At 46.2% G+C, this 71934-nt stretch overlaps 1 protein-coding gene across 3 annotated transcripts; it reads right to left on the bottom strand.

Moving 5' to 3' along the window:
* Nucleotides 1-36255: 36255 nt before the first annotated feature.
* On the bottom strand, nucleotides 36256-64663 carry Dctd (dCMP deaminase). 3 transcript variants are annotated; one of them, XM_060381759.1, is made up of 6 exons: nucleotides 64335-64660; nucleotides 63083-63213; nucleotides 62693-62828; nucleotides 40255-40437; nucleotides 38904-39000; nucleotides 36256-37534 (listed from the first exon to the last, which is right to left on the bottom strand). In XM_060381759.1, the coding sequence occupies exons 2-6, from the start codon at nucleotides 63188-63190 to the stop codon at nucleotides 37456-37458; spliced, it is 603 nt and encodes a 200-aa protein (XP_060237742.1). In that variant the 5' UTR covers nucleotides 63191-63213; nucleotides 64335-64660; the 3' UTR covers nucleotides 36256-37455. The 3 variants fall into 3 exon arrangements, with proteins under 3 accessions (XP_060237742.1, XP_021516887.1, XP_060237743.1); XM_021661212.2 differs by having other exon boundaries at nucleotides 40321-40437; nucleotides 64335-64658; XM_060381760.1 differs by lacking the exon at nucleotides 63083-63213 and having other exon boundaries at nucleotides 64335-64663.
* Between the last annotated feature and the right edge of the window lie 7271 nt (nucleotides 64664-71934).

Here is a 71934-nt window from a genome sequence, read left to right as displayed (position 1 = left end):
TTAAGCAGTAAGCAGGCTTCAAAGAGGTCCAGAGAAGCCTGAGAAGCAAATGCTTAGGAACAGATAGGGACGTCAGAGTCTCTGTGCTCGTAAGATAACGCATCAAACCCAGCAACAAAGCTGCAAGTCACAGATTTGAGAGTGAAACTAGAGTTGAGCCTGGCTAGAGATGAAAAGGCCAGAACTGGATCCAGACAAAGGGACAAGAGGACAGATGGACAGGCAGGTCCAGATGGAAGAACAGGAAGACAGGCAGATGGCAATTTCACTGAAACTGCATGCTGAAAGAAGAGAAAGCCCAATAGAGCCTGAGCCAGCCAGAGGGGAAACTTTTCTCCTAGAAGGAGATTTACCACTTGTTAGACCACTTTCCCTAGAGACAACGATGGGCAGGACCACACCTGCTAGAAATGCATAACCCTGGCCTTCTACTTACATTGTAATCTCCAGTTGGTGTCAGGGTTTAACAGCTGAAGAATACGTTGGCAGATCAGGGCCAAGGAATACTACAAAGTGTCGCCATGCAACCTCCCATGAGGGAGTTATTGGGAGGAAGGGATATACAGCAGCTACTTCTGACTGAGGATGGAGGAGACAGTGCCCAGGCAGTGAAGGCACTGGCTTGATAAAGAGCTATACCGTATGCACATAGGAAGAATATGTAACTCGTGGTGATGTATGACTGTAGCATTTGGTGGCTAGTGATGACATGGCTGCTAGCGCCATGAGTTAATTAATGTAGCTGAGCTTAGGGGACAGACACCTGGTTCTGGAATGTGGGTACTTCTTGGAAGTTCTTGGTTTTCAACAGTAAGGACACAGAAAATGGACTTGGGGAGTTGCTGGCTCTCCTTGTCTCTCTGACCAACGTGGTCGCTCTGAGTAAATCCCCCTTTTCTACTTTTCACAGTTAAATTGGCTCCTTTAATTAGTTTAAGGATAGGTGGCTAAACCTGGCTTGGTCTGGTAACATTAGCACCAGGGAATTTTAGGATTTCTTTGTTGAAGGTTCACAGTCTCGTTAATCAAAGAACTTAGAAATTGACTCAAAAGGAAACTCAAAGAAATTCTATTTGAGTTTGGTAAAAAAAAAAAAAACAAAACAAAAAAAAACAGCAAGGAACTTGAGCATAAATCTCCCCAGCTCCTAGGAATGCAAGTGTTCAGAATAGCTGAAGGCGACCCCAGACTCAAATAGGACGTAAAAGCAATGACTGTTTATTCTGCAGAGACAACCAGCGTGCGGGAGCCAGCCACTCATTCAAAATGGCGACTCTGAAGTGAGCTTGCAGGCTCTTTTAAAGGCTATCGGGGAATTTCTACTGTGGCTAATGTGACTTCGATTGGGATTGGCTGGTGTCCATGGAGGCTATGTGACTCCTATTGGGATTGGCTCTCGCTTTGGAGTGAGAGCCAATTACCTCATAGTAGGGTTGGTCCTCTCAGGAGGAGGAAGGGCAAAGCATGAAGCTCTGCGTTTTTGTGTTAGAGTCCCTGCAAAAAAGGCAGGCAGGTTCAATAATAAACGTCAGCAAACAGTCACGAGGTGGAAGGTGGAGGAAGTTTCAAAACAAACAAACAAACAAAAAACGAGTGAGAAGTCCCAGAGTGTCAAGGAAAGACTACCCAGGCTTTGGCCAGTGTCCAAAAGAAAAAGAGATAGAAATGAAGAAAAAAGTAAAAGCGAATTGTTCGGGAAAGTGGGCGAGCCTCAGTGCTATATGACAGAGGATCTGCAAGCAACTGTGGTGAGGGTGGACAGTTTGGGGGAGGATAAACTCATTATCTCCTTAAGGGGGTAATTATTCCTCTGGTGTACTTAGTGTGTGCTCAGATGAATCGGTTTGGGGTGGGGGAAACGGTCTCCTAGCCAGGTGATTGACAGGCCCAGCTGGATTGACTCTAAAGGAAGAAAACAATACTGTGTAATGTTTTAAATTTTTGGAGCAGATCAGAATGTCATGTCTCTACCCAGGGCCAGAGTTGTTCCATTCTTTTGGCTAAGAGGCCGGCAGAGTGGTGAGTTAATGCTTTGTTTGTTTGGTTTTGTTGTTGTTCTTGCATTTAGTGTTGCCAAGGAAACTGGAGGCAGAGCCCAAAGTCCATCATGATAGAGGGGTTCAACCTCGGAGGCCTCTAAAATCTACCATGACCCTTTCACCAACCCAACATATAAGAATGTAACCAGAAAATATCTAAAACCTATTGCAGATTCCCCTAGCGCCCTCCTTCAAGTTTCTATTAGTGTTGTTGAAAAATTTATGAATTTCCTTTGTCCTGTGATTGTGAAAGTCCATGTAACTGCTTCCATGTTTGATCCTGGCTTTCAGGGCAATGGCATATGTTCCTGAGCCACTCACACTTGGCTCAGATGAAGCTATCTCTTACTCCTTTGGAGATGAGAGCTATCTTTTGTGTTAACAAAAGAGAAACAGAGGAGAGGGAGGCTGAGGGCATCTGAGCTTTCTACCCATCTGGTCCTCAAGTCAGAGCCTTTATGGAAAGCAACATAAGTGTTCTGAGTCTGAATAATGCCTGTGTAGAAACCGAAGTCACGAGTTCTGCTTTCCCAAGGAGTGGTGCTGTCTACATGGGAGATCTAATCGCTACTATTTTATTTCTATTCTAGCATCAAATAACATTTCTTATCCCACAAATTTATGGGAAAGGGCTCTCTCCCTGATGTGTGCATGCTAATGTACTTCCTGCCCTGCCAATGTTTGCAAAAAGCATTCTCAGCCTTTGACAGGTAGGAAATTTGCATTTCCATTAGTGAGGCCTTTGTCAGTTGTGAGTCATAAAAGCCCCAGAAGAATAGGGAAGGGGGAAATGTATTGTACTTTAAAAAGGAGACTTTATTGCACGGTTCAAGGCAAGGTACCAAAGGAGACAAAGCCTGCTGAGCAGGCTGCAGTAAACCCCCACAATCCCAGAGCTTAGCAAGGCTCATGCCTGTCACAGGACAAGCAGAGGGGAGGAGAATCTAAATGTGACTGTACTTATTCACCATTTCCTATGTTTAACATTAAAATCATACACTTGATGAAGGATGATAGGGGAGCATGGTACTGCTAGTCCAGGACAAGTGTTTCTTGTTCCATTAGCTACAGCTATAATGTTCTCATTTCAGGTTTCTCCTGTTTGGCCACAGCCACTCTGGCAGAGCTGGGGGTTTGATTTGTGTATGTGATTTGTTGGCCTCTTTATGTTAATACAATCAAGATGTCCAAGAAAAAGAAAAGCTCACGAATCCTTAGCAGCGAAAAGAATGATGCAGACTGGGCTGCTGCTCTGTTGTTATCTTATTTGCCCTCCAAACTCTGTCCCTAAACACTTCCAGTTAAGTAATTCAGAGGCAGCACTAAATTTTGGAAAGGAGGAGGTGGTGGAGGCAGAAGGGAAGATGTTATTGAGTCCTGGAATGGAAGGAAAAGGGGACTTCCACAAGAAACAAGCAAATGCAAAGAAGGGACCAGAGCATGGGGTGGGGGGAGTCCTCTGTTCTGTTTTGCTGTCAATTCAACTGGCCTTCCCTCAGGGACCTTCAGGGTCCTGACAACGTCCTGTGTCAGTACCTGTGTCCTGTGACACCATCTGGGCCAGGTACTTCTGGTAGAACTGGTCTGCCAATCCCTCTCTCTCTTGCCCTCTTGTTCCTTGCTGTTTCTGTTTCTCTCTCCTTTGTTGGGGCACCCCATAACCCCATCTCTGTCTCTCTCTGGCTCCGCCCTCATGGCCCCTTAGGCCCTAACTCTCTTCTGCTTCTTTTCCCCAAATAAATATCTTTCATACCAGATCTGTCGTATGCATGGGCATTTTTTAGATAAATACTAATGGCCTCAAGGAGACCTCAAGCCTCTCCGGGGCTCAACAGAGTCATCACAGAGTAAGAGTTCCTTAAACTTCCCATTATAAAGAAAAAAGATGGCAACAGGGGTTAAGTGATAAGCAGAGAGGCACACACTTCTTTAGCAATGGGGCAAGGTCCAACCAAAGTCTCACCTGCCCCGGCAAAGGGTTCAGGGTTTATTCCACAGAGGAGCTATTTCTGCTTGCCAGCTATTTCTTTGCAGATACCATTTGAATGACTACTCTCTGCCAGGCACTGAGAGTACAAAGGCGCAAGCTGAGCCAGATCTTCTTGATAGTGGATGCTAGGCAGAAAGGACTGGAATGGAATGGTCCTCTGCAGCCATCTGCTCCCCATTTGGAACATTTGATTATCAATATGTCAACTCTCTGTGAGATAAATGGCATGATCAGTGGTCAGTAACACCCTGGTAGAAAGGGAATTATTTTTATTAAGGAGGCAGATTTCAAGCAGTCTAATGGAAAATCTCCACACTGCTTGTAACTCATTTCTAGCACTGGTCCTCCACGGCTAGATTAAAAAAATAAACCATTGCTGCTTGCCAGTAAGTGATGGAGATTCAAAGTCTGCTTGTAAGTAACTGCAAGGTGGAGGAAGAACCAACGATAGTGGCTTTAAATGGGCTACAAAGCTGTAAAGGGTAAAGGCTGGGAAGCTGCTGCCCAGTTAAGTTTTTGCTCTGTAAGCATGAGCACCTGGGTTCATATCCTTGGAAATCTACAAAAACAATAGGTGGGCATGGCAGCCAGCCTATAATCCCAGCCTGAGAAGGCGGGGTCAGAGCAAGCTGGCTAGTAAGGCTAGTAGTGTCAGCGAGCTCTGGCTTAGATAGCTCTTACCTCAGTGAATAAGACGGAAGAACAGCTGAGGATGATTCCTAGCATCAGCCTCTGATTTCCACATGCAAATGCTCACACGCGCACACACACACAGGCAAAAACATACAGAGACACACACGCACACACCAAAATATGGGACCTAGCAAAACTGAAAGGTAAACGTGTTATTTGTGGATATCAAGCCCAGTGAGAGTCCTCAAGGATTCCTAGTCTTTTATCCTAGAGTAAGAAGTTGATAGGGACACATGGGTACTGGCAGAAACAGAGATAGTTTATTAAGAGAGTAGGCCAGAGTGATAATTCACTCTGTATAAGTTAATGAATAGCATGAAGACCAGAGTTTGATCCCTAGAAACCATATAGAAAAGACAGCCATGGTGTTTGTAACCTCAGCCCCGGGGAGGCAGAGATAATTACTGTAGCACTCAGTGGCCAGCCGTGACACCTGCTGCCTGGGAAGACTTCCATTTAGGAAGGGGGTACAGACCATAAATGAAGAATCCAGCAAGTACACCTGCTGATCTCAGATAGCACTGTATGTTGTCAAGATAACAAAAGGATCATGGGAGAGAATGTACAGAGATCAATTTGGAAGGTTTGAGAAAGCTGTCTGAGAGCAAAGGGAAGCAAAGACATGAATGACAAGGAATTTTCCAGGCAGTGCAAAACTATCCACAAATTCCCTGGGCCTCTGAAGCATCAGGAAAACTGAGTGCTAGGAGAGGAGTAATCTAAGCCACAGCTCTTTAGCTAGAGCCCAGATCCAGTATCTTAGAGAGTTTAGTCTGGTTCCATGTTCAGCGGCACACCAGGAGAATAGGTTAACCCAAAAGTAACATAATTGACCCAACTTGCCTGTGGTAAAGCTTTCCCAGATATTGAGAATGGGAAGCCAAAACAAAGAGAGTGTTATGATATTGCTGAAACCAGGATTCTGGGGTCTTGGAGTTAGATATACAGAGAGAGACACACACCAAAAACAAACAAACAAACAAAAACATTCATTTTTCTTGTTGTGGTAACATTTGAGGAAAAACAATGGAATAATAGATGGAAGCTAAAATCCTCTGTTGATAGACAAAGTACACGAGCCAAAGGCTTCTTAATAAAGAACCAACAATCAAATAGTCCTTCACCTAAATATGTTAAGAAGGAAGAGGAAAGATCAGAAGGAAGGAGAAGAGGACCTCCCCTATAAGTGGACTTGGGGAGGGGCATGCGTGAAGAAGGGGGGGAGGGTGGGATTGGGAGGGGAGGAGGGATCGGCTTATGGGGGGATACAAAGTGAATAAAGTGTAATTAATAAAAGTTAAAAGAAAAAAAGAAGGAAGTGGAATCAAGGATCTAACCTTCTCCAATCGGGGTTGACCATGTTTCTATCAGAGCCATAGACTATCTACCAGAGCCATGACTTTTGAGTTGTTGGCCAGAGTTGTTCAGAAACTCCCAAAACATTATTAGCTAGTGCTATTGCCCTTTGTTGTCTCCCAGAGGTGGAAAGTACTGCTTAAATCACTATGCACCTCAGATAGAGGACTCATAGGACCCAACCTGGGTCCGATCTGAAAGCCTTCTTCCTGAGGATTAGATTTCATGGTACCAGGAAGCAACCATACAAGCTTCCAAAGGAGGGAAGCAACCAATAGTCCTACCCAACTATGATGCCTTAGAAACCACAGCCACAACCAGCATGGGTCCATAACCTTAAAAGTGCAATAGCAGGGGTCTGGAGAGATGACTCAGTGGTTAAGAGCACTGTCTGCTCTTCCCAAGGACCTGGGTTCAATTCCCAGCACCCACATGGCAGCTCACAACTGTCTGTTGAATTACTGCCAATTCCAAGGGATCTGACACCTTCACACTAAGGCACATAAAATTAAATAAGTTGTTTTTTTAAAAAGTTCAATAGCAGCATGCATACCTTGGCAGTAATGGCTTTCTAATTGGACTTAAGGCCCACTCAACAAGAGGAAAATCATACTCATGCCTTATATTAATCATTTATCCAACTACTAGGATCTAGCGAAGTCATGGATCTTGGAGGAAAACCTACAGTCGCCATTTCACTATGCCAGCATAAACCCCTAACTACATTCTAAGTGTTTATCCTTATATCTACAAATAAGTATGGTTCTCACCCCTTATCAAGGAAATTTCTCTTTACTACAGATGGAGACCATTATTTCAAAAAAATCACACCTTATCAAAGTGCAGAGCTGTGGAACACAGCCCCAACTGAAGCAGCCCTACACCTAAGGCTCAGAGATCATTTTGGAAGAGGGAGCCAGAAGATTGTAAGATCCTGAAGGTCAGGAAGTTTCCTGTGAGATTGTGTCTCCGAGGAATGTCAGAAAAGCTACAACCATGAAGTCTCACCAGTATGGCTGTCTAAACAAAGAGGACACCAACAGACATGTTAAAGTAAAAGGGGGAGAGGTCACAAGGCCTCCCGGTTACACAAAGAACTACAGGAAACTGAAGAATGATGAGAACAGGAAGAATAGTCTTCCCCAAGGAAGAACACGACAGTTGGTAATCCAGTGCCAAATGATCAGCTCAGGGAATAAATATGTACATGTATTTTATAGACTGAGCAGGTTGTATTTATGTGCTTAGAAATACACACACCACCACCAACAACAACAACTAAAGAAAAGAGGCCATGGAGCAAGGTAGGGTACATGAAAAGGGTTGCAGGGAGATAAAGGGAACGGAATGAAATGATGTAAAATGAAATGAAATTAAATAAGATAAAACAAAGACTGCAAGCTTCCTAAAGTCAGGTTCCCAGAGGAGGAAGGCCAAAACTGAGCCAGCCATGCCTTTTCCACTGTCCCCAGGCAACTATAGCTTATCCCAAGTATAAAGGAGTGAAGGTGATAGGAGAGGCTAAGCAGGAAGAAAAGGAACGGAAAAGGGCTACTTGCCCTTTTATTTGACAGTAGTATCAAATAAGAATATTTCAGCATTTTCTGACACAAATGGCATGACCAATGACTGGTAGCATCTTTTCTGATGTAGAGTGTTGCCCCCCTAGTTGGGGACCTATTTGGGGATGTGGGTACCCTCTGACACGAATATCACCTTAGTCAGAGACCAATCTACAGATTCCAATACTCGGTTGCTCGCTGTACCTGCCTGAAGTCTTCCAGGATTGACCCTGTCTACTTCCTTGACCTTTGCCACAGGAAACATAACATCCCCTTCCTCTTCTCCCATTCTCCCAGCTGTGGTCATAATCCATGGCTTGCCCGACCTGATTTTTGTTTTTTGTTGTTTTTGTTTTATCTCTTTAACTTCAATAAGTTGCCCTTGCTCTTACTTCTAAGTAAAATTTTAAATCCTTTTATCTCTAAGTCCAAGAGCCTGCAAAAGGGACCCTGAGTCTCTGAGTGACAGCCAGGGCGGGAGAGGCCAGGGGCAATAGTGACAGGGGGTCTCTCTGCATAGTAAGAAACATCAAGCATGGAGAAGCATCCTGCTTCATGTGAGATGCTGTTCGTGAAAAGAAACCATCTAATAACTTTCAGACTCAGAATATTGATTGTTAAGTGCCATGCTGGCCAGCTCCAGCTCTGGCCTGGGGCTAGCTCATAGCTAACTTCTTAGGAAATGTTATTAATTAAACCTTTGACAACCTTCAGGGAAGTGGCATTCACAGTCGTGATTTCAAGCAGGAGCCTGAGCTGGCTTCCATGGCTGCACCCTCTGCGGACCTAAAGGGACTCCTGCACACCTTACAGCTTCTGTGGACCTGAGAGTAAGAGTCTTAGTTCCACTGTCCCTGCATTTCCCCTTTACAACTTAGACAGCCTCCAGCTCCTTTGTAACCTTTTGCTCATTTCTGCTTTTGATTTGCTGCAGTTTTACCTTCTCGCTCTTAAAATTCAGAAAGCAAAGCTCTGCAGGACGCCCTGTCACTGAGCCTGACCTCGCTGTGTGTGTACAGCCCAAGGGTTGCTCCCTGGCGCTACTATGTCCTGCCCCGTTCATCCTGGCCACAGTCACTCTCTGACAATACCGCTGCCCCGCGGGCTATGAGCCTGAGCTTCAGAGACTCCCAAGTCCCCAGGGTTTTGTCTGCTGTGCTGTCTCCCACCTGGATCTGCATTAAACAGCTTGTATTCAATCCTTAAAAATCATGTTACCCATGTTATTACTGAAGGGTGCCTTAGAATTCATCAGACATTTGTCAAATGCACAAGGTTGCCTGAGCCCTGCCAATATGGAGACAGTACTGCCCCCTTCCCCAACCCCCCGTGTCCTCCAGTGTCTCGGGGAGACCAGATGGCCAGCTTCTTGGGTGTCACAGAGGCAATCAGGTACTCAGAGCCCATTACTCCTGCACTGTTCCACTCCTGACCAGTGAGTGCTTCCAGAACTAGATAGTCTGGGTGTGTGTTGGGGGGAGGGATGGGTTTTGATAGCATTTCTAAATAATGAAGTCTGACCAAAAGTTGGTTACAAGGATGGAGGTGTATCATGGAGGTACGGCACTTGCCTAGCATGCATGAGGCCCTGGATGTGACCCTAACCGAGAGAAGAGGAGGAGGAGGAGGAAGAGGAGGGGAGAGGAGGAAGAGGAGGAGGAGGAAACAAATAAAAGAACCAACAGGGGGCTATTCGATGAAAACCAACACCAAAGTCACACAGCCTTTCACCAAGCCTGCCAGCCTGTTGGTCCTCACACACGTGTGTTATCCAGCCATGACGGTTTCCTCCATGAACTCTAGACCCCTTAAACACCATCTCCTCAGAGGTCCTATGCTAACTGAGACCCTGGAGTGTTCTTGCTTCCAACACATCCATTTCCTTCTCCTGTAGCACTCCTACCCACTAAACCTTCCCTGAGCACTACGGCTGTGGAGGCTTTTTATGACTCGTCCAGGTTTTTTCATGGTAAAGCCCACCCTTACCAGGCACTGTCTTTTGGACTAGTGCTGCCAACAGAACTTTCCATGGTCCTGGCACCTTCCATACCTTCTCTGTCTGGTCAGGTGACCACAAGTCGTGTTTGAAATGTGTCTGGCAAGACTGAAGAACAGGATTTTTTTTTTTTTTTTTTTGCTGACTTTTTATTTAAGTTCAATTGGCCACATGTCCATGGCTCGCTCAGGGTGTCCCTGTCACCTGGCAGCTGCATGCTGGTACTCACTGTAACCTGGAGTCACCTGATAAAGACGACTTAGAAAAGGTTGGTTAGGCCTGAATGGCATCCCACCACTGTGATGGGAAGGAAAGCAACAGCTCCTGTGTTGAGCTACTGAGATTTGGGAGTTGGCCTGCTTGAGCAGCTGCCACCACTTTGAGCCCAGGCCAACAAGGCTGTTGTCTAAACAGGTTGGCCCTGAAGTTGAGTAAGACCTGATCCTTGACCATGAGGCTCTCCCACTCAGGTCAATCCACAGTCCATAGGATACGTTCAGCCTTGTATGTGGTATACAAGATGAATCCTCTCGGTGTTTTTGACTGTCATGTTCCAATTAAGTTAAAAGCCCAGGAGGGACCAGAACCCGTGTCTGCCATCTTATGTACATTACATATTCTGTACTGTTGTATGTTGAAGCGTGGGACATTCTCTCCCTGTGGCTCCCTGGAGGGGCCAACCCTGCTGACACTGGACCCGGGACTTCCCAACTCCAGTGCCAGGAGACAATGCATTTAGTGGTCATGGTGTCAGTCTAGGACACCCTCTGTTCTTAGAAAACCTTTTATTTACTCATTGACATTTTCATGCATGCTTAAAATGGATCTTGATGATACCTGCCCCCAACTCCCTCCTTCTTTTTTCCCTATAACCGTCAGCACAGGGCCCACTCAGCTTCTTGTTCCTTTTTTTTGGAACCCACTGAGTTCAATTAGTGCTGCCAATTGGAAAGTTAATCTCATTGGCTGGGTCTGACGCAAGTAATCATTACTGCTGTTAGTTCCTGAATGCAAAGGCCCTATCAGGTCCCAAGGGCAGCCTTTCATAAGCCCTTCCCCGTCCTCTGCCCTTACATTCTTTCCACCTCCTTTTCTGAGTGCTCCCTGAGCGTGAGGATGGTGGGGTTTCATATAGATGTCTCATGGAGGGCTGTGCACCCGACAGTCACTTATCCTCTGCTCTTTGACCCATCATAAACCTCGGTCTTAACTGCTGCCCCCTGCAGGTCTCTGACCAAGGCTGAGAGCAACGCTGACCTATGAGGGAAAACCATAAACATTTAGAAGGCAGCTTGGCAGGTCCATCTATCAAAGCGGGTTCCCCCTGGAGGACCAATGACCTCCTGATTCATGGGCTAGTCACTGGGTTTATAGGAACATTCATTTACTTTTCTTTTATGTAACAGGATAAACTGGGACTGATAAAGAACCTCTTGTGTTCCAGTTCCCCCCCCCCCCAGGGAAAAAAATTGTGGGAAAATTTTAAGATTTACTTATTTATTATATATAGTGTTCTACCTGCATGTGTGCCTCTGTGCCAGAAGAGGGCACCAGATTCATTTTAGATGGTTGTGAGCCATCTTGTGGTTGCTGGGAATTGAAGTCAGGACCTCTGGAAAAGGTGTTCTTAACCTCTGAGCCATCTCTCTAGCCCCATGGGAAATTTTGTTTTTCATTAGCCAGCAAGGTGGTTCAGCATCGCCTTCTGCACTCATGGGGTGGCTAGATATCTTCCAGGATGCTTCAGTTCCCAAGTTTCTGTTCCAGGTTTCCTGATGAATACACCTAATCCTGACTTTTCTGGCATTGTCGTTCCATTATCCCTTAGATCAGGGAATGCAGGTACACCCTTCATGATTATTATCATAAAAAAATAGAAAATGTCTATTCTAGCTAGGTATATAGGTCACAATTCAGGATCAGTCACTGATGTTAGTATGTGGACTAGATACGTTTCTCAGCAAGGCTAAAAGAGCCTTTTGATTTTCTATTGTTTGGACTGAGTACTGTGGGGGGGGCACTTTTTAAAAGATGGGTCTCCGATATCTAAAGCTGGCTTTGAACTCACCACTTAGCTGGGTTTCCAATCCTCCTATCTCCACTTCCTAGGTGCCTGGACTATACCTATGTATCTTCATGTGCAGTTTATGTCGGGCCGGGGATGCAACATGGGTTTCATGCATGTTTGGCAGGCAAGCGGTCTGCCAATTATTTTATTTGGTGTTGCTATGGCTTGGATCTGAAATATGGCACATAGACTCACGTTTGTTCCCTGGCTGTTTGCGGAGGCTGTGGAGGTTTTAGAGCCACGGAGGGCTGGCCTGGTCGGGCACTCGTGTAGTCCAGACCCTAGTCCAGGCTGCATTCTGCTTCCTGTCTACAATGACGTGAGGGATTTTTGCAATGGACTCTGGCCCAGGAAGACACGGGCCATGTCTTCCAAACTGTGGTAGGTGAAGAGCCTCTGAAATCACGAGCCAAAAGGAACCTTTCCTGCCATCGTTGTTCTGTCATGTATTTTTGTCTCAGCAAAGCAAAACAGCTAAGAAGCAGTTTCACCATCCAGGCTCTGAATCTTTGCCCACGATGTTTCTCTACCTGAAGAGCCCTTCCCCATCCCTTGCTCCCTGGTCCCTCCTACCTTCTTCTGCAAACTAATGCCTTACCTTGCAGGCCCAAGAGTGGCCTGGGAAGCCCTCTTTGGGTCCTGGCCATACTCTGCCACTAGCCTGAGCTAGGGTTCCCCTCTCCATGTTCCCAACATCCCTCTCACTGTCTCAGAGCAACTGGGCCCTTCTGTCTCCTTTTCTGCCTCCTGAAGAAAGGGCTTTGTTCTCCCGGCAGCTAGCTCAGTGTTTCGTATATAGTACATTTTCAATAAATATCTGGGGATGGAGACGATGATTAAAATGCTTAGCTCATGATGATGACCTGAATGCAAAAGGGACTCGGTCATTCCCTCTGTGCCAAATATTGTCGATGAAACAAACCCAAGCCTACTGAGGCCTTCTAGTTGAAACATATTTATTTCAAGGCATCAATAATCATATTCCAGCTTCTCAGGAACCAAGCACATGCTCACTTCCTGCAGTGTGTTCCCTACTCACTCCTGGACAACTGTCTTTTCACTCAACGAAGGGCCTTCATCTTCCCCATCCGTGTTAGTTCATAGGGGTGCAGGGTTGATCCCAGGCCTCTGTGTATGCTGGACCAGCACTGTAACAACAGAGCTATATCCTGCACCCTTGGTAGTTTTTCTTTTTTCTAGACAGAGTCTGTACACAGCCCAGGTTATCCCTATTCTCATCCCTTCTCTTCTGCACACGTGTGGTACCTGGCCTTGCACGGGGGCACATAAGATGGCAGGAAGCTGACACCGGGATGCCTTCTTCCATCAGTTCTCCACATATATACATTCTTTGAAGCAGGGTCTCTCACCCTAAGGCTAACAGGTTTAAGCCATACACTAATGAACTTTCTCTTTATGTGGATAGGAGTCTGCAGTGGCTAAGAGGAGAAAAATAATTGCCCATACTGGAGAATTGCCACGAGATAGGAACATACAGAAAACATCCCCAGAGACACCTGCCAGCTACGCCCAGGGTCTAAGAGGTGCTTCCTGCTGTTAGCGAGCAGGTGGACCTCAGATCTGAGTGTCTCAGGCCCTGTCTTCTCACACAGAGCATGCTGGCTCCTGTCTTGTCACACAGACTCAAGTCCTAGAAAAGCCAGATCAAGTATCTCAGTCGGTCATGAACTCTAAAGGATCTCATGGAAGACATTTGAGCTTGAGTCCCACTCTTCAGACTGCCTCCCTTCTGCTCCTGCCTGGCCAGCCTCTGAGGTGGCAAGAGACAAATAGCAGCAACTTTACCTCAGCTGGTGCCAGAAACCAATGGTAGATTAAAGCCTCTGGAAGTCAAAAAGCCCGACCCAGCCAAAACACTCCAGTGTGACAGGCAACATGAATTACCCACTAAAACACAGTGACAGGTGGTAGTGTTGCTCCCACCATGGCCCCCCTGGGGAAGACAAGGGAAATACATTGTTTCTGGAGGGGGAGAGGAGGAGAAGCCATTTCCCTCCCTCAGGTGACCATGGGGAGCCATGGGAAAATGGTGAACTTGGACGCCGGGCCCCAGCACTCACTCACTTCAAGAGCCCTTGGAGAGGAAATAAACACCCTGACATTCAGTGTCCTCACTCTGCCAGAGTGCAGGAGGCTAACAGGGTGCATCCAGCACTGGACCTTGTCTTTCCTGTATAACACAACGGAAAGATTCTTCAAGGAACACAATGAGAAATAACTTCTGGGGGATGGGGTACAAAACCACACCTACAGAACTCATAAAATCCTGTGCTTGTTAAGAACAAGCCACCTTTGTCTCTTTCTGACTCTTGTCCAGTGCAAAGCTCTGTACCGGGTTAGTTGGTGCTCTTCCTGTATGGAAACCCACCTCCTGTTCCTGCCCAGAATAGGTCCCTTGGGTGAATGTGCTGGTATTTGTGGGCACCACAGCAGAATGTATTGGAGGAGCTGAAATTCAGGAGCTCTGGCCTGGGCTACAGAAACTAGAGTCCAGAGGAGAGAGGGGCCTAGATGTCTGAGCACTTTACAGTGAAGGGAGCAAGCAAACCAGGTTCTCCAAAATTGAAGCATCAACATTTTCTCATCTTTTCTCTCTGTGTTGCCAAATAAGATGTGTTTTATTTGTTTGTCTGTGTTTTTGTTTACATGAAGTCCAAGCTAACCATGAACTCATCATGATATAGCCCAAGGTGGACAGGAACTCACAATGTAACCCAGACTGGCCTCAAAATTTAAATCCTTCCGCCTCAGTCTTCCCTTATGCTGGGATTCAAGCAAGCGCACCTCCTCAGGCTAAGGATGTATTTTCATCTTTAACCTACGTATTAAACATTTTTTCATGTATTGTTTGCTTGTTTGTGCATACGTGCACATGCCCGAGCACGTATGAAGCCAGAGGGCAACTTATGGCTCCTTCCACCATGAGTTCCCAGGGAACTCAGGTCATCACAATTGGCAATAAGCACCCTTAGCCAGGAGCTGTCTCTCCTGTCCATGATGTGCTTTTAATTGGTCATTATGAATGTAGTCTGCCTATTGTTCTTTCAAAGTCTGTTTATATTCAAGGCATTTGAAAGGCCCTTTGGCCTCTCTTTCTCTCTCTGGGTCTTTTCCATTCAAATGAAAATAATTTGTCACAGATCCTGGGTCCTATCTCCCCATAGAGAACATATATGCTTTTCAAGATGGCGTTTGGCCCCAGCCTCTGATGAGGACTAACTTGGATGTTCCTAAATAGATTACAGATGTCTTCAAGCCAACACAAATCTTCTTCAGGTCTGTTGCGACTGACAAGGTCATTTTTTTTAATGTCTCAGTTTCTTGTGAGGCATCTTTAGCTCTATGGCTTTATTCAAGATTTTCCAAACAGGCCGGATGGCTGTTGTCTTTGATATTAGCCCATGGTCACCTGTCCCTTAATCTTCATATTCCTACTTTATGTGGAAGTTAAGCTTTGTGGTCCATGGAATCCAGAGGCTTAACTCTCCTCATCAAACAGATACTTCTGTATTAATGCAGAGCTGAAACATGTCTCTGTTTTCATTTAGAACCTGTCACTTTGTATTTTCTTTGACCTCTGAGAGATTGAGTTGCTAGAAAGATCTGTCGGGCTCTGTTGTTTCTCCTTATCATTGTTTTATTTCGGTTTTATTCTCTGGGTTTCTCTCTCTTGGGGGAAAAAAAGCTTTATTAAATATAACTTAATAAAACTCTGTTCAATGCTTCCAGTATATTCCCAGAGTTAGACAATCATGAATTTTAGAAAATTTTCATCACTCCAAAAATAAACTACACACCCGTTAGACTTAGTCCCAATTTCCTCCCTTACAACCCTAGGGAAACCACCTGTCCCAGTTTGCTTTCTATTGCTGTTGAAAAACACCAGGAACAAAAGAAACTTGGTGAGGGATGGGTTTATTGCTATTAGAGTAGCGTACAGCCCATCAGCAGGCGAAGCCAGCAACTCCAGGAGGGCTGGAACATGGAGTCAGGGCTGAAGCAGAGGCCGTAAAGGAACGCTGCTTATGGCTCCTACCCATCTTTTCTTTTAACAACATAGAATGACCCACCTAGGGACGGCATATCCTACAGTGGCTTGAGCTCTTCCATATCAGTCATTAATGAAGAAAATTCCCCAAGACTTGCCTACAGGCCAATCTGATGGAGGCATTTTCTCAATTGAGTCTCCCTCTTCCCAGAGGACCCTCGTCTGTGTCCAGCTGACAAAAACTAACCAGCTCACCACCAACCTGCTGTCTCCAGTAGGTTCACTTGACTTGAGCACTTTATGGAAATGAGATCACCTATAACATACTTTGATTTCTTTTACTTGGTATATTTTCAAAGCTCATCCTTTGTGTTGCGTACATCAGCATTTTGTTCTTCTTCGCTGTCAAATCGTGTTTTGTGGCTATACCACATTTCTCTGACCCCCTCACCGACGGCTACTTGAGTATTCATTGCGAGCTGTCATATATTATGTCGCTGGGAGCATTTGTGTGCAAATTTGTGTAGAGACCCAGGAGCGGATTTGCTAGAATATTTCTTGTTTTTGGAAAACACGCTTCTCTGAAATCTTACCAGGTCACTTTCATCCGTTGCTCACAGAATTCCTCTAGATCTCTATCAGGCAATTATTGAGAAGTGTGTAGGAAGCCATCACTTAGCTGTGGCAGTGAGTTAAGTCCTGCCGTTTCGATGCTTCAACATGTTTGCGATTTATCCCTCCCCCCGCCTGCCAACGGGAAGTCACGGGTTGGCACGAAGCCCCTCCCAGGTGGTAACGGTGAGACGCCAGCACATCTGCCTCTGCAAACACCCAGGTGTAGGGCTTCCCATAGGTAAGATGCAATCTCACTCCTCCCACTCAGCGCAAACAGAACTGGAAACCCGGACTGTGTCGGGATGAGCAGCCGCTCCCAGAAGCAACTTTATGGCACGATAAAGCAATTCGAAAGCATCACGGGTCAGCTGCCACGTGTGGGTTCAGTAAAGGCTGGATATGCTGGAAAAGTGTGGCACAGGATTAAAGGGAGTCTGTGCCAGGAGCCTGATGTGGACAGGAAAGGGAATTTGTTTCTTTCCACTGTCTTCTGCTTACAAAGGAATTGCCCCTGTCCAACTGAAATCTGAGATACAAGTAGGAACAGTTAATTGTGACCTGTGAGCTCGGGATGGTTCCTCTTGTCTAAAATACCCCATCTGTATATTCCTGGATGTCATGACCACTGCTCCCATGGAAAAGCAAGCCATGACCTTTGCATTTGGGAACTTATCCACTTGGTCTTCTCTAGTAACAATATAGATCCCTTCCTCTTCTCCGTAGGGCTATGAATCAAAGGACTCCCCTGCCTCTAACCGCAGGATGGACATTTGTCCCACAATGCATCAGACTGACCCCTCTCCCTGGAATCTGAACCCAAGGTAAGGTGACACAAAAATAGACACACCCAGAGGTCAGGGTCCTGAAGAGATATTGTCCAGTCCTTTCTGCCCCTGACATCTTAAAATGCTGCTGTCCCAGTTTTCTGGAGCCCACTGCCTTAGCTTTGAGTCCGTGAGTTGCCCCAGATCCTTACACAAAAGCCCTGCTTAATTAAGTCAGCGCTGGCCTCTCGTCCCTTGCAGCAAAGAATCCTAACTAATGCTCTACCTAAGGCAGGAACCCGAGAATCCTTCTAACACCTCTCTTGATCTTTTACCTTCAAGTCCTACAGTCTCTGCTACAACCTACGCAGCTCTCAGATCTGTCTCGGATAACTCCATTGCTGTAGTTCGGGTTCTCGCCATTATCTGCCTGAACTTCAAGAGGTCCCTTTACTACTATTTCTCTGTCCCCACAGAAACTTTTCTAAAGCACAAATACAGGTTTTAGGCACTATAATGGTAATATTGGTGTGGTGGAATTATGCACTAATATATTTGCTGGTGGACTGTATCTGTTCCAAGCATTCTCACCCACACCATGAGCCATTACAAACAGAATACCGTCTTTGACTCAACACCATTTGCTTGCAAGGATTTCTTTCCACTAAAGAAACAGACTCACATACAAAGATTTATACCTGAAAATGTTCTCTGAAATATTTATCTATTCATTCACTCAATAAGTATTGAATGCCTGCTCTATGCCAGTACCATGATTGCTGCTCAAAATAACAAAATTATTGGAGGCACAAAATAAATGTGTCGTTAGAGAGAACACATTAAATCAATGTCTATGCCATTGTTAAATGCCACATTTTAGGGGACTATTTAATGGTACTAGGAGAATATTTAATGGTACTGGGAAATCTACATTAAGGGGTGAAAGGGACCATTTCTTTAAGTATATAAAATATAAACCCATTTAAATGAAAAGAATGTTATGTACATAACAAAATATTAACAGTGGTAAACTCCAGCTATGTGACTGACATTTTTTTTTTTAAATCTTTACCTCTTATGTATATATAATGCTCACCTAGATAGTCCAGAGAGGTTTCCTCCCAATTTTCAGTGTCCTCAATAACATCAGCAACATTCCTTTTCCTCACAGGTGAAATGCATGTATGCATACACACACACACACACGTATTCAAAGGTTCCAGGGAACATGGGTATGTTCTGGAAGTGAAAATCATGTGTCAGAGGAGGTCCTAGTGATGAGGTGACTCTCAAGTGCAGTCTTATCACTCTCGATACACTTGATATTCATGAAGTTGTCCAGGCAAAATAATTCACAACAGCTGTTATAAGTGTCTCATTTCTGGAAAGCCCAGCTATACCAACTCTACAGCCATACCAACTCTAGAGCTATACCAACTCTATCCAATAGTGAGGTGTGTGTGTGTGTGTGTGTGTGTGTGTGTGTGTGTAATTTTTAAAGAAAAGTTTAAGACTGTATTTATTTATTTTAGGTATGACTGCTCTATCTACATGTATGCCTGCACTCCAGAAGAGGGCATCAGATTCCAGTACAGATGGTTGTGAGCCATCATGTGGTTGCTGGGAATATGAACTCATGACCTCTGGAACAGCAGACAGTGCTCTTACCAGCTGAGCCATCTCTCCAGCCCCTGTGGTACATTATTGTAGCCAAGGCTGTGGCTCTGTATCCCACTCTCGTCCAACGATAACTGTTTGTTCATGTATGGATTTCCCCTATAGCTTATGAATTTCTTCGGCACAAAGGCCCCTTACCCCCATCCTGCGCTCGGCCAGACATGGAAAGTGCCCACTGAGTAACTGATAAACACTTGATAATAGAACGAGTCCTGGTCTTAGACCCAAATATGAATTCAGACTCCGTGCCTCCCACTCAGCAGTTACAGAGTAATTGGCACGGTTTCAAATCCCTGTACAGCCTCCTTTCTCATCTGTGAATGGATGACAGTGATGTCTCTTGCCTGCTAGGATTAATTTGGGAATCTAATAAGGATAAGAATATGTAAAATGTCTAGTGCTTGGCTTATGGTGGGAATTTCATTAAATCACATAAAGCAGTGTTGAATAATATTGGGGGTGAAGAGCAGTTCACTGGGAGAGAAGTTACCGGCAAGTTGTCCCTCCTCATGTAAGATCAAACTGAGGCCTAGAGCTGAGAGCATAGTGCAAGCGCTACCATCCTGGCTTAAGCCTGTGTCAGCAGAGTTCTTTGTCTCACTCGTACCGTGTCCCTCTGGGGCCCAGAACATGCTTGTTTCGTGCAGCACAGATGTAGGAAGTGCTCAGTATACTCCCCCCACCTCCAAGGACTTAAGGGTCCGCAGATCACCAGACAGGCTCATTTCAAGAGAAGAATGGAAAGTAAGGGTCCTGACTCGAGGCTGGGAGGGGCAACATGAAGATGACATTTGCTTCAGAAAAGCCGTTGGCAGGAGGACCACATTTCAGGCTTAGAAGAGAGCACGGTATTTTCATGAGGTGCCCCCTCGCTTTCCCTGCAGGCTCTGGGCAGTAATACTGCTTCATGTCTGTGAAACATGCGGACATGCCGTTCTGCTCTCTGCCCTGCAAGACATCCTGTTGTTGCACCTGTGCAGCTCTGGTTAGAAGCACGCGTGCACTTATGTGTAGAGAGACAGGCAACAGCCCAGGGAAGAGCCATGACCTCTCTCCAAGTTTCTGTTTGCTTCCCACCTATTGCTGCTCGACCATCACGTTTGCTGTCTCAAGACTCTGAGGTGCCATGGTTCCCGATGTTTCTTAGAAAAACATGAGATCGGCGGGAAAACTCTCAGCCCCGGTACCTTATTTGTGTCTCTGTCGCTGAGTTAAAGTACTCTGACAGATGCAACTGAAGGGAGAAAAGGATTCATTTCAGCTCACGGTTTCAGAGAGATCATCAGAGGGAAGAATGGATGAGAGGCAGGGGAGGTGGTTAGGCGGGAGCCTGGCAGGTCACTCCATATCCATACTCAGGAAGTATGAATACAGGAGAGTGTGAATAAGAGTCCGTCCAGGGTACAAAGCCTCAAAGCCCATGCCCAGCACCCTTTTCCTAGTGACGATGTACACCTTAAAGACGCCACAATTTCCCCAGCAGCGTCACCAGCTGAAGACCACGAACTTGAACACGGGACTCTCAGGTGCCTCACCACTGTGGCCTTTCTCATTCAAACCACATCTGGGATGTATGTTGACATCATGTCAGATTTGCCTACTCATTCTTCAAGGTGGGTTTCTCAACGTCAGCTCCTGCCTGTCCCTTGACAGTGAGAGAGGATTTTCTGGTTGCTGGAGCACAGACACTGTTGTTGTGGGCAGTACTATCTGGCCTGCTGTTCTTCCTCCCTGGTCTGGTGAAAGGCCACTAACAGGACTGTGGCTGTGCAGCCTGCCCTATGCTGTGGAGGTGACAGAGGCAGTTCCAGTAGAGCCACCAGTCAGGTAACCATAGCAACAAATGTAGGGGCCAGGAACTCTGAGTTCCCAGGTCTTGCCCAGGCGCCTAAACTACCTGCCTCCCACCTGCTCTAGCCTGGAGCTTTCTTCACTGACCTCTGGCCTCTGGCTAAGCACATCTTTTCCCACCATCAGCACATTTTCTGGGAGAGGCAGCTTGAATTCTCTTCCTTGCCTGTTCATCCTGGATACCAGTAAGAGTTCAGGAATGAGAGGAAAGGACAACGTGGCTGTGGAGTCTGTAAGGACTGGTCTGGCCTGCTCTGAAATTTAAATTTGGTCTTAAGTCATAAAAGGGCAATAAAAACCTTCCGCTAAATAAGGAAAAGGATCCCATCCGGGGGGCCTAATCCCTGCCCCGTTCTGCTCGGCTTCTCTCCTTCATTACGCTTGTATAATACAGTATGGTTGCTTTTGAGTGTTTCCTTCCTGTTTTTACACTTATTCTTGCTTCACCGACTTTATTATCGGCAGAATTTTGCCGCATTTTTTTTTACACAGCCATAAATACTATTCAATTCAACAAATGCATACAAATGGTTTCCATTAGAATTTTAATCTACTCTCCAAATGAAAGAAAAGCTTAATATAAATCTTTTTAAATTACCAGAACATAAATTCAGACAGGGACAGCTCTACCTAGACTACGCACATGGGGTCACATCCTGCTGTCCTCGCTCATAAATTAATTGAGGTCTCTCGCCGCCATAAACGAACGGTGCATTCCGGAAAGATCATATCTGTCAAGATTGCAGATTGCTTTCCCTCCGACTTTGTAAAAGTCACAGCTTACAATACCTTCATTATGCCGATGAGAATGGCTGTCTCCCCAACTGGAAAGAAATAGCTGTTTTGTTCTGTTGGACCAAGATTTACAGAATGCAATTTTCCTCCATGCAGGAGATATGACAAACCTACTGGAAAAAAAAAATGTCATTTCACAACTTCTTTCATTTCATCACCTTTTTTTTTCACTGTGAGATGTAGATTCTCTCCCCCGTGTGAACAGGCTGCGGTGACATTTAATGGCTAAGTGAGGTAGTCACCGGTGAGTGAAGGCGGCTTTCCGAGGGGCTAAGCTGCCGAGAGTTCACGTCCCCATCTTCTTCTGCTGCCTGTCTGCAAAGGTCCCTGTACCCGCTGCAGAGGGAAGGAAGGAACTGTTGAGTCCTTGGACTGACTTGAACATGAGAACCCACACGAGTCTTGACAATCTTCTGAGAACAGCTGAAGTGGCCTCCGTTTCCCATGTTTTGTGAATCCCACCATCCCAGCCTGCCTGCTCTGCCCTTGGCCAACCATGGCACTCTTTCCCAGGAGGACAACTGAAGGGCAGAGTTGGGGCTTAGATATTTTTTCCAGCTCATGTCATGACCTAATGCTGTCTAGCAGAGCTTCTGCATATTAAATTGCCTTTTAGCAACTGGGAAGGGGGGGGTGTGATGTGTGGAGGAAGGGCCCTTTATGCAAATGTGTGATGGCTGACATGACCCCACTGAGAAGAAAGGGCAAGATTAACTGAGAGACCAGGGGTCAGCAAACCCCAGGAAATGTCACTGTGTACAGCCACTTCGCTCTCCTTGAGTCAAGAGCCACTATTCTGGGCTCCTTGCCTACAGCTGTCCCATCCCGGATCTGTCACCGCTTGGTCTCTGGACTTCGCTTGGTGAGAAATCTGAAGAGATGTAAGGAGGGGTCAGGAATTCTGCTTTAGGTTCTGAGAGCTGTTGTGAGTCTTGCACAGCAGAGAGAAAGGAAGCAGGCAGCCAGGGCAAAGAGGGGGGGGCTCTCTCCCACCAGGGGGGCTCTCTCCCACCAGGTCCCAGGTGACAACCACCCTGCAAGAAACCTTCCCACCTGGGCAGCTGCCTACTGCGCTGGGCAGGAAGGGCAGGATAGTGTCCTGGAGGGGTGGTGTTCCCGTAGGCTGGTGAGACTTGTGCATGTCTTTCTACAAATGATGATCTCTAGCCATAGAAAGTGGTTTAATAGCCTCTTCGCTTGCGGAGTGGCACTGGCTGCTCGAGAGCTTATTTCTTGATTCTTAGCCCATTTGCTTCCCATTAGCAGTAATCCCAAGCCTGAAAACTCCAATCACCAAATGATAATAGAAAGTCGGCTCAGCCTCGGATTCTTGGGAACACAAGATCCAAAATGGGTTTGGGTTCTCTGCATAGCCATGAGCCTTCATGTTTATGCTCCAAGGGAGCAAGTCTGCATTGCAGGGTCCTAGGGAGCTGGTAGACACTGGCCGGATATATCCTGGGGAAGTCTGGGATACCGAGGGAGGTGGTAGGAGGAGCCATAGGGGGCTAGAGTACAGGAAGCTTGGGGTATATCCGTTGGATACTTGGTTGGGGAAAAGACATACCATGACCTGAATTGCATGCCCAACCCCCTGCCACCAATTCAGTAGAAACACCAACGTTATGGTATTTGGAGATAAAGCTTGTGGGAGGTTGCTGGGGTTAAATGAAGTCATAAGAGCACTAGCATTGTGATGAGATTAGTGACAATTACATTTAATCTGAAATCTCCCTCATAGGCCTGGGTGCTATAACACATGGTGCTATTTTGGAAGACTAGGGAATCTTTAGGAAATGGCATCTGGGCGGTGGAAATAGGTTCCTAGGGCTGGGCCTTTAAAGTGTGTGTTAGTCAGGGTTGTGCAGAGGAACATGGTTGACAGATTGGAGAGCCATTGAAATGAGGTTTTATCTGATTAGCCAACACAACAGACACTCCAACAAGGGTTATCGGCATGCTGCAGAGAATAGGGATGGACAGCCTCTTAGCTCATGAGGCTGGATGCTACAGCATCCCCAACCTGCCACTGAAGGCCTGGAGGACTCCTAGAAAAGCCACTGGTCCTCAGTCCACATGGAGTGGCTGGAGACGTTGGGTACCATCAGCGGAGAATGGCGGCAGTAGGGACAGCAACGGGGTAGGTAGGCTTATCATCAAGGAGCAAAGACAGGCAAGCAAAATAGTGCTGCTCCCTCCTCAGGCCTCCACCGCTGCAAGGTCCTATCCGATCCGTCTTCCTCCTTCAGTTAATCCTTCTGGGAAACTGGCTCACAGGCCCACTCAGAGGCGTGTCTTTTCGTTGACCCCACATCTAATTAAATGAACAATTAAGATTCACCTCACGGTTTGCCCCTCCCCCCGCTTCCTGTTATGCTCTCTGCTCCCTGACCCACTGAGATGTGTGTGATCAGCTCCTGTGCCGTCAGTTCCTCCACTTCCCTCACAGAGAGCTGTGCCGTCCCACCACAGCCTTTCCCACCTACGACTGGAAGCCCCTTGAAACCATGAGCCCAAATAGATCTCTCCTCTCTCACGCTGTGTTTGTCAGATACAGTATATAGTCACAGCAATGCAAAAGTGACTGGTGCACTGTCCTTGTGACCGACCAGAGGACTTGTCACGTCGCATGACCACACAGCAAGGAAGTGGCCAACTATGGGTTGGCCAGAGAGTCCTCAACAGGACCTGGCCATGCTGGCACCCTGGTCTCAGACGTTCCAGCCTTCAGAACTGTGAACAGAGATGTCTGTTGGTAAAGCCTGAAGTGCTGGTGTTCTGTTAGAACAGCTTCAGCTGACTGAGACAGGCAGACGAAGGGCAGTCTGGAGGTCAGAATCGGGTGGTGCAATGTGCTAAACCCAGGCTGTTGATCATTAGCCAACCTACAGGCCAAGGCAGCTGTTTGGTGTTTGATTTTCAGTTGTGGCGAGAAACAGAACAAATTCCACAGGGCCTTCCCACACGTTCACTTGAGCTGTGCTAACTAAATGCATATCGGTGTAGAACCAGCCCCTCTGTTTCCATCGGCTAGAACCAGAACTCAGCCTGTTAAAACAACCCTCATTTCCCGCCGCTCTTTCCAGCCCACATTCCTTTTGCCTCAATGAATTGCCTTCTTTAAGACCGAATAATATTCCATTGCAGGTATATGCCACAGTTTGCCTACCCCGCCATCCATGGCGGAACACCTGGGTGACTTCTGCTTCGCCGTTCTTGTGAAAGGTAACCGTGACAGATATTATAACATCCCGCACATCTAGTATCTGCCTCCTTACTCCTTAGGAGGTGTCTCTCGCCGACTCCCACCCCTCAGCACCAACCTCCTACACATGTGCTGACCCGATTTCTTAACCACATGTCCGTATGTTCAAGACAGGGTGCTAAGCCCCAGCGTTCTCCCATAGCAACTGGAGAATGCTGGCCACCCCAGGCACAGATTTACAGAGAGGATTCTGGGAGTCTAAATGCCAAGACTTGCACATCTAGAGCCTGCGATCCTCCCCTGCTCTAGCTGGCTGGTGTTCCTCTCGAAATGGAAACCTGCCAACCCACAGCCCAGGGACACTGACAACTCACTTGGCCGGTGAGCAACGTCACAGCTGTGTCCAAGAGAGGAGAGGCTGAAGGAGCGAGGGAACAGGCAGGAAGCCTGCTCCGGGACAATGGGGCTCTTAGGAGTTCTGACTGAGCAGCAGGCTAAATTGAAACATCATCTCGGTGCCGTGGAGTGATTGCATTGAAGTGCATTGGCAAAACATCAGACAGCAGGTAACATGGCTGCCTGCACAGGAAGGCTCCAGCTGACTTCCTAATTGGGCCAAAGCTCCTCCAGTGTTCCCGAGTCCACTGACATCAGTACCGGTGGCTAAAACACTAATCCTTCAATCAATTAAGCCGTGTTGCCAAGGCAGCAGCCCGTCCTTTCCTGAAGCCACGGGACTTGCGATCCGTAATAGCTTTGAGACCTACATTCAGGGCTGTGACCCTAGGTAGCTCACTGGAAACCTGGTGGCTTCTTCTTGCTGTCCATTTCGCTCCTCTTCACATAGACCCTGACAGTGGAGGCTTAACCAAGGGGTCTGACGACAGGCTGTGTTCATTCTACCTTAGTCCTTTCTGCATGCACACACCTTTCACCTTGAGTCTGGAAGGAAGGGGGACGCAGTTTTGAATCCTCTCCCTCCTGACCTCCCCTCCACCGTCTGAAATATAAGTAGTTTCTTCATCAATAAGTGACGGTCAATGGGGCAGTGAAGGGCTGGATTGCCTTCACTGTCAATTGGTTGGTTTGGGTTTCTTGAGAAAGGGCAGTTCAGGCTGGCGTGTAACTCAGTGTCTTCCCCACTCAGCGCTGGAGGTGCTGGGATCAAGCGTGACAGTTGTTTAACACAGCCTTGCATTTCTCCCATCTTGCTTGCCCCGAATGTGACAGGGGACTGCGTCAGCCACCACCCCCAGGGACAGAGTGGGAACAGGAGGGGAAGCCTAGTGGTTGTTAGGTGGAATCAGCGAACACTCTCAGGCACCCTTTGCGCGCCCCTCCCTCTCAGAAGGTGGCGCTGGCAGAAGGCCTGAACTTGCCTGTTCTTCCTCCGTTCCTGTCTCTTCTAATAATGAAAACAAAAAACAAAAAACAAAAAACCAAGGTCACAAAACATGCAAGCAACATGCTCACAGTATGGAGTTTCTTCTAAGTAATACTTTTCTGATTCATTTTATTAAGAAATTAAATCGCTGATCCATTTGAACTCTCATTAATAGATATTAAAATGTTGCTTATTATAAAGACGCTAATAAATCATCACGTTTCTGTTGTTGTTGTTTTTTCTTTCTTTTTAACTAACCACCAAATGGCTAACAAATTAAATTTAAATCATTAAGCCTGATCTTCCTAGAGAGGGCTCACAGGAGGCGGCACATTAGAGAACCTGTTTTTATTTTGTTTGGTTTTACACACAAAGAGCCCGTGCTGACTCCTGGCTGGTCCTCCCTGGCCCCTTTCCAGCCGGCGGTGAGCATCTGCGGAGCAGCTGACGGGGCAGGGACCGCAGTCTGGAGGATGGCCTGGATACCTGGGCCGCAGTCGATGCCCTCAGCCCCATTAGTCCTCGCTCTAACCAGCTGAGCTAATCAGCCCAGTCGCCGCCGCTCGAGTGTTAATCGCCCGGTTTCTTACAGCCCCTTCCAGGATTGCAGCTGCGAAGTAAGCTCCACCGCGACCGGGCTTAGAAAGCACAACTGTCGTCTCCTCTCAGGAGACGGGAAAGATGAGACTTCCGGTTTTAATTGGAACTCGGAGCAGAGCATCGCAGCAGTTTGCCTCCGACTGCCCAGCACTGTAACTTGACTGCTGGCTCTGCTTCTTGCGCACATTTGAATGCAGAGAAACTAACGAGAAGGGTGCAGGGTACAGGGTACTCTAATTTGTGAACCAGTAACAGAGTGTTTCATTTATTCCGCTGCAGCAAACCACGATGGCCTGGTATATATCAAATTGCTGTAATCTTCTTTCTTCTTCTTCTTCTTCTTCTTCTTCTTCTTCTTCTTCTTCTTCTTCTTCTTCTTCTTTCTTCTTTCTTCTTTCTTCTTTCTTCTTTCTTCTTCCTTCTTCCTTCTTCCTTCTTCCGCTTCTCCTTTTTCCTTCTTCTTCTGCTGCTTCTTCTTCTAATGCAACGATATTAGCCATACTTTATGCATTTACCATAATACAGGAGGTAGAACTCTAGGAGGTAGAACTCCAGGTGAGTATGGAATGTGTTAGTTGGGTTTTCATTACTTTCATGCAATTGCTATAACTGTAGAAACCAACCTAAAAAGAAGAAAGGTGGTTTGGGAAGATGGCTTCAAAGCTTTCCACGCAAGTATGAGGGAGGACCTGAGTTCAGGTCCCCCAGACCCTAAAGAGGCAGGACACAGTAGCCTCCCTCTGAAATCCCAATGCTGCCAGGACGAGTGGGAGGTGGAGATGGGAGAAGCCCTGGACGCCCTTGGGCCAGCTTACAATGCAGTTTACAATGTTGAATAATAAGAAATTCTGTTTCTAGGTAGAACTAACCTGAGGTTGTCTGCTAACATCAATGTGCAAGCCACGGTACACACACCTGCACACTCCTGTATACACACAAAGATGGGGGAGGGAGAGAGAGAGATTTTGTTTATTTCGTTTTTGAGATAGGGTTTCCTCAGTCCTTGAACTCACCCGATAGACCAGACTGAACTGGAACTCAGAAATCCTCCTGCCTCTGCCTCCCAAGTGTTGGCATTAAAGAATGTGGCGCTACTACCTGGAAGCTTTTTTTTTTTTTTTAAGAAAGAAAATAATTGGTTTTGCTCACTCCTTAGTTTTAGTCCATGGTTAGCTGGTACCAAGGCAAAGCAGAAATTCCTAGTGGGAGCACACTGACACTTTTTGGTGAGAGAGGAAGCAATTTACCTCATAGTCACCAGGAAGCAAAGAGAGGAAGAGAGGATGAAAGTCCTAACTTCCTTCCACGGGGCCCCACATTTACTTCCTAATAACATCCCGGGTGAAGAAATTTAAGATCCCAACTGCAGGTATGCCTAAACAGAAAGGGGTGAAGTCAACAATGAACGGGTATTTCCAATGTGCCTTCCAGGCTGTGAACACTGCCATCTGAGGGGGCCCACACTGCACAGCTTTGTGGGGACTCTCCCGGGCATCCACATTAGCAGAACTTTTTCACTGTGATGACACCGACACTGATGCAATAAAAACACGGGTGAAAGGAAATGCTGGTGAGTGCATCAACACACGTTATCAAAAGCAGTGGTATGGATTTCTTAACTATTAAAGTCAGGTAAGGAAAGAATTTCCCTAAGGTACTGAATCTCGCTTGTGTAGTCACTAGCTTTTGAACACTCCCTGGGATGAAATGGGAACCATGTATAAAGCATTTTTGCTGGATTCGAGAACAAAGGCTGTTTTCAAGAAAAACATTGCGGGGTTGTTTGAGTTACAAGCTAAACTGGCCGCTCTGTTCTGATACACTCACTGGTGATATTTACAAAAGTTATTTTTTAAATGTCAAATAATGTAATGTTTTAATACTTAATAATCCACGTAACTTGAACCAGTATTTTCTAAATCATCAACACACATTATTGCTTTGGCTCTCCCTGCCTCCCCCCCACACCCTGACCCCCAGGATTATGGCCATTGGTCTCCGAGGACAAAGGGAGCAGAGGTAGGGGCAGGGACTCGGAGGAGCATGACAGAAATGAATTTTCGAGATCATCTGTGGGGAGGTAGATCAACCTTATTCCAGAGGTGAGGTGAATATATAGAACACTGGGGAGGGAGAGAAGGAGGAAATCAAGGGTGGGAAAGGTCATTGGCTAAGGGTCTAAGGTACTGCGATGCCTCATTTACATTGGGAGGAACACCAGATGCTTGCTGAACACAGTCTACCAGGAGAAAGGGAATTGGGCCTGTAATTTCCCTAAGGGCTGTGTGGCATTCCTCACGTAGCCCCGAGAGGATTCAGTCTCCCCAGATCAGGCAGAGAAGAGGGAGTCCCAATAACAAAGGGAGACCACCATTTTACACCGAGCTCAAGGCTCCTCGGTCATGTCAGATTTTGATCTTAGGAGCAGGATTTCCAGACACATTATAATGCCATTCATAGGGAAACGATGGCTCAGTGGACAAAGCTACTTATTGCCAATGATGAGCTGAGTTCAATCCCCAGGATCCGCATTTCAGAAGAGAACTGATTCTGACAAGTCGTCCTCTGACTCTCACACGTGTACCATGGAGCGGGAGTAAAACATTTAAAATGCACATAATGGATTTCAGTGTAAGGCGATATGAAATGTTCCCTGAAGTACTTTCAACTTTCATGTTGTTACTGATTACTATGGAAAACACCTAGTAAGTGCCTCAGCATAGCATAGGAAGAAAGAGGAAACCAGCCACTTGTAGAAGCCCAGAGACAAGCTTGCTTTGTAACAGTCTACTATCTCAAGAAGTAATTCAGCCACAGGAGACCTAACCCACTCCCCTGCATCCCACTTGAAAGAATGGTAATGTCCAAGCCTTGTCATTTCCCACCACACCACACTTCATGGGAGTCTGCCGCATAAACAGGTCACTGTGAGGACCAAGCTTGTAGCACATAGACCTTTGGGATACAAACCATATCCATGAACTCCAGCCCAACAGCATGTCATGACAATTAGAAACCCGATCGGTTTCTGTTAAGCCAGCCTGTCGTGTGACTTTTCCTGGGAAGGTATAACCAACTATCACTTCAGGTAGGGCACCAATGGAAATCCAAAGATAGTTTGGTGAACCCATGAGTTCATTTGGGTTACTTATAGGCTTTTAGGAGAGGGCAGTAACTTGCAAGAGTATAGGTGACTCAAAGGCAGAGGCATCACTGACAAGCTTACCTCACCTCACAAGGGTGTATCCCTGGAGCATCCTGTAAAACTTGTAGGCAATTCCTAAGGCTGGAGAGACTCTCTCCCTAGCAGTTGTTACTGCTTATGTAGCATTGACAGGTGGGAGGTGGAGGTTTGTGAGTCTTGTAATTTCCTGCACTTCCTCCTCCTTGTAAGGTATATGAGCTTTTCTCCTCCCTCCGAGAGGGACTATTTCAATCGAGAGGACAGACATTTGTAAAAGCTACGAAAGTGGAAGGCAATGCAACTCTTTTTACTAAATATCTTTGGTTCTTCTGAAGTATTCAATAGTCCTTTTTTATAAAAATATACTATCTGTGTTAGCATGAAAAAGGATTGTTACTGCTATTTTAAGTGAATTAAAACACTTAAAATTTAAATTTTAATGCACTACATAACAATATTTCTAATCTATATAAACAAAAGTCCACTGGTATTTTCAATAATTTTTAAGAGCATAAAGGGGCCATGACACTAAAAGTTTAAAAACTGCTGATTCTAAGGCATTCACACGTAAAGGAATAGAAGAAAGCAGTTTTCTGAAGAATCAAAACCCCCTGTGGGAATGTCTTATATTAAAGAGGCTAAAGAGACATGACAATAAAGGCAACACCAAGCTCTAAATGAGACTGTACTTTGGAAATGCTACAAAGAACAGTCTTTGGTCAAATTTATAAAGTCAATAAAAATATTGTGATGATGTATGAAAATATCCTTGTTCTTAGGAAATATACAATAAATATCTGGGAACCAAAGGCTGTAATATAACTCAAACTCAAAAAATGTGTGTCTCTCTGTGTGTAAAGTTCTTATGATGATCTAAAAAAATAAGATTTTCCACAAAGGAGTTTGAAAGTTCATGTAAAAATACACACACACACATACACACAACTTCCTTCTCCACATAGTCTTCATGATAGAACTTTGAATGCTCAGTAGCCTCTCAGCTTCCCTTGCAGCTAAGAGCAGCCATGTAAACCAGTTGTGACCAATGAGCTGGAAGAGAATATTTCTTGAGGGGTCCTGGGGAAGTTTTGCTTTGCTGACCAAAAGGACAAGCAAGTAATTGAGAGACCCAGACTCTAAAAAAAAAAAAAAAAAAAAAAAAGCTTGACCTGAGGTAAATGCTAGTGAAGATAAAATAAGGGAGAAAAGCCTAGATCTTTGTTGACATCATTGGGCAGGTAACCCACTTCTAGGCAAACACATAAAGCCGCACTTCATATTATGTGAAGGAATGGTATCCTACTGTTCAAGCCACTGAGTGGGGTATCTTCTTTGTACAGCTTTACCCATTCCTGATGCCTGCTCATTCCTTTCAGGGAAAGGCAGACAAAATAAAGCAAGAATCAGGCCACACAGCACTGTGCAGAGGAAGTGACTCCAAAACAAAATGCCTACTTAAAACCTGGACCAAATGGCACTCTTAAATTCTTAAGCAATGCCAAGATGCAATCAGTTTCATTAACAAAAGTTAAAATAAAGAACCACATGACAGTAAGTATTCTGCAGTGATTTAAGACTAAAAGGTTACAGCAGCGTCCAATCCGATAGGTTTCAGCACAAACATTCTGGGTGCTCTGCCAAGAGCATCCATTATTGCCAAATCCCTAATTCAAAACCATACATAAGAACACTTTAACTCAAACACAAAAGTTAAAAATAAGACATTTAAATAGTAATCTTCCTTCTCCCTCAAAGATAAATGTGCCCATTAACCTCAGATACTAACAGGGAGATTTCTTTCTCTTATATTCTAAATGACAATTTTTTTTTCCCCGAAGCCGTTCGTTCACAAGAAAGCCCATATATATATATATATGAAAGAAAGAAAAGAAAAAAAGTCAGGAGGAGGTTAGCTCCTAAACAGCTGCTTCAATGAATTGAAGTGTGATTAGGTTCGTAATTTTTAAGTAGAAATATTAAAAACACAGATTAAACTGTGTAGCTCATGGTAAAAAGAGGTAGTTGGATACGGCGAATCTTCTTGTGACTTTATCATCTAGTTAGGGCAGCAAGAAGAGACAAATGGGAAATGAAATGTTTCAATAACATTTCCAGACAGTGGAAGAGATGTCATAAAACAGAGCGAAGCCCTTTGTCAGGAAGACTGTTGGTGGCTCTATCTACGGCAGGGTTTCAAAGAGAAAAATGGCAGCAAGAAGGAAGGTCTGAGGAATGTTTAGAGACGTTAGGACCCCACCTCAGTACTGAAAGATGAACAGAAATGGATGGATGGTCAAAGACCATATACCAAAAGTCTAAGAAAGGCTGATTTAAAAGCCAGGTATGGTTTGGGGAGATGGCTAGTACAGGAAGCACTTGCTGTGTGAGCATGAGGACCTGAATCTGCAACTTCTAAAAAAATCTAGGTATGGTGGAACATCCCTGTAACCCCTGACAGGGGCAGGGGAGTGGAGACAGGGGCGGGGGGAATCTAGGAGATTTGCTGATATAACCGCCAATATAACTGAAGTGCCTGAGCTCCAGGTTCAGCAAGAGCCTCCGACACAAAGCAAACAGTGGAGAGTGGTGAAGGAATCCATCTAACATTACTTTTGGCTTAACACACACACACAGGCATCTGTGACTGCACACGTGCACACACACATACACACAGCTACGAAGGGCCAGGCATGGGGGCACATCCCTATCATCCTAGAACTCGGCAATCTCTGGCAGCAGGATTTAGAGTTGGAGGCCAACCCGAGCGACACAGCAATTTCCACATAAAACCCTGTCTCAAAGCAATTACAACAGGTAAGGGAGAAAGTGCTGGCTTAAAGATAGTCTTTGGCAGAGATAACTGAGGGGAAGGGAGGAAGGGAGGGACATGGGGGAGGATGCTCTCAGGTGCTCAGGGCTGAGGGAGATAGTACAGGTGAAAGGAGAACACAAGAGAACAGCAGCCCAAAGAGCAACAACTCAAGTGTCTATCAGTGGACCCATCCATAAATAAAATGTGTCGTGTTTGCAACAGGATGCCCTTCAGGCTGCAGAACAGAGAGCAATCCAACACAGGCTGTAACACAGATGAATCCTGAAGGCTAAAGCTAAGTAGAAAAGCCCATCACAAGAAAATTCTGATTCCATTTACGTAATGGGTGATATCCGGAGTAGCCAAATTGATACAGAAATCAGAGTGGCTGCTGCCAGGGACGAGGGAGGAGCTAAAGGGAGTTACTGAGGGATGGAGAGTGACAGCTTGGAAACCGTTCATTTTATTCTGGAAGTGGATGGAGCAATGGCTGCACAAGAGGACCAAGGTCAGTACCACTGAGCTTAAAGATAGTGAAGATGACAAACACTGAATGACATATGGCCCAGAGTTGTGTTGTTGTTTTTCAACTGGAAGGAATGTTGTTTTTCAACTGCAAGTAAGATGTAGACCTGGCTTAACATGGAACACAGTGCACAAGAGTGGAGATTTGGCAGCTGATGAGCAAAAAGGGCAATGTTTTCTCTATAAGGCTCTAGGCTGGAACTCCTTAGACTCCACAAAGTAATTCCCTTGCGGTGGTTTGAATAGGTGTGGTCCCCATAGACTCTTGGCTCGCGGTAGTGGCACTATTAGGAGGTGTGGTCTTGTTGGAGGAAGTGTGTCACTGTGGAGGCGGGCTTTGAGGTCTCCTATGCTCAAGCTCTACCCAGTGTGGCACACAGTCTCCTACCTGTAGATCAAGATGTAGAACTCTCAGTTGCTTCTCCAGCACCACATCTGCCCACAAGCTGCCATGCTTTCCACCATGAGGATAACGGACTAAACCTCTGAAACTGTAAGCCAGCCCCAATTAGATGTTTTCTTTTTAAGAGTTACTGTGGTCATGGTGTCTCTCCACAGCAATGAAACCTAAGACACTTATTTAGTCATGGGTAGATAATGACTTTTTCCTTAACCAACAAAAGGACCTCTCTTCCCAGTTTCCTATGGAAATACGTAACTCAATTTAATCAAAGACAAGAACTTTGAAAAGTCTTCAACCTTCATAAGAGCTAGGCCTTTAGAGTGACTTGGCTCTGAGGGATGACAGTATCAAGAGCAGACAATGTCAAATGCAGGTCACCCGTGCACGGCTCAGGTGCCTGAAGCCCACTTATTCAGTTTGATAAAGAGGATGGGTAGAAGAGGGCTTCATCAGTCTCACAATGTGGCATCTGGAAATCGGCCTCTGATGCCGAAGCCCATAGGATCAAGAGTTCAACGCGAGTGTGGTCCATCTATAGGTCTGTAACTCCATCCATAGGTCCGAAAGAGCACTAGAATCCTGGAGCAGCTCTCACGTATGCCAATGTGGTATCTTCTCCTTGTAAATGTCACCAGGCCACAAAGTCCTAGGGCCTGGGGATATTTTGCCTGTACCTCTGCAGCTAGACAAATCTAATCGCTGCAGTTGCCAGTGTGCACAATTCTCCTCACCTGACTTCCATCCTTCCACTGAGCCTGAGGCAGGCCAGCCTGCTAATTACAAAAGCTACCTACCATTTTTAGAGCAGCCTTCCTGTTTCTTAAAACAACAAAACAAAACAAAAAGCTACAATTGATAAAGCCTGTCTACTACTAAAAACTAGAATATCTTTCCCCTGAATTCCTTGGACACTTTTGCAAGGATTTATCACTCTCTGCCCCTCAACCCTGTCTTAGACAGGGTTTTGCTGTGTAGCCCTGGCTGTCCTGGAACTTACTCTATAGACCAGGCTGTCCTCAGATATCTGCCTGCCTCTGCTTCTGGAGGGCTGGGATTAAAGGTGTGTACAAGAAAAGTTTTACTCTCTATCTAGTTTAGGGTAGACCTGAATGGATCTTAGCCCTACCTTCAATGCCCCTCCCCAAGTGGTGGGATTATAAATCTGCCTCTTCATTTGGCTTCATCCTAAATACTTTCAAACCTCTGTTAGATATAGACATTGGGAGATAGTTATCACTACACATTAAGAACTTCAGATCACTGGACACAGGAGTCTTTTTATTAATGAAAGTTTTCTGTTTTTACTTGCCTTATTTTGCTTTGGAAACATGGCTAACAAGTTAGATCATTTTCATTGCAAGGTCTTGGTCTTTAAGGATGTGCAAAAAGAGGAGGGAGGATGTATAAAATGCTAGGAAGACAGTTCCTATCATTTCACTCTTTCACCTTTTTAAGTAGTCCTGCCAGCAGCAGACTGAAAGATGGTTTCCGCATTGTCATTTATTAGCCATGACAGGCAGCCACAGTGGCTCTCAGATACAGTCTCCCATCACCACAATTATCCAGAAATGCCTGCGAGGCAAAAGAGTGCTCAGAACGCCCTCCTTCTGGATGGCTTTTCCCAAAGGCAACAGTTCAAAGCAACCCTCTATCAGCTGGAGCCTTGACATCCACAGAATCCTCTGGACAGGATGATTCTGCTCCTCTTGGAGTGATGGCAGAAACTAAGGCATAATTACCTACAATTCAATCACCAGGAATCCAGGCTCGGCCTGGGTTCAGAGGTAGAGGCTGGTGGCTCCCCACATCACCTCACAAACAAACCCAACCCACATTACCTTCCCTCCAAAAGGCAAAGAAAAATGTGTTCTTTCACTACAACTCAATCTAACAAGCTGAGATAAAAACAGTATCAAAATTAAGTGACTTATTAGCCCGTAGACCTATCTGCACAAAAATTACTCTGTGCTAACAAGGCTTACAACTTGTAACGTGTAACCGCAGAAAATTGGAATGTTTTCTCTCTTTGTCTCTTCTCTCATTTCTTTCTTCTATGCTCCTTTTGTCATATTTTGGAACAAACTAAGGGCAAGGGGTTTGGGGAAGAGGAATAAATTGGGGGTGGGGGAGAAGAGGGTCATGAGAATACAGAGTGAAAGGGCTTGGGGCCAGAAGTATGATGGGATGGAGTAACCTGAGGCCTCTCAGACCAGCCAGAGACAGACCTGTCAACCAGACGGGCAGAGGCAGGCGTGGAATTAGGGTGGCCACAGAGTGTTTTCCTACCACTGAAATCCAGCCACAGAGAAGCACCATAGGCCAGGGAGATGGCTCAGTGGGTGAAAAATACTTGCTCAAGCCTGAGTTCAATCCCTCAAACTCACGCAAAAAGCTGGGAGTGAGAGCATGCACGCAAGGCTCCTCCGCTTTGCGGAGCAATGGCAAATACAAGAGAAACTCCTGCCTTGGAACAAGGCAGGAAGAGAGAACTGATGGCCAAAACGTTGTTCTCTGGATTCTACACACTGTGGTGTGCTGCACAGTGCCTCCCCCTCACCCCGCCCCAATTTTAAAAGACTACAGTGTTAGAGGGCAAAAATCCCAAGAACACGGCATTAACACTCCCTATATTCTCTAAGCACAAACCTATGTAACGCGCTTTGCAGACAGCACGGAAACAACACGAGCAGAGAGCTGAGCATACATAATAATACAACAGTGAGCATGTTTGGTGCTAGTAGATTTTAATAAAATTTTAATAATATTGGGAAAGAGCCAAATTACAAAAATGTTCAGGAATAGAGTTAAAAAAAAAAATCTCAGGGATGAACTAGAAAACCATGAGGAAAAAAGAGCACCCCAAAAAAGGTAATAATCTCAGAGATAAAGAAAACATTTTATCAAAGGCACTGAATGTGTTTAATAGAAGTTAAAAGCAGAGCACACAGAGAAGTGTTTCCCAACTACACTATCAGAAGATGCTGCCTGTGCAGATGAAGGCACAAATGAGGTGCAATTGCCGCCTCCAGGTAGGCAGAATTTCCCACGAATCTCTTACAGGACAGGAATGAATGTACTCTCTGGTTGCCGGGTGCCCCTGGAAATGAACCGTGTTGGCACGTGGATCAGGGGCGGCACGTTTCCGCACAGCAGGAGGAACGGGGTTCCGGGATGCCACGCGTCACCCATGCGTACGGCCCCAGCTGTCACCATGCGGGGCGCGGTCTCTGGGGAGTGATGAGCCGCGTCCTCTAGGACCCACTTATTACTTGGGTAAATGTAACGGAGCCGTGTGACCAACAAACCGAGGATAAGAGACTGGAACCACAGGGGTCCCTTCCCTCCACGGGAACGGAGTGGGGACGGAGGGGACGGCCCTGGTTCCGCTGTGCTGACCTCCTGCCAGGACAAGTGGCACCCTCAGCCTTCTCCCCACAAGTCGCCTGCGGCAATCTGTCGGCACCACCATCCTTTTGGTCCTATTTGTTTTTCCGAGGGTATGCTTCATTTGGGCCAGATGTTCCCATCCGCGTGTCTGCTCACTGCTAAAAACTCAAGCAATTTTTGTATGTCCTTCCAGCCCACGAAGCAGCGAGGAGCGGCTGTGGGGATTCGGTGGACGACAGAGGGCTGACATTCTTCTGTGGAGCTCTCCTCACCACCTCTGCGGAAGGTGGAGAGACCTTTCACCCCAGCTCCCACGGGCAGGCCCTCGGTTTCCAAGTCAAACCAAATCAACAGCTTAAACCGATGTAGATCATGAGGTGGCAGGAACGGCAGAGACGGTGCGGAGTTTTACAGACCTTAGCTAGGGACGTGTGCTAGGCTGGCTATTAAACAGCTGCGAGTGGCTTCAGGACAAAAAGTACCAGCGGCTTCTTGGGGGTGGGGGTGGGGATCTTGTCTGGGGAGTTAACAAGCTGGGCCTCACTGGGGCTTCTGATTCGGTTGGTTGTTGATGGAGTCAAAGTCGATGACAATCTTGCTGTACTTCGGTGTGAATTTTCTAAACAGGAAAAACAACACAGGTGGAAGAATTATCCGATGGGTAGTTAGAGCAACTTGTTTATTTCGGCTTAAACTGTAGTTCCAGTGCAGAAAGGAAAATAATGCTCTGGGATTTGCTTGATATTTTCTCTCTCCGGGAGCCAATTATAGTGCCCCATACTGGGAGGAACACAGAGCAGGAAAGACTAAGACAAGAGCGGCGCACGGGGGGCTCGGCTTGTGTGTTCTTCAACTACCCGAGTTCATGAATTATCGGGGAGTCAAAGGATTTCTAACAAGTTAGCCGCGCAACGTGAGATCCGGCTACAGCTTCCCCGTCATATTTATCTTATTTTCTAGGAAATTTCTGCAGCCAACGTGAGTTGCTCTGAAGCAAGCAGTACATTTTCTTTTGCATCAGACACATGGAAAGAAAACTCGATGCAGTGAGTTGTTTGTTTGTTTTTTTTTTTTTTAAATAAAGTTCTACCTATGCAAATAAGGCCTCTAAATCTTTATATTCAACACTTCTGTAATAATTGAAGGTACTTGGGGACTTTTTAAAACAGTAAGACAGCATGTCAGCACCCTTCCTCTGTAGTCTCTGCTTCAGTTCCTGCCTCCAGGTTTTGCCTTGACTTCCTGACCTTAACCTTCCACACATGCAAAAATCTTGTTTCTAACTGAGCACGGTGGGTGCTGTTGTTTGGGAGAATGAGGCAGGAGGCAACCTGGGCTACACAGCAAGCTCAGGAGAAACCTGTTCATACAGAGACTGTCTCGGGAAACAAACACAATATGCCCCATCTCTCACTGAGAGCCCAGTGAATGGGACAAGTCTCCTCACTGCTGGCCCAAAACACAGCAACACTTTGCAAAGCTTCCCACTCTAAAAGCAATTTTCTGCCATTCATAAAAGGTGGCAAAGCTTACAAGTAAAACATAATCTTCACTCTGCAAAGACAATCATAGAAATCGGAGGGGCTTCTGCTCTTAATTCAAAACGTTGCTCGGAGAAGAATTCCTGGTGTCTCACCCCGGTGGGCGGCCTGCTTTCATCCTAAACTATCCCTGTCAGAGCCCTTACACATGCAAAATTGAAAGGCTCGGCAGTACCAGCCCAAAAGTTGTAAATTTTTAAATTTCTTGCTACTTGCATGATTAGCCTAAGCCTTGGGAAGTCACCAATATTAAAACACGATTTTAAACCAGCTGTCTCCAGACACTTCTGTCAGTACTCCACGCCTATAGTGACCTTCAGAGCCTTGTGCCTTCACCCTTCCCAAGACACTGCCATGTGTCCTGGGAAAGGCACAGCTCAAGGGAGACACTAGACCTCAAGCTAGGCCACTCACATTTCCACACCAGCCCCCCCTCCCCCGACCTACCTGAATGTAACCCCAGCCAATTTAAACATGAGCCTGGCGGCCGTGGTCTCTTCACTGTCGTGGTATTTATCCGACATGAAAATGACTTCTTTTATACCTGCAGAGGTAACGGTGAGAGATAAGCAGAGACAGAAAAGTGCAAAAGACAGGCAGAGAGACGGAGCTCCGTGCCTATGATTAATTACCTTTTATCGAGTGGGCTTGCAGACAATGTCCAGTTACTAAAATACTCATCTGCCGTTTCCCAGTACAGCAGAGGGGCCTGTATTGAATCTGCCCTCCAGTTTTTATGCATTAATATATATATATATATACAAATTCAAAGGGAAAACGTATCAAGCTTTGATCCAGTTAACAAATTTTCTTCACTTCCGGTAAGCAAGTGTTCTTTGTCCACAGAACAACTCCTCAACTCAAGAGGGTAATGTGGGGAGGAGAGTGCTGGCTGGACCTCCTCGAGCTACCATCATGTTAACCTGGCTCTGTAGAGGGCAGCTGAGAGCCACACCTTCACCCTGAGAGCCAGCCGTCCCGAGGGCCTTCTCCTGAGGGCGGCTCCATACCCACCTCAGGACGGATGAGCCAGCTGACCAGAGCCCACACACTGCTCTGTGCATGTGCCTGCAGCCAACCTCTTCTCCTGCGCCCAGCCAAGGGAGCACCCCAGAAGTATAGGTTAACGGCAGCAGCTGCACGGACACCCATACTGTCCTTTAAAGGTGGCCGTTATCAGCCGACTTCCGCTCTGACAGCCAGCCAGCCGCTCATGAGAAACGGTCCCTTTAACCCACACATCTGGCTAGAAACGCGAAAAGTCTTTAAATCTCAAACCGAGAGCTTTCTGGAGATAAAGCGCAGCTCACTCTTAGATGTGACAGTTCAAAACCAGGTGCCATATACAGAGCACAGCGTTGTCGGTTATGGCAGATGTGACATAACAGGAGGAAAGCTCAGAGTAACATTCCAGCCCCATGATATTTATATGCAAAGATACGCTTAGATCCTCAAATATCTACCATGTATTAGATACAAATTAAAATTTGATATACAGTCTCCCAGCTGACCTTGTTTCTGACAGAAGTTCATTTCCCTCCCTCCCCCCTAATCTATGCACAATATGTCGGAGAATGGTAAATTGACAGTAATTATATGCAATGCCTGTGTTGTTTTTTTGGCAGCTTGCAGTTTCAGAACTTGCAAACTAAATTAAAAACATGCTAAGAATCACAGAGGACGCAATTAGTCTTAGAATACCTGGCGCCGCTCAAAAACAAAACACGGGAAATAGCTTGCAAAGTTGATAGTGCAATTAATTTAGATCTAAACAATAACAATATAAGATCAAACACACCTGCGCGGAGCTGCTGATGAGCAGGCTCCAGTGCAAACGTGACAAGTGGAAAGGCCTGGTTCCTACCTGCCTGGATGATGAGCTTAGCGCATTCATTACACGGGAACAGGGCGACGTACATACTGCAGCCCTTCACGTCAGCCGAGTTCTTGTTCATGATGGCGTTCAGTTCCGCATGGCACACTGGGAGAGAGAGAGAAGGGCTGAGGCTGCAGTAAGAGTAACTAAGTAATTCTGTCACCACCTTGGAAATAGCATGGAACAGACTTAATAAAAATAAATTGATTAGAAACAGCAACACCAGGATGACCAAATAATGGCCTCGTGGTCTGTTTGGGTGGTAACTAGCAGGGCAGGGAAGCTGCTCTAGCAGCTGGCCTTGGTTTCTCAGCACCTAGAGCAGCCAGGAAGGGCTGAGGTCAAGTACCTTCACCCACCAGAGCGGAGCAATACCTCATGGCTCCACAAGGCCCTGGGGTACTGAGCTGCCCACATAAAATGGCTCATTTGTGTGCTGATCTGCACCCACAGGGATACTGAGCGTAGCTGTTAAAGAGGGCAGGGGGCAAAAGAACACAAGAATGAGACGTGAAGCCGAGAATTTCTATCCTGGGGGATCTGCTTCCCCTCGTCATGCTCAGCCCACAAGAAAACAGAATAAAATTTAAAAAACCAGTGGGTAGCAGCTATTTATCTATTTTAAAAACATACTCATCCACTTGAGGGCAAGGAACACTTAAGTTCTCCACACACAGAGCCATCCCACCAGTGATTCCAGAGGCCCAGGCAGGCCTCCTTTCTCTCCCACGTCTACCAGAGTTGACCCAGTTCCTAGCCCCTTCAGCTAGCTGCTGTTACTCCCTGGCCATAGGGGTGAAATAAAGAAAACTCGCACACTCAAATAGTTCTAAATCCCTGGGCCCGCCTTGAAGGCTTTCCACAAGGCCATCACTGAAAGTTCTGGGTGGGTTACCTACAACCATCTTGCACACTCCCTATGATAATTCCTTATAACCTTTATCCCCAGAGGAGCTTCCTCTGTTCCCTACTTGGGGATTGATGGTCTACACTTTCGGACTTTTAAGAGAATTCCCAGATGACTCAAAACGTGCAAACAAATTCGGGAAGCCTTGCCTTACGGAATTCCCTGAAATCTCCGACATATACTGCGCACACAAATGTTAACACAAGCAAGTGTAGAGTGAGCGGAATCGCTGACCATGGCCCAAATCATATATAACTCCCAGAAAACAAATAAGGGTCCCTTCAAGAATCTCCTCTTCCTGCTATCTCCAGCCACCAGCTTTCCACATCCAACCCTTTGGTCACACAGTTAGGTACATCTATTAAGAATCTATTCAGGGTTAGAAAGACGAACCGGACCCCGGTCTTGCATGGAATAGTACTACCTGTGCCGGACAGTGTTTTACCAGAAAGCTAAGCTCTCTCGGGAAATGTTTGTGCATACTTGTAACGTCCACGAATTAAAAGTTCTCAGCCAGCCGGGTGGTGGTGGCACATGCTTTTGATCCTAGCACTTGGGAAGCAGGGACAGGTTGATCTATGTGAGTTCAAGACCAGCCTGGTCTACAGCTCGAACTCCCAAGACAGCCAAGATTTCATAGAGAAACCCTGTCTCGAAAGGAAAAAAAGAGAGAGAGAGAGATCTCAGTCATGAGTGAAAAACAAAGTAATCCCTAGCTAAAGAAACAATCTGTGATTCATCAAATCACAGACCATTAGAGAGCTTGAGTCCTGAGAGCTTGAGTCCTGTCCCCCAAGCCTCACTCCTGGTAAAAAGCCATGGGAAGACAGAGAAAGAGCAGAGCTCGGAAAGGGTTGGCGTGGCCACACGGCCAGTGGAATCCAAGAGGTATCCATGGCCCTTCTCCCCTGGTAACCGAGATGACAGGATGCCAGCATTAACACTGCTCCGTGTTAAAAACAATTAGATGTAATTGTTTCCTTTATGTCCCTCTTGGGGGCAGAGCCAAGCCCTTTCTAAGTTCTTTGTAGCTCCCCCCAGAGTCTAATGCCATGCCAGGAGCATAATGGTGTTAAATATTTATTGAATAAATAAAGGAGAAAGTGCAGATCCCAATTATTGACGGTGATGTTGGGAAAGAGCAAAAGTTCTCTTCGTTCGGATATCAAAAATGGGCTTTCCCATCTGAGAAGTGTTCTGCAATGGGGCCAGAGTTCACACCCAGATGCAAAGGTTCCAACCTCCTACCACACAGCATCATGCTGTCCTCTGTAAAAATTGTCACAGCAACTACAACTACCTTTGTCTAACACTCCTGAGGCAGCCTGGAACACAGTTCATCATTATAAGTTGAGGCTCACTAGCGAAAAATCACCCCAAGAAACAGATCATCTTGGGTAACATCTGACATGACAGGAAACGGGTGGTTTCCAGAAATAAGATGCACGGGATTCTAAATAGACATCCTTTATCATATCAAAAGTCACCGGATGAAAAGTGCAACGCTGAGGATGAAGAGAAACACGCCACTGTCACAGACAGGCCAGTTCACAACCCAGGAGCCTATGCATTTAAAGTGAGATGATGAGATGAAAGCAAAACCAACAACAACAAACCCCCATGATCTGAAGAGGGGTCGAAGACCTGACTCTCAGTGTTCTTGCCCCTTGAACTTCAGAAACTACAATATGCTGTACCCCTTGAACTTCAGAAACTACAATATGCTGTACCCCAGAACTCCTTCCCTACCAGGGCTAGCTGACTAATACTAGCCTCCTGGCCACACATAAGGGGTCCAGAGAATCCCCAAATCTGGGAGAACTTGGACCACTCACCTGGACCTAGCCATCTCATTCCCACCTCGAAGCTCCCCGTACTCCCTCTGTTGAAGGCCTCAAATCTGCCTCTGTGCCTTTCTGGCCCTAACACTTGACTCTCAGGTAGGAGTCTCCACAGCCTCTCTATCACTGACATTCCACACTGTGGTGGTTTGAATGAAAATGACTCCCATAGGCCCATAGGGAAGTGGCACTATTAGGAGGTGTGGCCTTGTGGTTAGGTGTGGCCTTGTTGGAGGAAGTGTGTCACTGTGGGGGCAGGCTTTGAGGTCTCCTATGGCCAAACTATACCTAGTGTGGCACACAGTCTCCTTCTGCTGCTTGCAGATCAAGAACTCTCAGCTCCTTCTCCAGCACCATGTCAGCCTGCACAGCACCATGCTTCCTGCCATGATAATGGACTAAACCTCTGAACTGTAAGCTGACCCCAATTAAATATAAGAGTTGCCATGGTTGTGATATTTCTTTGTAGCAATAAAACCCTAAGTAAAGCACTGTCCTTCAGGAGGGACAACAGAGCAACTGGATAATCACCCATTCACTCTACTTGGTTCGCATCAGCGTAGAATGGTTGGGCTTATCCACACACATCAAAAGCAGGTAACCCCTACCGCTGCTTCAAGCCAGAAAGCATGCTGAGAATCCACAGGCCCAGCCTGTACCTATCTTGTCCTGGCCCTGGAGAGTAAGGCTACGGTCCAAGTATCTCTCCGCCAACACTGAAGTCTTCCCAAGAGCAGAGAGACTTGAGAAGAGGCTTTCAACCAGTGCTCAAGGCCCAGCTCTTCATTAGAAAGCCTATGAGCTTTTGATAAGGGAAATGCTATTTGCACAATTAATACCAGCTCTGGAAAAGTGTATTTTGAAATAACAATAAAATAAATTCGGACTGGGAGACTGTTTCGTTGATAAAGTAAGGGTTCGAGTTCAGATTCCCCAGGACCCACATGAAAGCCAAACTCAGCGGTGCACGCCTGTAATCTCAAGGGCAGGAGCAAGGGAGCTAAGCAGGTTTCCAGAAGCCCTCTGGCCAGCTAGACTGGCCTGTGCAGCTGAGGTCCCAGTTGATGAGGTGGAAGGTGCCTTCACATGGATTCCTGAGGCTGCCCTCTTACCTTCACACATGAGCCATAACCCACACCTGCACACACACACACACACACACACACACACACACACACACACACACACACACTGGGGGGAGGGGCAAAGGGAAAAGATAGATTAAAAATGGTAAAAACAATTTTTTAAGTATCAAGTACACCGACTTTTGGCTTTTTCCTAATGTTCTGATTCATTTCCCGGTCCTCCAGGACAAGATGGCACTGAAAAAGCCAGGGGCTCCTCTCCTGGCCAAGCACAAGGCTGCAGCCCTCACTCTGTGCTGAGTGGTGGCTTCCAACGACTCCAGTTCCTTCTCCCTTAGACACGTACACAGTCCTCATTCACTCAGCAGAGGTCAGATGCTCAGCACTTTAACTTTCTTTTCAAGAAGAAATCATTTCAACAACTGCTACTCTAATTTTAAAAATAACTGTCTCATTGTAATGCAGATATAACCTCTAGTTTTCTTCTATCCAATTTTTTGGGGGGTTAGGGCATATTAATTATACAGAATAATAGGTTTCACTGTGCCCTTTTCATACATGCATAGAACATTCTTTAGTCATATCCATTCCCTGTATTACCCACCCCGGCTGCTCCTCTCTCCTCCCCTCCCCTCTCCCTGATCTGAGTCCCAGTCTCGCACCCTCCATTCTTTCTCATGCCCATCCCCTCTGTGTGTGTGTGTGTGTGTGTGTGTGTATGTGTGTGAATCCCTCTCTGTGTTATTTTGGTTTTTGCTATATAGTCCTAGCTGGACTGGCATGTAGCCTGAACTGGTCTTAACATCATAGCAATCCTTTCTTCAGCCTGAGTCCTAGGATTACAAGCGTGCACTACCAAACCCAGAGGGCCATAAAATCAGTTAAATGAATTATAGCCAGGTTTTGCCTTCTTGCTTGCCTGCTTGCCTGCTTGCCTGCTTGCCTGCTTGCCTGGTGGTATGGGGTTATCTACCACCTGAACCAAACCTCACAGCACACCTGTGTCTCAAAAGCAACCATGACTAGTTCTGTCCGGCAGCTTCACGCGGATATTTTATACCTGAACAAAAACAGGACAAAGAGTTTAAGATGCACAATGCTTAAGAAGTATTCATAAGGCAGTCCATATTGTCAAAAAAAAAAAAAAAGGTGAATTTTCCTATTATTAACTAAATATCCCTATCTACAGCTAAGAACTAAAAGTCATCCCCAAATGATGCAGATATCCAATAAGCACAAAGAGTGACAGAAACCCTTTAATTATCCCCAACATCATGCAAAAAGAGTAAGTGCTGAAAACACCAGATTAATGTGTATAAAGTGTGGCGGACAGAATAGGGCCTGTTTCAGGTGATTGTAAGGCAATTCATACGCTTTGGTCTTTCTTTCCCTTTTTCTATTACTAACTGTCAGGATTCAGAGCTGCATTAACCTTGGCCCACTGTAAAGATTGTATAATTAGAAAACTGTATTTTTCAAATTCTCTCTCACTGGGGTTTGATTAATCCTCACTGTCTCATGTAGGCGGTTCTCTGGAAGTTTGACAAATTAACAGGATGTACTCCATCCTTGTTAGATTTAAGAGATTCAACATTTTATAGATTTGACTTCCATCTCATTTGATGTAAGACTCATGCAATATCTATTTTAGACACATTACAGGTACTCAAGTAGAAAAAGAAGATAAAGAGAGAAAAAGCCCCCACACATTTGAATGATGCTAAACAAATTCTGACTGCTACACCTGTAACCTGGCAAATACGGTGTCACACACACACACACACACACACACGATGATCTCAGTCTCCGACAGAGACATGATGAGAAACATTGGAGCCTCATAAAATCTGGACTGTGGGGAGCAAAATTCCTGTTTTTTTATAACCTAAGAACTCCTTTCTCTTTTCTTAGATTGACCCTGGAATTAATAACTAACATGAGGTGGGGTACCCCAATTTAGGGCTGATTTAGACTAATTACTAACAAGCTGTCCTAGCTGTTCTGATAACCACACTTCCTGTCCTTATTCTCTACGTTAGAATCTCAGTGAGTTTACTCCTGGGGTAGCGGAGTGTCAGCGCCACAAAGTGTGGGCACATCTCCAGGAGCATGGCCACCTCCACCTCTGCCCTCGTGGATGTCCAGATGCCTGATGGAGACTTCCACCAAGAGGAAGGGCACGCGCCTCTGAGAGATCCGTTTACCGCTTCGGTGTCTAGGACGAAAATGGAGCTTCAACTACTTATTTCTTAATTATTGAAAGATATCCTGACAAGGCCTCGTATGTCACTGCCAGCCCTCTGAGCACCTCTCCTTCAAGCCGATAATTAACAATAGCCTCGCCTCTGAAATTAAACTCGCAACCTGCCACTACCCGAACCCAGAGGTCCACTTTCTATGGTTGCCCTCAAACCAGAAACCAACGATTCTAGCCTAGAATGGGCTCCCAGGCAATGGCACACCTGTGAAGTGGTAGGCGTGAGTGCTCCCAGATCACTAGGAACACAGGAATGTCAATCACACTGCTCAGTCTCTTCAAAGGAGGAACTGAATACCTGTTCCCACCCAGGAGGCTGGGAGTGGATGTCATTGACCTGGTGACCTTTGCTCTCCACAGCTCAGGCTTCTCCCAAATCCCCCAGAATGTTTATCCCAGACTCCCCCTCCTGAGGCCTTTGTCTTGAGCTTTCTTTCTGTTTCTCAGTCATCAGAACCCTATTCTCAGGGAAGGCATGGACGCCCTTTACAGCCAGCTGGTCTCTGTGCTGTCTCAGGGACCACACCAGCCTCTAGGCCACTAAGCTACAAAAGCCATCTTTAAGGTCACTCGTATCTAGCCAATGAGTCTCGATGCTGTCACTCCTTAATCCTCCTTGGCACTGGGGACTGCATTACATGAGGACACTTTTCTTGCAAATTGCACTGTGTTTAAACATGCTTACAGTCAACCGCCTGGTCTCAGGTTCCAGAAGTTCGGGACCCAACACCAGCTAAGCCATGCTGACCTGACTTTCATTGTTACCTCACCTGGATCATTTCCTTGACAGCTGTGATGCTTGCAGCTCCACCCCCCACCCCCCATCCCCCGACACACACCTGTACCTGGTCTTCTCCTACAGCAAGGTTTGATAACTGTAAAGGAGCAGGCTGATTAATTATCAAGGATCTGAACGACAGATGGGCTCTAGAAAGGGAGAAACAACTAGGGAGCTAAGCGGTTCTATGAGGTAATTCTACCCACCAGGCCTAGCTGGGAGACCCACCTGCCACTCCTCTGCCCTCTGTAGCTCCTTGCCCCTGTCCCCCAACCTCTCCCCCAGCCCGTTTTTTGTCACCTTATTGCAGCCTCCTTAGTCCCTTCACTCACAGCCTCTTTAGAGACAATCTTGGGGTACGGGGCTATAGCAGAAGAGAAACTTTTGTTTTTTTCCTTTTTGCCTCCTTAGTTCTGGGATTAACAAGTTGCGCTCCACCACACCTGGCTGAAACCAGAAACTTTAATACTCTCCACTTTCCCCTTATGTTCTGATAAACTGACTGCAAACACCATCCAATCCAATCAGGCCTGACCTGGATGCCATGGCTACAGGAATAAGTGAGCCCTATCCCCCAGAGCTCAGAACCCACCAGAAGCACTACAAGCCCTTCAGGAGAAGGACTGCTTGTGTGCTGTGTTGAAAAGGTGCGGAACACAGAGGTCACATGCACTCTGCACAGGCAGATGGGAACCGAACCTTTAAGTCATACTGTTTCTGCAGAAAAAATGTACCTAGATTATAAATGCCTTTTCAACCAAGCTACTAGACCCTGGGGTTTGACTACAGGAAGGTGAGGCCTTCTTCAAGCCCCAGCCCCTCAGAATGCTAATAACATTCTGCCTTTCTTTGTGCAGTTACAGGAAGAGCACCTGAGGAAGGTGGAGGAGAAAGCCTTGCAATGAAGAATTAATTAAGCTAATGAAGCCTTTGTTACCACGAGTCAGGGCTTTCCTGAGAAAGGTTGGCTTCTCCTGGGAGGTGGGCACCAGGGTCTTTGTGAGCAGAGATGACTTTTGCCTGACTAACCAATGGACTGTGTGTGTACACTAACGCCCTTCCCCAAGCCCTGTATCTAGCCGGTGACCTTTCTGCTCGGAAGATCTCCGAAATACAACCTCACAGCCTTCTGGCATCAAGGACACACACAACTCTTCCTGAGACATGATAGCGTAGTTTGTTTGTGACAATGAAAACAGGAAGCTGAGATAATTCGGAGAAACCCTGTCCCAGGCTGGTACCCTGTACCCACAGAAGAGGGTTCTGCTAGAAAATGACAATGGAAAGGAACCCAGGTTTAGGAAAGCAGTCACAAGCCACTTACTCAAAATCAGCCCCCGACCCCCACGCTCAGAGCAAAGCCCAGACTTCCATAGCAGCCATGAACTACTGGCCCAGTGGCAGCAGCCAGTAGCTCCAGCCTTCTGACTGGGGAGATGGAGAGAAAAGTCCTCCCCTGGCCCCTGAGACCCTTACTGAGGAAAGAATCCAGTCAGGGCACAGTGCACAGGCCCCACCTGGTAACTAAAGTTGGTGCTTGCTGTGCCGGAGGGCAGCCCGGCCGTAAGCAGGCAGCCCTGGGTGGCGCGCTTCGGCTGGACCACAGGAATACATGTTTCTTTTTCCCTCTCTGCTGCTCTGTTCCCGCCCCATCCTCTACCCCCTTCCTCTGCCTCTCGACAGAGCTGCTGGTAACAACTCAGGGCACCCAGGGGAGCCACTCAGCCCCAATGGTGGTGCTTAGGGCTAAAGACATTTCTGACTGTGGTGTTTCCATTATTGATAATAAAGCCCCCAGAACTCTAATTACATTGCTTCCCTATGTGCTAAGGGCACACAATCAGGTCAGAAGGAGGAGGATGTAGAAGGAACCGCATTTCATCCATGGCTAAGCCAGGCCAACTCCCTTCCTACTGTTCCCACGAAATGAAATGCCTAAAAGGTGCTAAAAAGGTACCAGGAGGAACAAAGCGCCGTCAGTCACCCTCTGACAGGCTGTCACGTAAACACACACAGCAAGGATTCAAAACTTCCCTCTTGGGTTCGCAGCTTTTAAAGGGTAAACCAGGAGTGCGCTGAGCACTGGCACAAGGGTCGGAGTCCAAGCTCCCGGGTTCATTAGTTCCAGCGCCTCAAGGCCTGCTTCAGGTGACTCAATGGCCCTACCTCAGTGTGAGGGTTGAATGGGATGAGCTGACCTAACTCTAACACGGGATTCTCCAAGGTGTACCGTTCCTGGCGCTGCCCTACATTCCTCGGCTCCTCCCTCAGCAGCTGCGCCCAGGCCTCAGCATCTTCCAGCCGCCAGCCCCTCAAGCCTGCTGGCCCCTCAAGCCTGCCCAAGCTCCAGCAGTAAATCCCCCTGCAGTGCAGCTGCACGAACTTCGGTGGCTACTGTCACCCAATCTCCTTCTTCTCCTCACTAATCTGTACACTTCCGAAGCCACCCCCGCCCTGTCCTGAGCCACTTCGCCTTTTGTCCTTTTCTTGTTTTCTCTCACTCTGCTGGACGATTTTATTAACTAACAAATGACTTATTAAAAAAAAAAAAAAAGCAAACAAGAAACTAAAAATAAAGTCTCCTGTCTCAAAAAGTGCACAATAGTGTCTCAGCCCTACACTGTCCTATTGTTGTGGTCGGTCAGAGCCCCATGTGTCAAAACCCTGTGTAAATAATACCCCCATATCCTCCCCTTCCATCCTCCCTTCAGCTTGCTCCAGTTTGGCTCGAAGTGCTGCTGACAACACCAACTCCCTGATAAACTCAGACACACTTAGTCTATAGAGTTCTTGCCAGGCCTGGACATGGTGGAAGGCCCCCTCCTCCTTAAACACAGCTCTGTGACCCTCCCTGAGGGTCCTCCTACAAAGGCTCAAGAGTACACAACCTCCACGTGCTGGGGTTCTCAGGGGTCGGAACCACCTCCTGTCTCTCTACACACTCCCTTCTCACCACCGCCATGGAGACATGCAAAAGTCCAACCCAGCATGGAGGGCCTCGCCAACCTGGATCTCTTCCACACATGCCCAGGGCACATGCAGTTTTGCTGGGAGCTCCTCATCTCCCCCAAACCTTGCTCCCCCTACCGTGCCTGCTCCACTTCAGTATGCTACAGCTTGGAGCTGTTTGGGAAGAGGGACTGTCCCTCTCTAACTCTGTATCAACCCATCTGCTTGATGCTGTCTGCAGATTGTCCATACTTGTTCCTCCTTGCTCCAGCACCTTGTACCTCCAAACCTCCTGCCCACACACACACTACCTCACGGCTGGACTCCTGTTGCCACTCTTGCCCACAAACACCTATTTCATACACATAACGCGCCTCGGTACATTTGGGCTGCTCTACCAAACTGCCAAATTCTAAACGGACACTCAGATCTGACAGATGTAGATGCTGGGAAATCTGAGATCAAGGCACTAGAAGATACGATGTCTGCAGAGGGTCCCCCTTACTGGGCTATGGGCAGACTCTTCTCCACTGTGCCTTTGTGTGTGGCCTATGCACGCACGCGTCCACATGCATGCACATGTCCAGAAGCCAGAAGCTGACACTAGGATGTCGTCCTCAGTCACTAGTGACTCAGTTTTTGAGACAGTCTCTCAGTCAACCTGGAATTTGTGGACTCAGCTGAAACGCTGGCTAAGAGGCCTTGGGGTGCTCTTGTTTCTGTCCCCCAGTGCTGTGGTACATACAGATGTGCACCATATCTGGCTTTAACGCAGGTTCTGGGGTTCCGAAGTCAGGGTTTCATGTTATGCAGCAAACACTTTACCCCTGAGCCATCACCCCAGCACCTTACTGAGCCTCATCTGTAAGGACACACTAACCCAAAGGCTCTGCCCTCCTGACCAAACAACCCCTTAACACCACCACTTTAGGGGTCGCCTTCAACATAAGAGTTGGAGGAGACACACAATCAACCCAAAGCCTAAAGAAAACCTTTTAAACCCAAACTCCTTAACCCGCCCTTTGCTCTCAAAGCCTTGGCTACTTCTCAGTGTGCATCACCCCCCCACACACAGAGAGAGCCTATCCCATGCCGGCTTTCCACAGAATGCCTCTTCCATCCCCAAGCCCCAACCCACTGGCCCATCTTTCCCTGATTGGCTCCATCCGATCCTTCAGACAGGGAGAGTCCATACTGTCAGTTTCTCTCTTTAACCCTACCTCCTCCACAAGTGATTTGCAAATGCTGTGAAAACAGACCAGAGCATTGCACACACAGGTCCTGACAGGCAAGATGCCCCAGAGTAAGCGTGTAAACAGATACATGGGAAAGCACTCTGCCAAAAGCCAATGATGGATAAAACACATTTCATGTCTAAAACTGAAGCAACGGAACTTGAGAGGGGACAACTTCACCACTACACCCAAAGCTAGCTAAAGAACAGATGACTCATTAGTATGTATTTTAATTCCTAGAAAGTGATCACTCATTTGTAGAGGGAAAAAATGGCAGAGTTCTGCTTCCCTTTATTCACCTAAACTCAAAATTAATGTCATTCCAACAAGGTCTTTTAATTGCAGAATTTAAAAATTCATACTCCGTTATCATATTCAATATTTTAAATTTACTATGGTATCTATCATTTGAAAGAGGCACAGAGATAAAAATTTGCATCTCTGCTAAGTTAGCTGGGGCCAGCGTGCTCACCTCTGCTTTCACCGATGGTCAGCATTTTCCATTGGTGTTTGCCAATTCCCAGCAGGCATCTCTGCTCAAATGAAGATCATCACTGCTGGATTCACAAAAGGAGTTCTCAAGTGCTTTCCATCTGGTCTTAGACTAGCCTCTCTCCACACAACTCTAAGCAGGCCTTGTATGGACAAATACATTCTCTCTCACTCACAGACGCTTTCCCAACTTTTTCTTACTCAATGCCTTTTAATCTCCACAGTTAGTGGGTGGCCTGTACTCCTTAACTCCTCCCTCCTACTTGTGAACACTATCTCTACCTGGTTTATATTTACCTCAGAACTAAAGACCCGGAGATGCAGCTCAATGGCAGAGAAGTTGCCTAGCATGTACAAGGCCCTGGGTTCAATCTCCAGCATAGCAAAACAGGACAGAATCAAAACTATAGCAAAAAGCGAGGCAGACAGGAAGCCTGCTTCCATCTACTAATTCATCCTGACGTGCAGATGACATTCTCCCTGTCACCAACAGCCGTTCATAGCTTGCAGCTCAGTCAATGAGAATGCCTTCATTACTCAGTAAACACAGCAACACTGATCATATGCAATAGGTTACATTACTGGTATTTTTTTCCCTTCAAATTACAGACCTGGAGGAATCTTCAGCATTGATCTGCTTCATAAAGAAGCAGGGAGGCAGGGAAGGTGAGATGTCTCAGAAGGTAAAAGCACCTGCCATCCAAGCCTATCAACCAGAGCCCAACCCCAGAACCCACATAAAAACAAAACAAAAGCCAAACAAACAAAAAAACGGCAAGAAGTTGCAAAATCCCAGATACAGTCATGGACATCTAAAGTCCCAGCATTCTTATGGCAAGTGCTTTACTGAAGGTAGAGACAGGAGAATTACCCAGCAGCAATCCAGCCAGCTAGCCTGGAGTACGCAGTGTCACAAAATATAGACAGACAGACAGACAGACAGACAGACAAGAGAGATCCTGCACCAATAAACCGGAAGAAGGGAACCACTCCCCAAAGCTGTTCTCTGATCTCTGTGAATAACATTGTGCCACAAAAACATGAGGTGCACACGGAGAGGCCGCACACTTATTTTTAAGCTAAGAGAGAGAGAGAGACTGAGGCTAAGAAGTCCATGCCAGGTGCAGTATCTTAAAACCCCACAACCCCTGGGAATAAACAGAGCAGAGGAACCTGGGGCCCCTAAGGGCTGGCCCAGGGTCTTTTCACGAGAACGTGGTCACTGCTGTTTTTAGCACAGTAGCTGATACTACAGAGATGTCCTAAGGAATAAAAGTAAAGGGCAATATAAACACAAAACCCTTGGAGAACCTGGTTTCCCTGCCCATTCTAAGCACAATCAACGCATGCGTGCTGGCTGGTTGTAGGCCGAGCTGACACAAGCCGGAGTCATCTGAAAGGAGAGCACCTCAGTTGAGAGATGGCCTCCCTAAGATCAGGCTGGAGGCATGCCTGGATGACATTTTCTTAAGCAGTGATTGACTGGGAGAGCCCAGGGCATTGTGAGTGACACCATCCTGGGTGGTGGTCCTCGGCTCTGTAAGAAAGCAGGCTGAAAGCAAGCCATAATCCCAGCACTCAGGAAGCCGAGAAGAGAGTTCTAAGTTAACACTGGCAAGACCCCCTTTCTTGGAGAGGGAGAAAGGGAGCTGTAATTATTATCCTCAGAATATCCACTTATGATGAAACTGGGAGGGGGGGGAATTATACTGAGTGAGGTAATCCAGAACCAGGGAAACAAAAGCCACATGTCCTTTCTCATATGAGGAATACCTGTAGAGGCTGGGACACTAGAAAGGGGTTACTGGTTGGGGGAGTGGTGGTCACAGAGGGGATAGAACGGAGATGATATGAAGAGGAAAAAGAATAAGAAGGATGCTAGGGGGTAGGAAAGTAGGGCAGAGGAGACAGTGGGGGAAGAGATAAAACAAAAAAGCCATGTGAAAACCTACTATTTTGTAAGCTTGCCACATAACACACACACACACTCTCTCTCTCTCTCTCTCTCTCTCTCTCTCTCTCTCTCTCTCTCGTGAGAGAGAGGGAGGGAGAGAAGGAGGAAGAGGGTGAATTATTTGAATTGAATGGTTTTTGTAAGCAGGAGAGGAAAAGTGGGGAGGGGAGCTTCCCCAAGACACCATAGATTATTAAACAAAAAGCCCAGGGCCAGGTATAGGCTACTCCCTTTGCTCCACTAGTCAGGGAGCGTTTCATATACCCCACAAACTAACACAGGCTATTTCACTACTGCTCTTGGTTCCCCCATTCTTGGTGGTACTAAGATGAAGGCTAAAGCCACCACCTCCTGTCACAGGACATGGAGAAATCAAGTAGGTCCTGACGAGGCTTCCTCCCTGCTGGGTAGCTTTTATAGTGCTGGAAGGTTCTTTTGAAGGCTGCTGGGGGGAGAAAAGTCATCAGCAGTCTCACCCAGCTGTGAACCTCATGCAGTACAGTAACAACCAACCTGGCATGAAATGCCCATTGGCACACTGGCAGCATGAATGTTATGCGATTAACTAACTCTCTTGAAAATACTGACTTTTCTGCAAACCTTTTATTTCAAGGTAGAGTACAAGACTCCACCTATGCTAGCTTCTGGTCACCAGCTTGAGGACTACAACTATTTCCAGCTTCTGAGGCTTCAAAATCACTGCATTACGGAGACATTCGGATGTTTTTTATGGCAAGGTCTAACCACCACAAACAAGCATTTTAGCTTTTTCTACATCTCTTCTTCAGAACAGGGATTATTTTCTTACTGTCCATATTTGCTAGAAATTCATGATGAAACAATCACTGATGCTTTAACTAAAATTAACCCCTGTGCAATATAAAATTATGTACTTTATTTGGTCAAAATGAAATACCTCAATAAAAATTATTTGTTTCTTTCTGAAGACATCTTAAGAACAACTATACCTGACAGTGGAATAGTCTTAAGCTGGGTATTAGAGGTGAGGAGAAAAAGACTCCAAAATACTCCCGAGTTCCTTTCCCAGGGTAGCCTGCCTGTTGATTCATACAAAGAATCTACCTGATTTCCTCCCTTTACAAGTGGTCAAAGGTTTTTCCCATTGGTTATATTAGTTATTTGCACAAAAGTCCCAATTAGACCTGCTGTCAGGCCACAACTCCTGGACAGCCAGGCAGGGGAGGAATGTCAGGGAGCTACACACAAAATTAAATTCTGAACAAAGAGAAACAGCAAATCATCAAATCCTCGGATCTGCCTAACAAAACCAGAGGGCATTCTGTTTCCATCGTTCGAACAAATTTGATCTTAATTACTAAGAAGCTCTTCCAAGTGACGAGGAAGTCACGGCTTAAGAAGGATCAGCCTCCTAACTTCTTGATAAATTAGTTTCTCAAGACTAACCTTTTGGATGCCAAAGAAATACATCACGCGCATTGGCAGTCAGGAAAATGTCAGTGTTCAAGGGGGTAAGGCAAATGGCTACGTAATCACTAAAATGACATCTCTGCATGCTTAACAATATGCTAAATGTGAAAAAAAAAAGATTAAATTTAAATACAGAATTTAAAGAGGCTTTGCCACACACTGGCAAAAAGTGGTGAGAAGTTGCCATGTGTATTTGTCACCTTAATTAATTGCGGGTTTGGTTTTTTTCCCCCAACATTTCCTTCCCAGCACCATTTTCTCTGTGTGTGAGCGCGTGCCTATGCACATATCTGTGTGCCGGAGGCCCAGGAAGGACTTGGGTGTCTTATCTCCCTAAACCTGGAGCTCAGCTGGCGGCTCTCGAGTCCCAGCAATCCTCCTGTCTTCACCCCTCACAACACGAGGGTGCAGGGGTATGTGGCTAGACCCTGCTTCTTTTCTGTGGGTCCCAGGCATCTGGATTGAGAGCCTCCTTCTTGTACAGCAAGTACTCTTACCTGCTGTGCCCTTGCTCCGGCCTCGGCAGCATCAAAGTCTTTCTGGAGTAGCCCTGTCGACACAGGAACTGATTCTGCTATCGGGCCACAACTCCACTTCTGCCCGATGCGTTTGGAGTCAAGGTGCCACCCACACCTAGGGATATCAGGACTGGGGTCCCTAGATAGGACAACCTGTGATATGGCCAGCATAGCAATCCTGTTTCTTGACTGACACGGATGAAGAAAAGTAGAGCTAAGAGGCCTGCTCGCACACCAAGTCCTTTACCAATGATAAACACAAGGCTGCGAACACAGGGCATCACAGGAGTATAACAACCACTGTGTAAAATTCCCTAACCAGGCAAAGAACCAGAGTCTTCTACGGCCACCAAGTCCATAAACTGCCTCATGCAAACTTGTTACAAAAACCCAAGGAACGGACAGTATCTGAATCACCAAGAGTATTTTTAACCTCCGTTTTATAAAACTGGCGTTCGGGTGAAACGTGCTTCGCAGTAATGAATTTCGAGGAGAGAAACTAAAACTGTCAGCTGAGTACTTCATCATGAGTTTAGCAACCCACCTCCTCCTCATAAAAATAAGAGTCTTCCCGAGTCGTTTTAGATGGCAAATTAGATAAATGTGCGGCTTCCTGGTTTTTTAATTGTTGCTCATCAGAAAGTGCTCACTTGAACAATGCCACCTTCTTCAAGCCACTGACGGGTAGAGACGTCACTTTTGTATTTTGAGGGGTGGGGTGGGGGTAATGAGAAGAACAGTTTCCTTAGCTGGGGGATTTTCCATTTCCCACATTAAAAATTTCATTATAATCAAACAGTTTCATAAAGTTTTGATCCTAAGGCTGGAAGAACAAAAACATCCTTTAAAAACGCCTCTCTAGAGAGACAGCCCAGAAAAGGCTGCCATTCTACTACGCTACAAGCATTCTGCACTTCCCTTCTCCCCACAAAGTGTCAATCAGGGCTGATGACTTCAAGCTTACAGAAGGAGTAAAGGAGAATTAAGTTGCATTATTATTGGTAAACTCAGATTTACATGGTTGTCAGGCTCCCTGGCTTAGTCACTTTGGGGAGCTATGGCAAAATACCACATTTAATTCTTATTGTTCTAATGACTAGAAGTCTGAGATCAACATGTTGACTTCTCATGAGGGCCCTGGTCCAGGTCGGGAAAGCATCATCTATGGTCATCTTGAATGTCGGAAAGCAAGCTGTCTAAGTTAGGGTTTCTATTGCTGTTTTGAAACACCGTAACCAAAAAGCAAGTCTGGGAGGAAAGGTTTCATTCAGCTGCTTATACCAAAGGAAGTCAGGACAGGAACTCAAGCAGGCAGGAACCGGGAGGCAGGAGCTGATGCAGAGGCCATGGAGGGGTCCTGCTTACCAGCTTGCTCATCCTGCTTTCTTACAGAACCCAGGACCACCAGCCCAGGGATGGCTCCACCCACAATGGGCTGGGCCCTCCCCATTGATCAAAATTGAGAAAATGCCCTACAGCTGGATCTCATGGAGGCCTTTCCTCATTTGAGGTTCCTTCCTTCCTGATGTAACACAAGCTAAAGTTGACACACAAAACCAGCCAGCACACAAGCCCTCTCTGGGGTCCCTTCATAAGGGTACAATTGCCTTTGATGACACTTCATGAGAGCTCAACCTTCAAGATTTAATCACCTCCCAGGAGCCCTACCTCCAAAGACCATCACTTTGGAAACAAGCTGTCAACTTACGGATTCTAGAAGAGACAGAAGCAGTCCATCACACTCTTTTGAAAGAAATGTTAGCCCAAGTCATATGCAAGTAACTTCCAGTTTTACACTAGGCCAGGCCACCGCTACCCAGGTGCTTGATCTCTGAGGTGTATCTGCACCTAAGCCACAATCTGCTCAACTGCAAAAATAAAATAAAATTATCAGCATCTCAAAGAAGCTGAATTCCACAGCAGACATGCAGAAACTGTCAAAGGCCCCCAAAACAACACAAGCGATTGTCACTGCTTTTAGCTATCTACCAGAACCAGATGGTCAGAACCCTATGGTTGGAGACACAACACATTCTGGTTACAGACAGAAAAATCAAACTGGAACTGACCTGAAAGTTCCTCCGTGCTAGCTAGCTCTCACAGTGCACTGGGTTCTACATAGCCCACTGTGGGGAGAAAAGCCATCAGTGGGACTACCCAACAGTAAACCCTACACATTATATAACAACCTGCCAGGCCAGATGCGCCCTTGCTGAAATAGTGGCATGAGGTTAAGGGGATAACCAATTATTCTCGGACTGGATCTGAGGCCAGCTCCACAGGAGGGAATCCATGCCTGAGCCCCCCGGTGAGGAGGTGATGGCCCTCAAAGGGAACCTATTTCAGCTGTCCTGCTAACAGGCATGTTATCAAACTATATTCTAAACATTCGTGTCTATACATACATGTCAGCGCTACCCTTAACCTTGGCCACAGGAACTCTGCAGTAGCCAGCGGTTAATGTAGAGACTCACAGCCAATCAAAGTCCTGAGAGTAAGTGACTATTGGGTGCTCAGCCCTAAGTGGGATACCTACATCAATACTTGTCCCCTCCAAGACTCAGAAAATATCTCAGAAGAGGAGGCCGAAAGAACGTAAGAAGCAGAAGATGGGAAAGTGTGCTGTGAGATGTGTCTCCTGGACACGTTGCACTCACGAACTCACTGCAGCTGTGGTTGTCTGCACTAGGCCTGCACAGGACCCAACCAACGAGTTCAGTCCACATTCCAACTGGCAGCTCTCACTGTACTCAGTGGGTTACCAAAAAGAAAAGCTAGAGGAAGCAAAGGAAGGATGCTGAGATTTTGGGGTTTCTGGGGGAGGAGGGGAAAGGGAGGTGTGTATGATCAAGATACATTGTTTACATGTATGAAATTGTTCGAGAACAAATAATAGATACTCCATTAAGTATATATTGGATGGATGGATGATGGATGGATGGATGGATGGATGATGGATGGATGGATGATGGATGGATGGATGATGGATGGATGGATGATAGATGGATGGATGATGGAGGAATGGATGGATGGATGATGAATGGATGGATGATGGATGGATGGATGGATGATGGATAGATGGCTGATGGTTGAATGGATGATGGATGGATGGATGGATGATGGATGGATGGATGATGGAGGAATAGATGGATGGATGATGAATGGATGGATGATGGATGGATGGATGGATGATGGATAGATGGCTGATGGATGGCTGGTGGATGAATGGATGATAGATGGATGGATGATACATAGATGGATGATGGATGGATGGATAGATGATGGATAGATGGATGGATAGATGGCTAATGGATGGATGATGGATGATAAGATATATGGCTGATGGATGGATGGATGATGGACAGATGATGGATGGATGGATGAAGGATGGATGATGGATGGATGGATGGATGGATGGATGGATGATGGATGAAGGATGGATGATGGATGGATAGATGGATGGATGGACAGATGAATGGATGGACAGGAATCAGATGCTCTCCTACCTGTGTAACAAATACCACAGAAGCTACTTTGAACGAGGCAGAAGGAGATGCTGTAGATACAGAGCATGGGGAGGGTACTAAAGGGGTACTACAAAGGACCTACGATGGCCCAAGTCCCAAGCGCACATGAATGTCATCTGATCAATAAGATATTAATGTAAACACCGATGGCATGCAGCACTTGCTGTCATTAAAGGCCTCAAGTTCTTCTGTTTCAATGAGGGTCTCTGTATTAGATCCTTTCCCCAGCACTGTGGCAAAATAGCTGACACAACCATCTAACAGGAGGATGGACCCGTGGCGCTGGGAAAGGCATGGGGGCAGGACCAGTTGCTGCCTGTGGACGCTCGAACCTCTGGCTTACATCACAGATCAGAAGTAGCCCTCACCCCCCCCCCAAAGGTGTGCTTCACCGCTGTACCCGGACTTCCTTACTCCAACAAAGTGACAACGGAAATCTGTCCTGACTGAGCTGCTCATTCAGCAGGTGCTGAGTCACTGGACAGGAGCTCTTGAAAAATCTTCAAGGGTTCCAGGTGTCTATCCTTCCTCGTGGAGAAGCTCAGTGAACAGAGGTGATCGGAGGAAAGAGCTACAGCCTCCAGTTATCACCTTATTTTTCTTTAATTAAAACTTGTAATCTTAAAACGGAGGTTTAAAAAATGCCTCAGCGTCGGCAAGCATTCCTCCTAGATCCCAGCCAGTGAGTGCAGAGAACGCAGTCACTTCTCCATGGCTTGAAAAGCCCAGGAAAGGCAAGAATGGGCACACAATGTACACACAGTCATCATTATTTAGACTTAAAGCCCATCGTTACATGTATTATGATGGTAGTAATACTAAATGCCTTTTAAAAACCATTTAATACCTTCTACAGTTTTTATGGTACATCAAATTACAAGCTTACTCCCGTGAAGGAAAATTGTCTACATTCTAACACAGCTAACACATAAAATGAATAATTGATAAGCGAGGGCAAAGAGCTCTGAAAACCTAGAGGTATCATATGGATGATAAAAAATAATGTAGACAGACATCCAGTGCTCACAAACTCAGCAGCTCTTCAATAAAAAACAATCAGTGAGGTTGGACAAATGCCTGTGTGAGTTTAATTCCTCCTGGGAAGCCGCTCTGGAAGGTACTCTCCCCACCCCGGACAAAAGGCGACAGCCTCAGAACAAAGCCAGTCACTCTGGGGGTTACAGGCGATGGGGAGGGAGGGCGTGTGTGCGTGTGTGTGATGCAGTCTTTGGTTTCCAGGGCACTATTACAAACACACCTGGGGCTCTCAATGACAGAAGGCGGCACAGGTCCCACTTTGAGGGGGACCTCAATCGCTGCACTCTGCCCACTGGCATCTTTAGCAACCAGCCTGAGTACAGCACACTGCCATCTCCTCAAAGAACGCCTCCTCACCAGAGCTCGGAGGAAGGACTAATGTGTCACTGTCCCGACTCACTGAAATATTGACTGGAGTAGGTCATACATTTCAATGGAGATCTTTAACTTATCGACTCTTTCGCTTTCGCTGTCTTTACGCGGGACATCGAACTGTGCTGGGAAAAATTATTTTTGCATAGACCCCGAAACAACTAATCATTTTCCCTCTCTCTTCCCATCAAAGGCTGACGGAATCAAAACCGGGATGACAACGTTTCTAAAATATGCTGGAACGTTCTCCGAATAACTCACTACCACGAGCTTAGCTGGACCCAGAAGACAGTTTTACACGCTCACGCTTTTGTCTGCGCTCTTGCGGCTCCTGCCAGGGGTGAGATTAAATCGACTATCCATTATTTCTTATCCCCTGAAAACCCTAGGTGCTTTGTGGTTGCCTCTATTCTTACTCCCTCAATTCCTTCTCTTCTTCCACACATCTTTCTTCCTTTCCATTCACACACCCAGGATCTGTCCTTTTAGGCAGTTTATAAAGAGACTTACGGGGCTTACTTCAGAAGACTAAGGTCCAAGAACATTAGAAAGAATACAGAAATCAGACTAAGCAGACATGGAAACACCCAGAGGAAAAGCCTACTGGGGAAGAGTGAACAAGCAAGGCAGGTTTTACGTCATCAGTGCCTTGAACTTCATTCCCAGAAGGCACAATCCTTCCCAGTTAGATGGCCGTAACCTACTCTGCTTCCAACAGAGTCAGTCTGTTCATTCTAAGACATAAATGCCGGGGGTAGCCAACATTTGCAACCCAGTTTGACTCTTTTCTGGAATTACCTACGTAGATAGAGGATAAAGGGAGCGCAAAGCTGATCCGTCCCTTCCATCATCTCCAGAGGGATTCCCACTGTAGGAAGCGCCTGCGACGCTTTCTACCTAGAATGTCCCCTACAGGCTTATGTTTTGATCCCTGGGGTCCATAACTCATGAAGTTATTTTCAACAGTGTACAGTTTTTTGTTTTTGTTTTTTTTTTTAAATTGGGTTTTAGCTGGGCAGTGGTGGTGCGCACCTTTAATCCCAGCCTCCCAGAGATGAACTTGACTTGTGTCCTCATAAGGCCAAGAGGCTGAATGCACACTGCTTCTCGGCAGAGCAAGGCAAAGCACTGCTTGGTTTGCAAGAGCAACACTTGGCAAACTGACTCTTTGCCAAGATAAAGAAACAGAGACTTCAGGGGGCTGGAGAGATGGCTCAATGGTTAAGACACTGACTGCTCTTCCAGAGGTCCCGGGTTCAATTCCCAGCACCCATGTGGCAGCTCACAACTGTCTGTAACTCCAAGATCTGACATCCTCACACAGATATATATGCAGACAAGAAACAGACCACAGAGCCTCTTCACACACACCCCTGCTCTCTCGATGCAAAGGGCCACGCCCTTCACTGCTCTGGCATCTACAGGCTATCAGGCCACTGTGAAACACACCGGACTCATCAAGGCAACAAGGCCCAGCACCTCAGGGCGAGCCTGTGTAACAATTGCTGGGCTGCCAGTGGCTCTCTTTGACACTGAGGGAACAGGAGGAGTTGGAGAGAGGCCTCAGTGGCTAACGGCATGTACTGTTCTTGAGGTAGGCCCAGATTTGGTTCCCAGCGCCCACATCAGGCAGGCCCACAAATGCCTGCAAAATTCAGTGATAAGGGATCTGCCACCGTCTCCTAGTCTCCAAATTCACTTGTACCTACACAGTGCATATAAGTCATGCAGGCACATATATGTGCATAAAAACAAATAAATATGTAAATCTTAAAAAGAGCTAAGATTATCAAAGGGTTAGCGAAAACATTATTTAAAAGGGGGGAAGACAGAAGATATGGTACTTTCATTGCAATTTCTTCTCCTTTCTATCCATTCACGACTACAGGGAAGACTAATTTTTCTTTTTTTTTTCAGTGAAGCGCACAGGAAGGGGATGGACAAGGAAGCTGCCTTACCATAAGGATACTTCGTATCCAGCTTCTTTTCTGCTGTTCTCCTCCAAGGCAACAGGTCATCACTACAGCCATTTGGCATTCCATTGTACCCGATCCCAACAATCTTGTTTTCTGTGTTCACAATGCAGGCTCCAACCTAGAGAGGAACATTGCCCAAAGGTTTGCTAACTGTGAAGAGCTGGGTGTGCTACGGGGAGGCAGTGACTAAATCACAAGCATGGAGGGAGGGGAGCACACCCCCGACACACACACACACACACACACACACACACACACAGTGCAGCAGGTTTACTCTGCATTTTTTAAGTTGCCAAGTATCCATTTTCCTAACCTGCTCTTTGGTGAACGTCCCAGCAAGTACCCGAACATCTTCACACCAAACCCCTTTACCTGGGAACTTGGATCCTTGCTTCTCTGGGCTGACAAGAAGGCCACCGCCATGAAATACTCAGGCCACTCCAAATAGTCATCCCGTTTTTTGCAGGAAATGTCACTCATGTTGGGTCTAAAGCCGTGTGCCGCTAAACACGGAGAAGGAAAACTGTGCATCTGATTTCCAAGTAAATGCATCAGGCCTAAATGCTGGGCAGCTTCAACACTTACTAAGCAGAAATGGCAAGTTCCTAGACTTAAGAGAAGAGGTCCTGGTCTTGAGAGGAAATTAAGAAATGTATTATTGGAAGTGTCTGGATTTGGCACTTACAGATTTCCAAATAACTCATGTGTTACCTGCTTTCCTACAGAATCTAAGTCACTATATACTGCCTACAAAGCATCCACTTCTTTACTTCCCCCTCTTAGAAACTGGAGTCAGCATGGGAGGGAGCACAGAAACATGAACGATCTAATGGATTCCAGACACTTTTAAATTTACATGTATCGTCACTAAAGCCTCATTTCTAGCTAAAGTAGGCAGCAGCACCGCACCTGACAGACTCAGTACTCAGGAAATTTACCCTCTTAAGCCCAGGGCTTTGAGATAGATAGAGAGAGAGAGATAGATGGATGGATGGATGGATGGATGGATGGATGGATGGATAATTTGCCCTCTAAGCCCAAGTACTCTGAAATAAATAGCTTTTGTAGCTTTTGCAATCCGGCCAGTCTGGTAACTAACCAGATGATTTGTTCCCTTCCTTCCTCCTTCGTTTCTCCAAATAAAGCGATTAATCAACTCTGAGGACTGAATCTAATGGGAGGGGGTGGGGGAAGGGGAATGAGAAAGTGCTGATACTAAAACCAGGTTCTGTAGCAGGGGCCTCAAGTACAGGCCTAGACGGTCTCTGCAATCCGGGAGAGGCCGAGAGGGGGTGGGAAAAGGCACAGGACTTCAGCTAAGAGAGTCCTTTCCAGGGCAACAGAGTCACCCCACTCACTGAGAAATCCTAACGTACGGGTTTTCCAAACTTCCCTTTCAGACTGCGGTAGGCTGCGGTGCAGAGCAGCACCTAGCAGTGAACGGGCAGGTACGCGGAAGCAGAGTTAGCCAAAGACTCTCACCCCTGCTCAGCGGCACTGACTGGCTTCCCGCCTGCTTTAAGGTTTGGAGGGGGATGGGGAGGGGCAGGGAGAGAGGACACGTTTCCCTACCCGGGGCTGCCCTGTGCTTGCTCTTTAAAGCTCCCTGGGGTTCCGTACCCACCCACGAGCAGCTTCGCCACGAGGAAACTGAGGCTGGGATGTCACCAGTCCAGGGAGAAACTGCTGCACCTCAGCCCGGACAGGACGCACCGTCCTGGAAACCGCCCCAGCTCGGCTCCCGGGGTTCTCAAGCCTCCATCCTCCCCACCACGTGGGCGCCGGGAGGGACTCGGGGAGGCGCCCTCCCTGCACCGCGCCGAGCAGCCCCCGCGCAGACAGGGCCCGGCACGAGCCGTGGGGTCGCGCCCGCCGTCCGCTCGCTCCGCCGGGGGCTGCAGAGCACGGCTCGCGCCGTCCGCCAACCCAGGCCACCCCGGCCGCCGCCGCGCGCGCGCGGGAAGCCGGGAGGGAGGCGGGGCCGGCGGCGGAAGGGGCGGTGGGCCCCGGTGTGGCGTGCCCCTCCACGCGGTCGCGACCCCGGGGTCCCTGCGGAGCGGGGCTGCCCGGCCCGCGTGGGGGCCGGCGCGGGTCCCGCTGCGGCAGCGGGGACACCAGCATCGCGGTGACCCCTGCGGTTTGCCCGGAGGTGCTTTTTTGGCCCTGGACTCTGGAATGTACGGTGCCTGGTCACACCCACGGGCCTGAGAGCTCTGTCTTTAGTTGTTGAAGCTTCTCCCAGCCCTCTGAATCCATCACTAACTTCCCTGAGGAAGTAAATCCGGAAAGGTGACCAAAAGACCCAAATATTCCAGTGGCCGCGGGCCTGAAAGGAACAAAGAATTGAAGGAATCTGGTTCTGGCCTCTAAAATAAGCCCTGCAGGCTGTGTCCTTCTAGCCACCTTCTAGCCAGCCAGGCCTTCTCACCTTCATACCAGAAGGGTGTGGGGTTTTCAGCTGTGCCTAGAGGCCTCTTACTTCGAAACTTCATTTGCATTGGCTTTTTGGTTCACCAGATCTAGGGTTTCTACTCCAATCCTGTGAAAGACCCTGAGATGCGAGCCAAAACCTTCCCCAGCCAGTCAAGTGCATGCGTGCCCTTTTGACAGTCGCCTGAAGTTCATAGAGGTCGTAGGCCTGGAACTACGTCTGATTTCTTCAACATTGTTTATTGGACTACCCAGACGGTTCATCCCTAAATCTGGAGGGACTTTTGTTCTACTACAAAACAAAATGATAAGCGTCCCCGTTTGTCTTATCCACGGGGCTTGCGGCTACTGCCCCATACTCCATACCGTCGCTCCATAAATAAAGGCTACTGTAATAATCATGACTTCTAATCTGCACATCCCTGATCTCAACTGCTAATCAAAACAAAAGCTTGTTAACTGTATTAATTTAGCGCCACAGAGAAAGAATGATGAGGATAAACAGTTGGTTCTACCTAATTTCTCACTAGCGCGCACACACATCGTTCTTCATGTCCATGGTCCAGCCTGTAGATTCCATAATTAAATTATGTACTGCTCTTGGTGGATACCAAGAAAGCAAAGAGGGAAAATATTTCATTGTTAACTATAGATTTTTTTTTCCTTGATAAAACACAGGCTCCAAAGAGCCACATAGATTAACGTGATGATCTTTTATGTCAAGTTGACTTTAGTTGACTATCTGGTTGCTACTAAAATTCATTATGTCCTGAGCTAGTAGTTTCTCTCCCCACCCACTGTTTGATCTTCGTCACCCTCATCTATAGCCCTTGGGTCTTGGATTCATTTCTCTGCTTACCAGCCTACAGCTAATACATGGCCAGTTGCTGCTGGCCCTTCAGCCACAACATCATTAAGCTTTTTCTTTCTTCCTTGGCCGTGTAAAGACTGTCATACATAATTTAGTTACTTCTCATCATTCTCCATTTTGGTCAGCTCACACATTCCATTCTGCAATAAATCCAGGATCCTGCCTGCTGCAAACAGTTACCCTCACTCTTCCTGTATTTCACCGAAAGACGGTGTGTCGTTCATAATGCAGGAAACTCTGCTGATTCTTGGTTTCACGACTGGAGGCTCCAAATTTTCTGCACCAACAGTAAAACCAGGCAGCCAAGTGAGAAAACTGCATGCCTTCTCACGTCTTGCTCATTAACACCTTGTAACTCCCAGTGTGACTGCAAGTGTTAAACCTCCACTAATACCTTTCATTTGGGCGTATATTTGAGGCTCTTGCTTCACCTACGACAGAGACAGGGCTCTGCTATACTTTCAGCCATGTCTACTTTTCACCTCCCTAGGCAAGGTGAGGGACACAGCTACGGACAGAAGCATCAGCACATTCACGAGAGCTCTAGTCAGACTCTGGCCCACTCTCCCGCTTATAAAACTTCAGGTCATGCATTTGTACTACATAACTTAGAAAGTATTTCAGTAGCTCAGAAGTGGGAGTGTGGACAGATTAAGGAGGCCAGTCAATTGGGAGAATTGAGTTTAAACAAATGCCATATCACTTAGTTTTTGATAATGTAGGACATGACTAAAAATAAGGAAATGATATCCTTAAATATTTATAATTTCTAGTATTTTTCTTCAAGATCGTTTTGGAGGCAATACAGTGCCTTGAAATGTCCAGTGTCGTTTCAGAATAAAAAGCTAGTGTCTTTAAAATCTCAAGAGTGCTCGCTTACAGATGTAAGTGAAGATACTGTGTGGGATGATCCTTCTAGAGGATTACCTTATTTTTCCTTTCAATTTTGATTTTAGAAATGTAGGCCTTGCTTATAGAAAACAAAGAATGGTTTATAAGAATTGTTTGTGGAATGTGTTTGGAGGATTAATTCTAGAACCTTTGTATATTTAATAGTATTTCTAACTTTTGTTTCTTTACTGTTTGTAGTTAATGTTCTTGTTCTGCTGTGCAATCATTTATATGCACGTTTCTTTAATTTTTTTTTTTAGATTTTCCTGGATGTATAGTTTAAACAACAAAAAGTCTATTTAAAACTGTAGCGGTGGTTTGCAGTTCTAGCAAAGAGGAAAGTTGTGGGGTTAAACTTTGTATTTTCTTTCTTATAGAAGCTTCTAAAAAGGTATTTTTAGATGTTCTTTTTAACAAAAATTGTGTGCAACCTTTAAAACATCAATGTTTGGATCAAAACAAGCCACAGCTTATTTTCTGCTTGCTGTAAATTAAGCAAACATGCTATAATAAAAACAAAATGAAGGAAAAAAAAAAAAAAAAGGCCAGTCAGGGTGAAACTCTTCTCAGGCTACCCTAGAAGGGATCTTGATAGCATTCACAGATAATTGCCCTAACAAGATACCACCTGATAATTCCCTCACCTCTTTTGTTTGCCAAGAAGGAAAAGTCTTTTTAACCAAAGAAACAGAGTGTCTTATTAGTCAGAGTTCTCTAGAGTCACAGAATTTATGGCATAAATATCTTTGTCTCATCTATGTATCCATACATATACATACCTGTTTCATATATATGTAGAAACGTGTTGGAATGAGTTACAGGCTGTAGCCCAGCTAATCCAACAATGGCTAAACTGTGAACGGAAAGTCCCAAGAGTCTAGTAGTTAGTCGCTCAGTCCCACAAGGTTGGCTCTCTCAGGTGGCCTTCTGTATGTGCTGGAATCCCAAAGAAGTAGGCTTCAGTGCCAGGGATGGATGAATGTGCTGGCAAGGCGAGGGCAAGCAACGAGCAAACCTTCCGTGTTCTGTGTCCTGATGTAGGCTTGCAGCAGAAGGTGCGGCCCAGATTCAAGGTGCGTCTTCCCATCTCAAGGCCCGGATCAGAGGAGTGTCTTCCTGCCTCAACAGTCCAGACTTCAAACCAAGTAGAAAAGATGTGCCCTTCGTGTCTGAATTGTAGTTCATTCCAGATAGAGTCGAGTCGATAACATCACACCGAGAGTTTGAAAAAGTAGCCAGTATGTGCAAAGTTTGCTAGGAGAGGAAGGACATAGGGTTTTAGTCAGGACAGACTATGAATCACTTCATAGTACCCTAGTGCCCTTCAAGAACAATGCTTACTTGAGGCATCTGTTAAACTAACAATTTGTATTTAATGGTCTTTTAAAAATAATTTTGTACTGTTTACTGCTACTGCAAAAATCACAACAAACAAACCAGTTCTTGTTCTTGTCCAGTAAATGAAGAGTAAATGAACCTTACTGCTGGCCCATTTAACATACAAATGCTGTTTCTAAGTATCCTATTGACACACCCTTGTTTTTACTTGAGTCTGTCAGTCTATCTACCTACCTATCTGTCTGTCTATCTATCTATCTATCTATCATCTATCTATCCATCCAACCGTCTCTCTATTTATTTAGAGAAAGGGTCTTGAGTATCCAGGCTGGCCTGTCATTCCCTATGGAGTTGAGATGACTTTGAACTTCTGATCTTCTGCCTCTACCTAGTGTAGGAGTCCAGGTGTGTGATCGTGTAAGCACTCCACCAAATAAACTGCACTCTCAGTTCCACAGTTGTTTCTTTTTATAACCCAACAGTGTGGATAAAAATACCAGTGTTACAGGATTACCTATTTCATGTTTTCATGCTGAACTCTACACTAGAACAGCTTATTTAAACCTCAAATAATGGAAGACTGTATTATCTCCCATATGACAAAAAGGTTAATGGTAATAGAGGAAAAAACAGCATATGATCCCATAAATATATATATGTGTGTGTGTGTATACACACATATATTGTGTGTGTTTTCAAGCACGAGATCTGTTGTATGTATATGTTCAATGAGAGGTATACAAAATACAGACTGGCACAACAGAATAGTTCCGTCAGAAATAAAAATCAGGACTCCTGAATAGATTTTTTTTCCTTATGAGTTCAAAGCTTACCAATTTCCTTTATTATTTCATGATTATAGTGAAGGCCAGTAGAGAAAGGTTAACTTGGCATATGCAGGTGCTTTGCTCTTGATATGTATTATATATAATATACATATATAATAACTTGTATACATGAGGGGTGATGTATCCCAGTGAGGTCTCTAGTGAGTTAAGGAAAGGCGCAATGTGACAAAAGGCTACACTAGCCATTAACTTCTAAGTAAAATTTAACAGGGGCTTTTAATTATAAAAATTTAGGTATTTACCTTATTTTGTGTGTGTGTGAGTGTGTGTGTGTGTGTGTGTGTGTGTGTCAGTAAATACATTGATCATTAAATACTGGCTGACTGAGTAAACCAGTAGAAAACAATCACTTTATGCTAAATCATTTACAGTTGCCAACACATAAAGGAAAACTTCATGAGCTTTAGTTATTCCCCTCTCTCTGCCTCCTTTGGGACTGGTTGGTCAAGCAACAAAGGGGAAACAATTTTTTCGAGACACTGTGAGGTTTCGCTCTTGGCCCTCAAACCAGCCGTTTGCAGCCCCAGAACTGAAGGCAGCGGTGACAGTGATCACTGTCTGCCTTCTCGTCTTATGCCAGTTCTCCCCGTGGCTTGCTTTGCCTCCGCAGACTTGAACTTGTAAGCCTCTTTCATACATAACTGGTTGAGGCTGATGGAAATTACATGTCTTATCACTTTTTAAAAGAAAGAAAAAATATACATAAAATGCAAATCTGAAAGAAATGGGCAATTTTCTTGTACCACTTTATACTTCTGTGTAAGTTACCAAGTGCCAATCATTCCGCTTATTAAAATTCAGATTTGTCAAGCAGCGTGTGTGCTTTCAGTGTTGTACAAGAGAAGATAATGCTTCGCACGGCGCAGTCACTAAGGCTGAGTCTGTGGTGGTCCCTACCTGAGGAGAATTGATCAGATTGCTGGCTTTATAGAAATATTAACGGTCTCATCAAACACACCCTTTGCCCTGGGGTCGCCGTGGAAGCTCCTGAGGGGCAGAGGCGTTCTGTTTCCGGATGCAGAATTCCTTATCGACCTTGCCCTCGCCACTAACCTAAGTGGTGTGTGTTTTAGCTGGAATAACAAGGTGAATTCCTAAAAATGATTGTAAATGAAAGCCCTGTTGAATTTTATTTAGAAGTTAATGGCTGGTGTAGCCTCCTGCCACATTGTACCTTTCCTTAAGTCACCAGAGAAACCCTGCTGGGGGTAAGCTGCTCAAATAAAAAGACAGGCGTCAAATCAATATTTTTGTGTTTTAGCTTCCCGTAGAGGTGTGTGTTTTGAGGGACACTTGTGATTTTGCCCTGACAACATCAGGTAGCTAACGTGATGGCAGGGGGAAAGGGGAATGTTGAAAAGACAGTAAACAAGATGATAAAGGGAGCCTGTCCGAATTGAATAATTGTTGATCCTATTTATCGTAAGAGGTGCTAAGCTTTGATACAGGAGGGAGGGAGAGCGTAGCCCACGAAGGCCAGGCCCGGAGTGTGGTCACCTCTGGCTGCTGCGGTGTTTAATAGACAGCTCTAAGATGGTGGGAGGTTAAAAGCTGTCAGCCACGAAGCTTTTTAAGGTGCTATCATCCCACTAATGCTGCCTTCAAGTGAGCCCCGGATTTGAGAGTTAAATATCAGCCGAAGGCAGTGGCAAGGCACTTGTAGAATCATCCCTATGAAAACGAGTGAAATTTAATAGTTTGGCGGTTACAGTAACCACCATCCTGCAAGAAAAATCAATACCTGCACAGAGTTAGAATCACACCAAGGGCTCCTGGAGCTGAGCCATTGCAGTGAAGAGTAAACCCGGATTCATTAGAGAAGAAAGTCAGAATGTGGTAGGAGGTCAGACATAAATACACCCCGGGTTCCATTGTCCAGAAGCCCAAGATGTTCTCCTTTCAGGCGCTGAGCATTTTGTAAAAGCAGAGAATTTACAGAGCTGGTAGTGATCTTGGCAATCTTCGAGTCCAGCCCCTTCTTTTACAGATGAGGAAATACTGGCCCCAAAAGACTGCTGGGCTTGCTCCACTCCACACAACTGATCCAGGGAGATTTTTCTCCCACCATCCTCTCGTAGAGTCAAACCACAGCCCCTTCACTGAATCCGCCCCTGTGGAAGGCACCGCGTGAGCACTTCAAGGAGCAGGAAGTCAAATCAGCCTTTGCCTAAGAGAAAACCAGTGTAATGAGTTTGCGATATTAACGATCAGGTAGCAGTGGAAGACAACAGTGAAAGAGCTGTCCCCCAAACAGACCAGGGTGACTTGGAGATTCGGGGTGTCTCCTGCCTGTCCACGCCTACTCCATCCATTCTTACCCAATTCCATCCACTCTTGCTTCTCCTTAACATCCTAGCCAATTAATAGGCCAGCTTCGTTGGGGGCACATATAAAAATAAACAAGACACAAGGAGGAAGAGCCTGAGCAGACCTAGAGGAGCATTCACATTGTAACTCTGATGGCACGTGCCTGTCATTTCAAGAGCCGGAGGCAGGAGGATCGTGAGTTCAAAGCCACCCTGGGTTATTTTAGTTCATTTAAAGGCAGCCCGGATGCCGTAGAAAGACCCTGTCTCAGAAGAAAAGGGACAAAGAAAAATAATGGAAAGAAAAGTTGCCCATGAACTCCTGCACAACTCAGGGAAACGGTTCCCACTGGCAGAAATCTGCATTCATTTCTTGAACAAAACCCAGAGGAAGGTTTGCACATGCTCATGTCTGCATTCTCTAAAGAGGAAACCTCCAAAAGTGTTCAAAACAGTCACAGCTCCTAAGAACCAGAACCATGGAGAGCCTGGCCTGTGTGTGTGTGTGTGTGTGTGTGTGTGTGTGTGTGTGTGTTTGAG

Source organism: Meriones unguiculatus, chromosome 4, assembly GCF_030254825.1.
Source record: "Meriones unguiculatus strain TT.TT164.6M chromosome 4, Bangor_MerUng_6.1, whole genome shotgun sequence".
In the NCBI taxonomy this organism is placed as follows: Eukaryota; Metazoa; Chordata; class Mammalia; order Rodentia; family Muridae; genus Meriones; species Meriones unguiculatus.
Note: the sequence above shows the minus strand (reverse complement) of the source record. Positions and strands in the feature narration are given on the sequence as shown.

Bases quoted from the DNA above. Each gene is read 5' to 3' on its own strand.
- Dctd (XM_060381759.1), bottom strand. From the start codon at position 63,190: ATGAGTGACATTTCCTGCAAAAAACGGGATGACTATTTGGAGTGGCCT. The intron at 39,001-40,254 runs GTGTGTTTGATC...TTACCTCTGCAG, and splicing joins TCATCAGCAGCTCCGCGCAG to GTATAAAAGAAGTCATTTTC. The intron at 37,535-38,903 runs GTAGGTCGGGGG...TTTCCTGTTTAG, and splicing joins TTGGCTGGGGTTACATTCAG to AAAATTCACACCGAAGTACA.